Source organism: Nymphaea colorata, chromosome 7, assembly GCF_008831285.2.
Source record: "Nymphaea colorata isolate Beijing-Zhang1983 chromosome 7, ASM883128v2, whole genome shotgun sequence".
NCBI classification, from domain to species: Eukaryota; Viridiplantae; Streptophyta; class Magnoliopsida; order Nymphaeales; family Nymphaeaceae; genus Nymphaea; species Nymphaea colorata.
This window is the reverse complement of record NC_045144.1, coordinates 9,943,130-10,015,218: the sequence shown is the minus strand read 5'-3', so window position 1 is coordinate 10,015,218 and position 72,089 is coordinate 9,943,130. Positions and strand designations below refer to the sequence as shown.

The window sequence follows — 72,089 nt, the reverse complement described above, 5'->3', positions numbered from 1 at the left end:
TCTTTTTCATTTTCTTTAGATTCATACTCTTTTAACTATCTGCTGCTTTGATCTCTCCGCCTGTTAATTCTAGCAACTCCTTTTCTCACTGAGACATTTGATTCCATGTTTAAGGGCCATCGTAACTTTTGGTCTGAATGCACTCCATGGAAGACATCAAGTTTCCAAAAGTGTATGGGGAGGCCCCTGGAACTATACCAATGCTTATGACTTCATAAAATACACTCGGACCAAAGGATACAAGGTTGATTCATGGGAGTTTGGTATGGAAGATTCTTTTCCTTTTTTTTTTTTTGATTTCTTCTGCATTTTCATTGCTTGTTCAATTTTTGCATCTTGGCAGGAAATGAGTTGAGTGGAAGTGGTGTAGGAGCAAGAGTGAATGCAAAGCAGTATGCAGAAGACTTGATAAATCTTAAGTCTCTACTTACTCAATTGTATAAAGATTCCTTTCCACAACCATTACTTCTAGCACCTGGGGGATTCTTTGACCAACCTTGGTATACTCAACTTCTTCATGATTCAGGACCAAAAATTGTTGATGCTTTGACACATCACATTTATAACCTTGGTGCAGGTGATTTGCAATGACACTAGTACAAGTTTATATAATATAGGTGGTCTTAACATTGTTTTCTTCCACTAATCCTTGTTTCAGGAGTTGATCCTAACCTTGTCAGTAGGATACTGGATCCTGCCCATTCAGACTCTTTTGCCAAAACATTTGTCAATCTTCAACTTGTGATACAAAATTCTGGTCCATGGGCATCTGCTTGGGTCGGAGAAGCAGGTGGTGCCTACAACAGTGGAGGAAAGCTCATTTCTGATACTTTTGTCAATAGTTTCTGGTACTCTCTCTCTCTGTTAATGAGGATCGGCACTGGTGTATTTGCTTACCTTTGCATTGCACCTATTTCTCACATCCTTTTTCTGCAAATATATTATGTATACTGCTGTGTGCTTATTACATATTTTGCTTCTTGTGTACCTGCTCCCTTGAGGATTTTGCTTGTTACAATAACACATTCTTTTGATGTTGGTAGGTATTTAGATCAGCTAGGCATGGCATCCATGTATAACACCAAGGTTTATTGCAGACAGACTTTGATAGGTGGCTATTACAGTCTCCTCAATACATCCACATTTATACCAAATCCTGATTACTACAGGTAGGAGAGGGCATCTTTTACATTAAATATCATTTCTGTTTAATAAGAGGGTTCTGTGATCTATGATGATGATTTTTCTTTGTTGGCTCAAATTTTCTTCAGTGCACTTTTATGGCATCAATTGATGGGAAAGGGTGTCCTTGCTACCAAAGTGATGGGTTCACAGTACCTGCGTGCTTATGCCCATTGTTCAAGAGAGGAGGTAAGAGATATTCCTAGCTAAATTATCTTAGTACAGAAATTCTTTTGCTTCACTTGCCACCCTATCTATTTGAGTTATAGGGGTGAATAATGCGGTACAGTGGAAATGACCATCCAGCATGTTCTAAATTCTGATTAGTTCCTGGTCTACAGATTATGCAAATTTGGCAGATGAAACACTAATTGGCAGTTGAAATTAGCTTCTTTTCTTTTCTCATTCTCAATGCATTTCACCCAAGCCCAAATCACATATTGCCTTAACTATCAAACCCATGGATACAGGGAAATTATGAAGAATGCTGCTGCCCTGCAGTCTGTAGGATAATGAATTTCACTTCTATTACCCTTTTATTTCTTCGTCTACATTTTCCATGGCAGGCTGGAATCACTGTACTTCTTATCAACCTGAGCAACACTACAACATTCTCGGTGAGTGTGGAGAATGACATGAACCTTAACTTGCATTTTGGAGGGAAATTTCACAAGGAAGGTTCTATCATTCATAGCCTGAAGAAGAAGTTCGCATGGGTTGGAAAGTTAGCTTCGAATGGTAGTGAACAGAGATACGAGTACCATTTGGCACCAAAAGATGGATATTTGAGAAGCCAAACTATGCTCCTAAATGGGAGACCATTGGAGCTCACTGACACTGGAGAAATCCCCTCTTTTGAACCCATCCTGGTGAACGCATTTTCAAAGATAATGATTGCTCCATTGTCCATTGCCTTCATTACATTACCAAACTTTGAGGCAGCAGCAGCTTGTTCTTGAGAAAATCTTGAGAACTTTTGATGCAGATATCTGGTAAGAGAAAGACTTGTTCTTCATGTGGTTCTTCCCAGGATGCTGCAAGCCATTTCATCCATTGTTGTGTGGTAGTTTTTTATAGGTCTAAAATATGTCTTCATTATTGAAATTGTTTAAGTTTTTCCTTTAGAATCTTGTAAACAATAAACAATTGAGACAATAAAGTCAAATGAAATTGAATGCACCTATTGCAAGTCCAATTCGATACAGGTTGAAGTTTTCGTGTTGGATTCTTGGTGAAACTAGAAGTTTGGAAGATACTCCAGTATGCCTCTACATCTTGCATAGTTTTGATTGTTATTAGCAGAAAAATGTAAACATACACCCCATCTCCTTGTAGTCATGTCCACACGAAGTCGCTATAAGCTGTTGACGATGAATGACTGGGTCAGTGGACCGAAAAACCAACTTGATGTTGTCTCTTTTAAGACCTATTACACATTCACATTACAAAACCAACATTCAACCAGGGGCGGAGGAAAGTGTGGGCAATTGCCCACACGGAACCGCAAAAAATAATTACTTTTATATTGACATTTCAGGGCAGTTTTTCTCATTTATAGGATATGTTGATGCTCCTTAAAAATTTAAAATTTATTACTATTGCTCCGTATTCAGAAATTTTTGGCTTCGCCCCTGCATTCAACATGTTCATATTGGAAGCTTAGCTTGGTTAAAGTGGTTCAAAATCCAGGTAACATGGTCTTACTTGTTTGTAGCATCATCTTTAGTCTCAAGCTAAGGTGGCACATCAGCGAGGTGTATCAAGGAACCTAATTAAATTATTAGGTGATGCAAACAGTGTTAGTCTAACCAGGTAACATGGTCTTACTTGTTTGTTCTGTAAAACAGTGTTAGTCTAACCACACAGTCACGCACACTGTCTTTCGGTGAAAGCCCAGCCTTCACTAAACAGGGTGATTCAATATCGTAGTTTAATCCCTGCTCAAATTTATGCAAGTTTAATGTGGGGTGGTTAACCTACCTGAGATCGCAACCCAACCTGTTGACTGGGTCCATCTAAGTGACCGGCTAACATGACTCCAGACTCAAGACCAACTAAGAGACCGACAGACCCTAACTGACCCAGTGTCTAACAGGCACAAGACATAGTCAACCACTTCTCTCTGTATTGCCTCTTTGTCTATTTATATTCTTTTTCTGTAAAACAGGCACCATTTCTCTGTGTACTGCCTCTTTTATCTATTTATATTCTTTTCTGTAAAACAGGCACCAGGCATGGTCGGTCATTGTGTACCCCTAATGATCCTACAAAGGCAGATGCACAACACTAGCTTTCTTTGGCTAATGAAGTTTGATTAATTTACAAATAAGCACTTAATTTTTGGTGAAATAACAATAGATGCTCAAGTTTCCAAAGTTTTTCATTTACCCTGTTGAAGTAAGAAATGCAACAATTAAAAGAAAACTTCTTGTGTGATTTAAACTATTGTTTGAATCCGTGAAGTCTTCCCTCAAAGATTCAGCGAGGATGTGGCTCTAATTGATCACGTAATTATTCTGAATTAGATCAACCAGTACAATCCATTCTTGAGAATGAAATTCTGATCAGTCCACAGGTAACGAATGAGTCAAAGTAACACAATCTCGGATGTTCTTGTTGAAACGTTCTATAGTTCTCAGCGCCTGAAATGCAATACAGATTGGACAGGCTGGTGACACTGTCCAGAGTCTTTTCTGTGCTATCATAGAGGGAGTAATACCAAATGCTTGGCACCTCTAGTCCCAGCCTTCGGACATCCAACGGATTTAATCTTGATGGTAAAATAAAAATCATCTTGTTTTCTTGTGAAATTTTATATCATCAAATCTTTTATTCTCAAGAAGATCCAACCCTAGTTGAATGTAGAGTAGAATTCACCAATGAAACCAAGATTAAGCATATACCAATTATATAGTCCCGTTCAAATATAAAATGTGACTCTACTTTTTGTAATATTATGACACAATTGAAAGTTAAGATAACATATTCCAAAGTGTATCTCTAGTGTGACTAATGCAACGCAGTCATGGTCCGAAGTCTGGAATATCTTAGCGACCTGAGTTTGTATCCCAAATTTAACTCTGAAAATAAGCATGATTCTCCTCTTTTCTTTCGTAAAGCAACCAAGGCAATAGTAAAAGAGTAAGGGCATTTTAGACGATTCCGGCTAGAAAAGGAAAAACAATTAAAGGATAAAAATAATTGAGAAAAAGGGAAACTCCCAATGGCTCGCAGATTCAAAAACGACGCCGATTAGAAAAACGTAGCCGTTGGCCGAGCGCTCCGAACTTGCCTCCCCGTCTTTTTCTTCGTTTCTCGACAAAAATCCTCAACCCAAGCCAAAAGGAATCCCGCTGATCCTCTTCCGACCGGAATATCTCGTTCCGCCCAGCACCACCTTTTCTCTGGCTTTATTCCGGCCACTTCTGGTGAAGAACCAGCGAAGGAAAAGCCTGCCAACAAGATGATGACACCATCGAAGGGAAGGCAAACCTCCAGCACCTCTGTCGATGGAACGCGCAGGATTTCAGAGAACTCGAATCCTAATATCTCTCCTGACTACCACTTCAACAAATCCGGCAGCTCGCCCTCTGTTTCCGCCAAGGTGACGCCGTCGTCTACTTTTGTAAACGCCCTCTGTGCTGCCTCCCAAAAAATCATGCAAAGAAAGTTCGTGGTCGCCAAGAAGAATGCAAAAGCTTACGTAGTAGGTATGCTTTGCGAATGTGGAGAAAAGAAGATGTAAATTCAAAGAAGTGCCGATGTGTCGCCTATGAAAGCCTCCGGAATTCTCAGGAGTTCTTTCGGCATCGGGAGATTGAAAAAGAGGAGGATGCACCAAACAATCCAGAGGAATCAAGCATCCCGATCGCTCAAGTGGAAAACCAAGAGCAGAACGCCGAGAATCCAACCGAAGCCAAAGAGGATAGTCCGAGGAGATTGAGAACGGAGATTCTTGAGCAGGCACTCAACAGCATGCCGGAGCAGGGATCGGGAAGAGTCAGGCATTTGGTAAAAGCTTTTGAGAGCCTTTTTTTCCTTTCCCCAGCACGATGACGCGGACCAAAAAGGCAAAAAAAAACAAGAAAAGTCATGAAATGGGCATTGCCCGGTTTGCTACCTCCTGGTGCGGGAGAAGCTTCATCTTCGTTCCATTTTGTGAAAAAATATATCAGCACAAGAAGGAAAAGAACAGAAATCATTGTCATGGAAGTGACCGAATTTTGGACTTCCTGCAGTCTGCAGCCAGCTCACGACAATTCATACCTCCGTCCTTAGTTTAAAAGGCTTCTGACTGGTCACTCTTACGCTTTGTTTGAGAAAGGAAGGGATTGTTTGGGAAAGGAAGGGATGAAAAGGGAGGGAATGAGAAAGGGAGGGAATGAGAAGAGAAAGAAAATGAATGGAAAGAGTCGATTAAAAAGTTTGTTTGGACAGAAAGGAATGAAATAAAAAAAAAAACACATGGATTTAGAAAAGAGAGAAAGAAAAGAAGAGGTAGTGTGGGAATAAAAAACTCTTCCACTTACCTTTCTTTCATTTCATTCCCAATCCGTCCGATTTAGGAGGGAAGGGATTTACACTAGACAATCCATCTCTTTCCTTTCTTTTCCTTTCCCTCCTTTTGCAGCCAAACACCTTTTGCTCATTTCTCTCCATTTCCCTCCTTTTTAATTAGCCAACCAAACATAGGAGGGATTGTTTAATCCCTCCCTTTCCCTCCTACCAAACAGGCCCTTAGTTGCTTATTCCAGCTTATTCCTCTCACTTTGCCTGCAGAATCTGTGCTCTCTACCATGGGAAAACAAACTCAAATTAGTTAACAAGTAAGTCACTGAAAGCATATACTAAAGTAAAAATTCAAGAGAGATCAAATAACGCCCATGTTTCTTCTGCTCCTTCCGCTGGATGTTCTGCTTCCTAATCTGTAAATAAAAGAAACAACACCAATGAAATTAAGAGGTAAGAAACAAGAAAACTACAAAAAAAATACAATTACTGTACCTACCTTCCCTCGCTGGTGTCGATAGAGGCGAAAAGAATGGAATTCGTCCTAGAATTTAGTCTATTAAAGAAAAACTCGAACGATGAGGAAACTGCCAATGGCTTAAACGAAGATTAACCTTCTGCCGCACCAGGAGGTAGCAAGGCCGGGCAATGCCCATTTCATGACTTTGCTTGGTTTTTTGTTTTCTTGGTCCGCATCATTAAAGAAAAACAAAAGAAGAGAATAGGAATTAACGTGGTTCAGCTCTGATTGAGCTTATGTCCACGATCAGAAGGCACTCAGACAGATTTTATTGATGAGAAGATGATTACAATGCTGGAGTCGAGTCCCTTTTTTATAGGCAAAACAATTATGTGTTATCATAGGCAAGATTATTCTTGCCTAGATTATATGAAATCTCCATCTGATCCTATGATTGTAGCCTTTTCATATTTTCTGATTTTTCTTCCTTTCTCATACAATCTTCTGTTAACAGTTTCATGCATTTTTCTAATTTCTGGTTGTCGTTGTTCTCTCTCGCTGATTCATTTTCTTTATCCTCTTTACTCATTCTGTTAACATTCCCCCTCAAACCGAGCCGCTGCTGGAGGCCGAGTTTGTTCTTGAGAAGATTAAAGATGCGCTTTGATAAGCTTTTGATAAAAAGATCGGCGACTTGATTGTTGGTTGAAATGTACTTGGTCTCAAGTTGTTTTTGAGCGACTCTTTCTCTTACATAATGAAAATCAATTTGAATGTGCTTGCTTCGGTTATGAAACATTGGATTTGCCGTCATATAAAGAGAGCTCTTATTATCACAATGTAAAAATGGAATGTTCATAATCTGTAATCCAATGTTCTTCATTAAGAATTGCATCCATGTAAGTTCTGTTGTTGTCGATGCCATGGCTCTATATTCAGCTTCGGTACTAGATCTTGCTACACTATGTTGCTTCTTTGCACTCCAAGATACACAATTAGCTCCAAGAAAAACACAAAATCCTATGGTGGATCTCCTAGTTTGAGAACATCCTACCCAATCTGAATCTGAAAAAGCATATAAATCAAAAGTGTTTTGCATCAATATGTGTAGTCCTATGTGTATTGATCCTTTGATGTACCTTAGAATTCTTTTGACCATTTGATAGTGAATCTGAAAAGGCTCATGCATAAACTGACTAACATAATTGACATCAAAAGAGATGTCTGGTCGCGTGAGAGTCAAGTATTGCAAAGACCAACCATCTGCCTGTAGAGAGTAGGATTGTCAAATTTCATTTCATCACCTTTATACTGAGGCATTTTCGAACTCATTGCCGTGGTACTTGGTTTGCAATCTTCCATTTTTGCTTTCTCAAGAATGTCTTTAGCATACTTGGTTTGACGCAAGAGAATCCCTTGTTCTGTCCAGGTCACTTTCACTCCTAAAAAATAACTCAATCTGCTAAGATCTTTGACATAAAACTCCTTGCAAAAGTTATTAATAAAACTTTGCAAAGATATGGAACAATTTCCAGTTAAGATAATGTCATCAATGTACACAAGGAGCACAAGAGTACTAGAGTTTTGATGCAAAGTAATCATAGACGGATCAGCCATGCTAGTTGTGAAACCATAATCAAGAAGAAAACTGCTTAATCTAGCATACCACGCACGTAACGCCTGTTTTAGACCATAAATAGCTCGCTGCTATTTACAAACATGGCTTGGTTTTGTTTTATCTTCATACCTGGGAGGTTGTCTCATGTATACATCTTCATGAATGGCACCATGAAGAAATGCATTCTTCGATCTTTTGGATTCAAACTCATATGAATTCAGACACTTATTTGAAAAAAGATTCAATGGTATGTCCTGCACGTATAAGGAGAGAAATGCTTCATTTTCGGGGGCCAAACATATTGTTTTGTTTTCATTTGGATCTAGTGAGTAAAAACAGCGTGCCAAATTCACACATGATCTCATATTCCAGCTCGGGTCAACAGAACTTTGACTTCCGCCACTTTGTTTTATCAATCCCAACAATTTCGCTGAAAGCGTGAAGGTGGTACTTAATTTGCTTTGGCTCATAATTTTGAATGGCTTAAGAAAAAGGGTAAACGACTTCTAAGAGAATGGGTTAGGTAGGATTGTTGGAACCTTTTATGAGGGGCCATGGATCCAAAGGGCTCGGTCTCTAAGAGACAACTAGACTCTTAAAATAATGAAAGATTAATAAGTTCAATTTGTTCACGCCATCATCATTAGCATCAATATCATTTTAAACAACATCATCTTTCAATTCATCATCAAGCTTTGAAAGACACTTGAATAATAAAGAGTTGTCTTTATCACATTGTGATTCCTAACATTTTTCAAACCAGCTTCTTTCTTCATTAAATTTTACATTTGTAGAAATTATTACTTATCTTTTATTAAATCATAACACTTATAGCCTTTTTGAGTTTTAGAGCAACCAATGAAAGCACATGAGTTTTACAGCAACCTATGAAAGTATGTTCAACCTATGAAAATATAGCACTCTTATACCCATAATATGTTTATGTTTTCTTTCAGAAAATTCACTTTGTTAGAGTGCTATTGGACAGGATTTTTTGACAAATTGTACCAAAGTTCTTCAAACAACTTAACTCATTTGAAACCAATTTCTCACTAGAATCGATTTTACAAATTTTCAATTTAGCAACAGCTTATGTTCTCATTAAGTTTAGAAGCTTTTAAAGATCTCAAATACTTCATATTTCAATCTTATATCCAACAATATCTGGTAGAATCATTAATGAAGATTACATAATAAAACAATTCACCTTTTTACACAATAGGAGGTGGTCTTCATACATCTAAATGAACCAGCTGAAAGGGCAAAGCGGTAATGAAACTTCTTTTTCTAAAAAAAAAAAGATTTCAACTTTTCATGTATATAGTCATTAAACTTGAATTCTCAATATAAAGCTTTTAGGTAGGGCCCATCAAGGATAATTTTCTAATATTGGGATGTCATAGCCTTTTTATGCCAAACTTTGATGTCAACATTTTTTAAAAAATTGCCAAAACCTTTTTTGGAGATACATAAATTATTCATATAGTAAAATATATTTTTCTAAAACCTTTCTTTCTCACAGTTTGGTGATCCTGCACTCAATATTTACTTGTTGGGAAAACTATGTCAAATTCAAGGTCCAAAAATTGTGATAGGAAAGTAAATTAAGATTAAAATTTGTAACGTAGCTAATTCTGGGCATTTAAGTTTTTGTTTTTCACCATATTCTTTTTCAAATTTTCAATCTCTTCAACTTTGAAAGATGTTCCATCAAATTTGACATCTTTTTGGTCCAAACTTAGTAAAAAGGAATACATTTGGTGTCATATGAAATGAAGCACCAGAATCTATGAGTCAATAAATCATATCATAAGTAGTAAAGGTAGATGCCAATGTTGCTAGTTAATAACATAAAACAGATCCAAACGAAGTTCCTAAGTTAGACTCCTTAATTATAGGTTGAAGAGCAATCATTATTTTATTCAATGTTGAGGTGATCAAAGCTAGATCACACCCTTCATTTTGAATGCTTGCAACTTTCTTATCTGCTTGATCACATTGACTTACATTATTTTGATCATTTTGAATTTATGCTTTCCTTGATTAATGTCTCCTCCATAATTTTGGTCATTGCTATTCCCTTTAAGCATGAAAGATTTGGGTTTTATGTGACCAAGTTCATGACAAATATAACAAGTAAGTTTATACGCTCTTATTTTGATTCTTAAAATGAGGGGTTCTAGAGGTTCTAATATGATTTTCAAGCTATCCCTTTATCTTTTTCTTGTTTGGATACAAACACATTATTTTCTATTTTATATAAATTCATTCTAGTCCCTTCTCTCCTTTGATTTGCAAGAAGTTCATGGATGAGTAGAGTAGAAACTATAGACAATAATGTCGACCTAATTTTTTTAGATTCGGGTCTTAATTATTAATAAATTGAAAAATATTTAAATTCATCAACTTCTTCTCTCCTTATCTTATGACATTTGTTGTTCATCAATAGTTTTGGATTGAGTTGATCTAATTCATTCCAAACACTAGATATCTTCATATACTTATTTCTTGCACTCTTATCTCATTGTTCGATGCTTTGGGCTTCTCAAATCAATAGATATTTTCTATCCATGCCTTTTGGAGTAAACAACACTTAAGATATTCTCATACTTGTTGTCTCATAGTATATGAGATTTTGGTAATCTGCAACTTAGTAGTACTATAAATCCATTAATTCTTGAATTATTGGCTTTCCAATTGTCCAACTTTTTCTAATATTCATTCATAGCATTTTATCTTTCTACTCCATCTAATTCTTTCTCAATCTCATTTTCTAACTTGGTTAATTTAAGGCTTTCTTTTTCTATTGAAATCTTGGATTCTTTAATCAAAGTTGTTGTCAAATCTTCCATCAATGTTGTTTGATTAAGTTGAGAAGAATTTGGAGTGAGAGATTACACTTGCACAGATTGAATAGCTCTCAAAACATTAAACAACTCTTTATTTTCTATAGCTGGAATTTCACCAAACAGTTGGTGAACAGAAATAAAACTGAAATTATGCATGTACAGAAACAAGTGTCTTCATGAAAATCAGCAGGAAAAGGTTTCCAGCCTTGATCGGAATATTTGGTCTACCTGCGTAGGTTTGTTCTCGCACAAACTGAAATAGGACTCTAATGATTATAGGGAGACGGAAGCCTAGCTTGCTACAGAGCTTTTTGTTGGTGAATGGCCGGCAGTTCTTGCTCAGGATGTGTGCATCCAATTTTTGTTTCGCAAGAAAGGTAACAAAAATGTAATGGTTTATGGCATCAAAAAGGGCGACAGTGACATCACAAGCTTCATCTCAGTTTTGTGGCAGGTCTTTTACAAAGAGGCTTTCACTGTTTTGATTAGTTTCTTACAGCACTCTGGTCTCGGTCATACTGTGAGGTTTGTTGTTGTCTCGAGTGATAGATCATGACTACACTAGATAGACAAACGATTTGAAGGCAGGGAATGCAGACGACAAGGCTGGGATCTTTTTCTAACCATGAATCATCATGAATCGTAGAATTAGCTTTGTTCCAACTAACCCCACCTCTGATATTATTTGCTATATTCAAAAATCTGTAGTAACTTGCTTTTTTGTATGTTTTGTATAGCATTTTTTTTATCAATAAAAAGGATGGAGGCATAACCTCTAGCAGGGCTGAGTTTCCGAATTAGAGCCTTTTATATTCATATCAGCTTCAGCTTTAACTAACATGGGTTTATGTTAAAGATTTAAAAAATGTCAGTTTATTATCTCTAAATTTTTTTAAGAAAAAACAAAAATTAGCCCTTAGGAAAATTGTCTTAAAATTTGAGATAGATTCATAGAATACTATGTTACCGAGTTTTATGAATCTGATCTATTTTTTTTGGACAGGTGCATTGGATGGTAACAAATTGTTACTAGTGCTAACGGCCTCTAAAATTCTAAATATCAATTTATAAAAAATGTAAAACATTCTTAAGTTTTCTCATATCATGAAAATACTCAAGTTTGAAAATTATATCTGCATGCTTGATTTAGAAACAGATTTTCAAAAAAATACACCTCGTTTATAACAGTGTGCTTTTACCATAGGTGGCGATGGTTAAATAATATTGTGTAAGAGACTTAACTACCGACATCATGTTTCTAGGGTTATGTCATGTAGGTGCAATTTTGGAAAACCTGTCAAAAACTTAGGAATGTGTTTGAAAATCTTTCAAATCTTGGGCATCTTGTCAAATTGCTTTAAAATTGAGGGTGTGGCTAGCACCTTTTAAAACTTAAACCATGTTACTTAAAATTTTCATACAAACTGTTATGCATGAGTTTAAGATTTTGTAAAAGCTAAGCATATGTTTAACAATTTATACAAGGACTATATATTTTAAGTGCACACAATCTATTTACCCCCGAGTTGGTATTTTCATTGACTTTGAACCGAACCCAATGCCGTTGCGTATGTTAGTCATCAATTATTCCATCAAACGTTCATGTAAGGTAAACTACCATACACTTTATGGTTTCCCAAATTTGACAAGTTTTCTTCATATACAATACATATCTTCAAAATAATATCTGATTCTAAAGGGCACTTTAGAGTTTCGATTTTTAAAGGCACCAGTATAAAAATGAAAAAAAATATTTGAAGGTGTCAATAAATAAATAAGCACTTTGTGTAGGTCTATGTGGGCAATTGACCACACAATACCACACTTCCTTGTCTAGTGGTTGCAACGTTGCTGAGCAACTGACCACACAACTGCAAAAAATTAAAAAATGGTAGATGAGAGGGGGAGGAGGGAAATACTCCAAAGAAGCCAAAGCCCCTCCCTCTTTTCCCCTACTTTTGGGTTCAATGCTGCTTCAAAACCTGAATAAAGAATGAGATACCTGACAACTTGAGGGTCAGGCATCCACCATTTGCAATCCAAAGAAATAACATCCATGAAAAAAATGTAAAAAAAAATTGACAAAAAAAGGTTGAAGGAAGGCAGTCCCAATTGACTTTCAAACAAGGTTGTTTAGGTACTAGCAACAGAGTCCTCCAGTATTGCACCTTTCAACACAAATGAATCTCCTAAACAAAAAGACTCGTAGTGTTCAGGATTTTTTGGCTCAGGAGCAAGTTGAGATATTGGCATGGGTCTGGCATGAGCATAGTATGTTCCTGGACCTGGGTCTAACTTCACCGCAATGGAATTTTTGAAGGGCTGTTGCAAGCACTTGCCCAAACCAGTCACATTGTAGCTCCGCTACTAATACAAACATAGCATTTTTAGTATTATAACTCTTGTCCGTTTTCATAAACCTTCCGGTCTAACTTTGAGAGCTCATGGCAAGACTTGATTGCTTACTTCTCTGTAGATGAGATGATTTTGGGTAAGTCATATAATCATCTGAAATTTGATCCTGAGACAAATTGGATAAGACTGTTGCTAACGACAATAAAACATATATTTAGAAATGGTTGAGGGTTGAGGTATCAACTTTAGTTTTAATATGATTTTTTTAACCATTTAGCAACATCCGACATAGAGCAGACTTAAAAAGAAAAGAGGGAGAGAGAGAAAGAGAGAGAGAGGGGAGGAAGTCAAGTGAGAGAGTATCTACTCTAAAAAACTCATGAAATGTTCATACATGCAACAGAGTACAAAATTGATAACATGGTACAAAAAGGCTTCTTGGCATAAATGGTAAAATGACACTAGTTGGATGATCGTCAGTCCAGCAGCTGTGAATTCATCGTCCCATGTTGGAGTTCATGTCTTCAGCTGCTACCGTGATGAGGCCATTGCAGCACATGAGAGGCAAATGTGGCAGCAAACAGGGGTTGAGCGAGGAATTTTTTATTAAAAAGGCTGAACTATAGTTTCAAAATTTTACAAAGGCTATAATATATATATATATATATATATATATATATATATATATATATATTTTATATAGCATTAAATGAAAATTTTTACTGCATGCAATTATATATATATATATATATAGCATTAAATGAAAATTTTTACTGCACGAATTTTTTTTTTTTTAATTTTGAGGGCCAAGGCCCCAACGGCCCCAGCTCTGCCCCTGGCAGCAGGTCCAGATGAAATCGATTGCCTACAGCAAGTTAACCAAGAACAAATCTATCAGGTTCATTCGATTAGATAAATTTCGGCAAAGCTGATAATAAAAATATTTGCTGCAGAAACAAACTTGCCTGAAATACATGAAGTCATTACCAGGTTGGCCAGACTGCGGCAGAGTCTAGATATTTTGACTGAGGGGCACTCAAGTCACCAACAAAAGTTTGATGTTGACACTTCAAATAATTTTTAAATAATCACAATGTCATTTTTTATTTTTCTAGTGAAACTTTTGATGGGCTGGTGTGGTCGGCGGCCCAACCCCCATGTATCTCAGCCACTGGTTAAGCAGTCTCACATTCCAGTCATTCACAGATTATGAAAAAACCATCTTGTTGATCTGCCCAAATCTGCTACAAGGGCAATAATTTCTCCTCCTAAAATGACCATTGAAGAACGACAGCAATGATGATGATAGTACCAAATGGCCAATTATGATTAGATAAACACATCAAAATAACAAGCAAACATGTTCTTGATTCCTATGTCTACCTAAAGAACCGACTCGACCAATTTGATACAAGGAATAGGTTAAGGCAGACTTCCCAACACTTCGATACCAAATACTCTCTCTCTCTCTCTCTCTCTCTCTATATATATATATATATATAGGAAGAGAGAGAGAGAGAGAGCAGTAATAGACCGGCAAATTTCCTGTCAATCCTTCAATTGCTTGAAAAACCCCATTTGCACATATGCAACCAAGGTAACCAACCAGCAATAAACCCAAGTTATGCTTCTGAAGTTGGGAGTATAATCAAGGGATCTAAGGAAGACACTACAAAGCTTGGGCATCGGGCCTGGATAGCCGGTGGGTACCCAGTACTTGGCCCGATCAAGCCCGGGCCCAAGCCCAAAAAAATCAGCTCGGGCAGGAAAAAATCAGCTCGGGCTGGCCCGATAACGTATCAAGCCGGCCCAGGTCTGCCCGACTGGGACCGATTTTTTTTAATATTATTTTATTTAATAATGATATATATATTTTTATTAAAATATATTTTATATTAAAAAAATATTTTTTATTTTAACCAGGTCAAACCCGAGCTTGGATGTCAAATATCGGACCGGGCCCGGACTCGATTTTCGGGTGTTGGGTCAGCCCGATGCCTAGACCTAGACACTACCAAGCTGAGCAATAACAAAGACACCACAAGCAAACAATTAAGCACTAAGAAATAATAAAACAAAAAACAAATGCCAATGATGAAAGTCATACCATGTATCAACCTCGCTTGGATGCAATGTTGGCGTCGAGCAACCCTTTCTTTATGTCTGCCAAGTTGGAGTTCTTGAATCTAGTGTCACCTTGGTTGCAGAAGGTGCAATGCAACATCTTTGTCCTCGTCTATGCTATTAGAAGGATCAAAGATCCTGAAGAGAAATTGAAATGTTCATGTCGTCAGCTGCAACCGAAAGAGCAATCTGACGCATTGCCAAAAAGAAAGGTCCTTGCAGCAGTGTCATGATGTCTAGTGAAACAGAAAAATAAAAATAAAAAGAAAATAGAATGAAAAATAAAATAAACCCTGTTCTAGCATCTACGATTTAATGAGATGAATGCTTTCTATTTCAAGAAATATGTTTCTTACAAGAGGTTGCTTGGAGCCTAAAATAATATTTGTAGGCAATCGTCAAAAACTAGATCTGACTAACCTCTTTCATAAATATAGCATTTCAGGGGATAGCTTATTCAAAGAGAGGAACACTTGACTTGGGAATGGGTAAACCAGCCTAGTTGTCCTTCATCCAATCCATCTATTTAAAGTCATACATGTCCTACATCAGGAAAACATACGTCCTACATCATAAGGATACTTTAATTCAACTATGTTCATTATTCATTAATCTATATACAGTTTAGATTTGGAAGGAGATTGTATAAAGCTGGTACATCCTCTCTGGTATGCTCCTATGTGACGACGTACCTTTTCCTCCAGCTTAGGTTCCTATAAATTTCTGTCTTAAGAGAGATCTTTCAGCAAATAGAGGCTGCAATGAGGCTGTAGTCACACATAGAAGTATCACATCTATTTGTTTCTCTTCATAAAGTTATGCTAGCTGCTTTCTCTCTCTTACATGCGTTTCCGAGTTTTCTTCCATGGTTGGACATCTTGAGGAAAGAGATGACTCTACCAAAGAAAGGATAATTGAAAATGGAAAGAAGCTTTGTGGCAACGGTAAAAGAATTGAAGATGGAAAGAAGACTCAACGTCTCCAACCGATATCAAGAGAAACTGCTGAAAAGAAAATAGTAAAGAAATATGTTTACAATGGTTCAAATGGAACCTTGATAAATAGAAAAGCCTCAATGTATGAAGCAGGATGATGAAATAAAAACAAAAAACGATCTCTCGTGGATGTAAGTCGAATTGACAAAACCACGTAAACCTGTCTTTGCTCTGCTCTTTCTTCTCTCTTTTATGGTATCAGAGCCATATGTGGCAGATCTCTTCTGAGAGCAGTAGTCAGTGATTAGGCTGGCAACACTGGATGCACAGCCCTGGTAGGAGGTTCTAGTGACATCTCCTCGGCATTGAACGATGCCGTAGACTTCATCGGCCTCCCTTCCAGCGGTAGCCCCTGTTTCAGCCTGTATTTCAGCAATAAAGACTGATAGCCATGGCGGCTTCTCCAGCACCGATGTCAGAAAATTCAGGATCTTCAGTCAATACAAGTTCTGGTATGATTTTCACTTCCCCACTCATGCAATACCCCAACAATTTACAACATTTCTTAAGCATCAGGCTTAATGCTGAAAACTACTTGATATGGGAATCTCAGTTTGTTCCCATCTTGATATCTTGTGATTTAATGGGGTTCATTGATGGTTCTAAACCTGTGCCACCCATATATGTGGATGGAAGTAGTATAGTAGTCAACCAAGACTATGTTCAATGGCCTAGACAGGACCAGTTGTTTTTAAGTTGGATCAAATCATCCTTATCGAAAAGCATTCACACTCGAATTGTAGGGCTGAAATCCTCTGCTGAAGTATGGAAATATCTCAAACAGTCATACACTGCTCATTCTAGGTTCAGGATTATGCAACTAAAGTCTCGGTTACATGACCTCAAGAAAGGGATTTTAAGCATGGATGCATATGTTCACAAAGCCAAAATGATTGTACATCAATTAGCTACAACGTCAAAACCAGTTGATGAAGACAATTTGGTCCTCTATGTTCTTAAAGGTCTACCATCATAGTAAGCTGCCTTCAGAACCAACATGAAAACTAGAAAGGAGGCTATAACGTTAAATAAACTGCATGGTGTCCTCCTTATGCAAGAGGCAAACTAAAAGGAGAATGAAGTCTAAGTTGAGTATTTGACTCCATCTGCCAACATTGTGAGAAAGATCAATTATGGTAGGCATCAAATCTATAAAAAAGGAGGAGAAATAATGATCAAAACAAGAACATGAATTTTCAAGGAAAATAAATATAGACTTGTCAAATATGTGAGAAAGTTGAGCATGTAGCTAAAAACTGCTATTCATATATCAATCTTCTCAAATAAAAACGACCTAACTTGGGATTGAGTCCTCATGCCTATCACTCTTCAACTGGAAACTCTTACAACCAGCAAGTAGGAGACCATAATTGGTATCCGGATTCGGGCGCGACCCACCACATCACCAATGATATCAACAATTATCTATTCATACTGAATATCAAGGTGGAGACACATTAAAGATTGGTGATGGATCAGGTTTGCATATTCTTAATGTTGGCTCTTCCAATATTTCTCCGAACTTGTGCTTAAATGGTATTCTTCATGTGCCAAAAATTACTAAAAATTTGCTATCGGTGCAAAAATTTTGTAGGGATAATAATGTTTGTTTCGAATTCCATCCTGACTTATATTTGATTAAGGACTGAGTAATAGGGATGGTGCTCTGCCAAGGAACAGCTAGTGGAGATCTCTACAAAATAAAGCTTGACAGCAAGAATAAAGAAGCATTGAGTAGCAACAAGAAGCCTATTGATCTATGGCACAAACGTCTTGGACATCCAGCATTTTCATTAGTTAAGACTCTTAGTTAATTCTGATTTGCTTTATGATAGCACACTTTCTATGTCTTTGTGTGAGACTTGTCTTAAAGCCAAACATCTTAAACTGCCTTTTAAAACCTCATATAAAGCAATTGTTCCTCTTGAGATTATTTATACAGACATTTGGGGTCCATCTCTAATTACAAGTTCAAATAATTTTAGATATTATGTGATTTTTGTGGATGGTTTCTCTAGATACACATGGCTATACTTGCTGAAAAATAAATCTGATGTTTCCATCGTATTTAAAGCCTTTAAATCTCTGGTTGAAAATCTCACTGATTGCAAAATTAAATATTTTCATAGAGATGGAGGCGGTGAATTTGTAGGATTAAAATCCTTTTTTATTGAACATGGCATCAGTCACAGGATCACATATCCATATAGTCTCGAACAAAATGGTATGTCTGAAAGACGTCACCGACACATAATAGAAACAGGTCTTGCACTTATGGCTGATGCTAATGTTCCAAAAAAATTTTGGTATATGCTTTTTCTAGTGCAGTCTATCTCATTTACCGCATGCCAACAAAAACTCTTTATTATCTATCACCATTTGAAAAACTTTTTAAAAAAGCATTGGATTACAATTTCCTAAAAGTTTTTGGTTGCGAGTGTTTTCCTTATCTTCGTCCATATACCAAACATAAACTTGACTATAGATATGAAAGAAGTGTCTTTCTTGGGCATGCCCCATAATAAAAAGACTACTACTGCTTGAATTTGAAAAACAACAAAATTTTTGTGACATGACATGTTGTTTTCAATGAAAGAGAATTTCCATTCAAAACATAAAAAACATAGAAAAAATTACAAGCCCAGAAAATCAAGGTGGCAAGCCTATTCTCTTTACCCTTCCTGCTCCAAAACTCACTACCATTCAAACCTTAGAGCCACATCTTGTGACGCATCATGCTGATCCAAATATGAAGAAACACTTTCATTTCAACGAGTTTGATGATAGTCAACAACTAGGTGGTCAAAGTGATAACCAAAGTCCTAGTTCAAATGGTGAACCAAGACACAACCAAGATGATGTACTTCATGCACCAAGTCCCACTTGTAGAGCTGATCAGATTGAATCTGAAATACCTGCTCTCTCTAGGACTCATACGATGGTTACTCGTTCACAACTAGGAATAGTCAAACCAAACCCAAAACTTCAAGATTTTCAATCATATTCTTCTACTAAATATCCATTAGCTTTAACATCTATCTTGATCGAGGAAAGTGAACCACCAAGCCATGTTGAAGCCTTGCAACGTGAGAAGTGGAAAGAAGCTATGGAAAATGAATACAACACACTTGTCTGAAATCAAACATGGACACTTGTTTCACCCAACGATGTCAAGCATGTTATTGGGTGTAAATGGGTTTTCAAGATAAAAAGAAAGGCGGATAGCTTTATAGAAAGGTACAAAGCTAGGTTAGTAGCCAAGGGATATAGCCAAAAAGAAGGAATAGACTACACCAAGACTTTTAGCACTGTCATTAAGCCCGCCACCATTAGGACTGTTTTGACCATTTCTCTTCAAAACAAATGGAAAATTAAGTAGCTTGACATACGAAACGTAGTCCTCCATGGAACTCTTATTGAGGAAGTTTTTAGGGCTCAACTGTCTAGTTTTGAAAATCGTCGTTTTCCAAAACATGTGTGCAAATTACATAAAGCTTTGTATGGTCTAAAACAAGCTCCAAGAGCTTGGTTTGTTAGATTGAGTACATTTCGTTACAAAATGGGATTCCAAGAAGCTCGTACAAACACATCTCTCTTCATTTTTAGAAAAGAAAATATCATTGCATGTCCTTGTATATGTTGATAACATCATTGTTACAGGTAATTCAGAAATTTATATTCAAAAACTTATTCTCTCATTTAGCTCTGAATTTGCCATCAAAGACTTGAGAGATTTGCACTATTTGTTGAGCATTGAAGCTAAACATACCACTCAAGGGTTGGTCCTTTCACAACAAAAATACATTGGAAATTTATTGAAACGAACAAATATGATCGACACCAAACCCATGTCAACACCTATGGCTACAAGTCCTATCTTAACAGTTTCATCTGGAACAAAATTCAATGATCATTCTTTGTATATAAGTATTGTTGGAGCACTAAAATATGCAACTATGACAAGACCTGACATCACTTTCGTTGTAAATAAAGTGTGTCAATTCATGCATTCTCCAACTGATCTCCATAGGGCAGCTGTCAAGCGCATACTTAGGTATCTGAAGTTCACCATAGATCATGGCTTAGTTCTCAAGAGATCATTCACTATGAATATTACAGCGTATAGTGATGCTGATTGGGCAGGATGCTCAGATGACAAACAATCGACTGATGGATATGTAGTTTTTATTGGAGAAAATCTAGTATCTTAGAGTGCCAAGAAACAAAATGTTGTATCAAGATCTAGCACAAGGGCATAATATAGATCTATTGCTAACACCACTGCAAAAATCACTTGGGTTCAACTACTCCTTCATAAACTTGGAATTTCTCAAGAATCAAAACCTGTTCTTTGGTGCGATAATGTTGGCGCAACTTATCTTGCATTACATCCTATATATCATAACAGATGCAAGCATATTGAAATTGATTTACACTTTGTTCGGGAGAAGTTAGCTCGTGGAGAGATTATGATTCCAAACACGTCTACTAAAGACCAAAGAGATCTTGCCACTTAATTATCCCTCAACTTAATTTAGTCAAGCTCACATCTTCTTCTAAGACGGTGAACTTGAGGGGGGATCTTAAGGAAAGAGACGACTCTACCAAAGAAAGGAGAATTGAAGATGGAAAGAAGCTCAGTGGCAACAGTAAAATAATTAAAGATGGAAAGCAGACTCAATGTCTCCAACCGATATCAAAAGAAACAGCTGAAAACAAAATAGTAAAGAAATATGTTGACAACTTCAAATGGAACCTTGATAAATAGAAATGCATCAATGTATGAAGTAGGATGACGAAATAAAAACAAAACTGATCTCTCGTGGATGTAAGTCGAATTGACTAAACCACGTAAACCTGTCTTTGCTCTACTGTTTCTTCTCTCTTTTAGGACATATCAAAAGATCATTTTCGTCATGACAAACCTTTTTTATGCCTACTTTTTTATGCCTACGCATCACTAGTAATCCCCACAAGAACAATTTCCATTGCTGACGTGATGGAAACTATTCAGATCTTTCATTATGATGTTTCTAGTCGTAATCTTGCTAACCAACTTTGTGAAATCATGACACTCATTGCTGACACGAAGATTTTTTACGCGGATCGTTGTCCCTAGTTTAGTGTAATTGATTCCAAAGGCAATGGCCAGCCTCTCCTTGGAGTTCCAGTATTGTTGTAATGCTCTATCTCTTGTATGAGATGCACCAGATTCTCGAGGAGCTTTAAGAAACTAAGAATTTCTTTTGATTGTGAATGAGATTTATCTTTTGCAATAAATTTGTAAATCTCGCTATTCAACTCAATTATGTTGAACCCGGGTCACTTTCTCAGTCCTGCACTTTATATTGTTGATTTGATGTTTCCATATTGATCCCACCCTCGTTCATTAGCATAAAAAATTGCTAACTGGACATAATACCCTGAGTTCCATGGTTCAATATTTAGAATATTTTCTCAACATATACCACCTAGATCTATTCTACCATGAATGTGACCTCCAGCAAGAAGTGAGCCCCAAGTGCTTGCCATTGGTTCCATATGCATCTTCCTGATAAAAGCATAAGCCCTGTCAAGATGACCTGCACGACTCAGGAGATCAATCATGCAAGCATAATGATCTGAAGAAGAAACAATTCTGAATTCTTTTGTCATCTTGTCAAAATAATGTTGACCTTGCTCAACTCTTCCTGTATGGCTGCACGCAGCTAAGAGGCTCATGAAAGTAACTCCAATTGGTTTAGTCCTCGAGTCCATCATTTCATTGAAAAGAGATGTGGCATTGTCTACACTCCAAGAAACAACACTTCTTTCTCTGATGTTGTCAAATACTTGTCGAGCCAGCTGTATATCTCTGAACTTTGCGTACATGTCAAGAACAACTGTTTGGAGTACTTATCCTCATAAAGTCCACATGCAATAAGCTTATGATGGATCCACTTCCCCTTCGCCAAAGAACCAAGAAGACTGCATGCTTGGACATCACTTACAAAGGCCACAGATTCCAGTGCGACATTATTGACATACATGTGATCGAAAAGAGAGATGGCCTCGATCCCATGCCCATTTTGAGCATAACCACAGATCATAGTGTTCCATGTCATTGTGCTCTTTTCCAAAATCTCGTTGTATACAATATATGCAAAATCTACAAAACCACTTTTACAGTGCATATCATTTAGAGAATTTTGAATGAATTCATCTGACTAAAAGCCAGTTTTGATAACATGGTTGTGGATTAAAGCCCTAGTTATGTAACTGCTGGAATCTGCACAAGCAGCCAAAGAACTGGTTAGTGTGAATGAATCAGGGGAGACATCAACCTTGTGCATCTAGTAGAAGAGTGCCAAGGCTTCGGCTGGTAATCCATGGCACACATAAACAGTGATCAATGAATTCCACAATTCAACTTATTTAAGTTGTGTGCATCTGAAAACCTTGAAACAATCAGATAATCACTTGCAACCAACATACATATCAATCAAGCCAAGGCACAAAATTTTGGAATCTAAACCTTTTATGATGATTAAACCATGAACTAACTTCCCTTCACGTAAGCTTACTACATGAGAACATGATTGGAGAACAGCCACCATGGTCACAGAATGTGATACGGGCCAGGCTGGCAGCGAGCCGACACATGCCGACAGGACCACCAAGGATAGCCAAGGACTGCCGAGCAAGGTCAACAGCACAGCCGTAGGTGAGGAAGAGTTTGTAGACCGACAGGGTTTCACGTGTTGTGAGGTTATACTAGCTGACGAGTGCCGACCACCACCGAGGGATGCTGCTGATGCTGTCGAGCATCTGTCGAGCAGCATTGACCATAGCCGAGTGATGCCGATGATTGCCACGAGGTGTCGGCCGAGGATCGCCAAAGGTTGCTGAGTACGGTCGAGGCATAAGGCGACAGCAACGTCGATAACGAAGACGTGAGAATTCTTAGTGAGGCTAACAACCGAAGCAAGAGCGTGTCTAGATTCTTAGTGAGGTTATGATTGAGCATACAGTTGATGGCAGGTCAAGGTCCAGCATGCGGTCAAGGGCAGGCTCGATGGAAGACCTAGGGGACCAACAACTAGTGGGTTCGGTAGATGAGACCAGACCAGAACATGGTGAAGACGATGGATTTGATCAATAGACTTCTTCGACAGCAGCCTCAGACCAACTTGGGTGAGGTGGGCACGAGCACAGTTTCCATTTTCAGCACAATAATGGAGGACTTGGACCAGGACGAGCTCAGGCGCAACATAAGCAAGTGCAGGGCTAAGACTTGGTTTAGTCTAGGCTCTTTGCTATTGTTCTTGCTTTGACTTTTGTTTGGATCGTTTGTTTTGTAGCGTCTCACCTCGAGACACTTTGTAAACCGGTTTGGCTTGTAGATATAAAAGCCAAAATCGAGAAACCCTAGTTACGCTTTTGATCAATGAATTTCAAGTTTTCTCTCTCTTCTAGTGTGGAACTTTTGCCCTAGCGGCGTGGCCTTCAAGGCACCACACCAATTCTCTCCGGCAACGTGATATTATTGTCGGATTCTTCCAGAGGAGCGGCAGCTGGTTGCCACTACTCGAAGTTTCCAGTAACGTCATTCCTAAACCGAGGGATTCAGGGTAGGCAGCAGTGCATTCTCCTTGAACACAAACGAGTTTAAAGGCGGCTGACCTATCAGGAACATGGAGGACAATGGTAGTGCCTGTGGTTCTGGTGGTGACGTTCGAATCTACCCCATCGACCACCGGCAAGACTTCTACCAAAAGCTAAGTATACAATCTCCTGGTGATTGCTTGAAAGTCTTGGTTTCAGCCAATCCATTGAATCTAATGTGCAGACAGTCACACGATTTTGATGAAAATCAACTTAACGTGTGTCTAGTTCAAGCGATTTCTACTTGGGTTTAAGATCTAGATCGAACAAGCTTTTTAGAAGGTGATCAACACACTTGGTCACCCTTCTGACGACGGTTTAACACTGAGCATTTCCTAGATGGGTCTCGGGCTAGATAGATTATCCTTCTTTTGTCATCTTGATTGATTGCATTATTATTTGACGGTGGGAAAAGGAGGAGATTGCAAGGAGAACAAGAGGTTTTCGGCAGATCTTGGCAGCCACAAGAAGACAAGTGTACCCACGGTTTAGGTGATTGTTTCATCGCCAAAATCCAGTGATCCACCAGAGGTTTGTGGATGAGTCTAGCACCAATGTGATCACCTTTACCTCAGCTACATTCCGTCCAATTTTTGTGTGCATCGAAATCCGATTGGGCAGCGAATGAGGAACAGTCAAAAATTGGAATTGCACTGGCAATTACTGCTAGAACCCTAGTGCCAAACGGTGCTGTTTCCCCAATATCTTTCCGATTTTGGGTTTGCCTTTCTTTTTGGTGACGCATTCCAAGAATACCCCTGCATTTTAATTAATTCCTTATTTAGTTTTTTGATTGATCAAAGGGGAAGAATATCTTAGTGCCGTCCTAGGAGGAGGAAACCCTAGCGCAATCCTTGGAGGGGGAAATCCTAGCACTATAGGTGGAAGCCGCCTTCAACCCTTGCCGAAGGTGATCTTTCAAAATTGTCTCCAACAAATTAGGAAGGAGATCACGTCAAAGAGAGGGTGCTGCCACGTGGTGCGAGATAAGGGCTGGATCTCATCTAGCTGGTGCGACTTCTTGGGAAGGAGATCAAATTGGAAGGAGATCGAGCTGCCACATGTTGATTGAAGGAATCACCCACGCCGAGATAAGAAAGAATTTGAACCATCGGAGGAGGAGCTGCCACGTGCCTAGGTAGACCCTCACGCCGAAAAAGGAAGCCTCCGTTCCTTGATCAACTCCAACCAAATCGGAAGGTGATCCTATCGGGCTGGCGCTCCTTTTTGGAAGGGGATCTCGCGCTAAAGTTGGAAGGGGAATCACACCAAGGTGGAAAGGAGCTGCCACAGTATGCGGGGTGGCCTCATCCAGCTACAACGCCAACCTTGGAAGGAGCTAACCCTAGAAGGACCGCCATCAAGGGAGATACTTATCAAAGATAGTCAAGCGTTCAGACGAAGGAACCTACTCAACCAGACCCTAATCGATCTCGCCGAATTTAGAAGACATGCGTGCATCGACGCTTCCAATGCTTGCCTCCCCCAAATTCATTTCTTCCATGGGGATTAACTAAGATTTGGTGACTTTTTCTACCTCGGAACTCATCACATTCACTTCTTGATTGATACATAATTGTTGTTTATTGGTGTTGGTGTTATTCTCAGATGGGTCTACACCCGGAGGAGTTGGAGCCGATCTTATTGCAGCCGACGTCTTTGTAGCTGGAATCTGATGAGCTTAACCATTTGAGATTGCAAGTAGAGTTGCAGTGACCGCCGACATTTTTCGATGACTACCTCCCCTAATCATTACAATGACTGGGGTTTAAACAGTCAACATGGTGACGACTCAACCGACTGAAAGTTCATTCCTATTCTTTGATTGAATGGTGATTTGTTGTTTCCATTCTCCTTATCATTGTGAATCAGCCAAGGAGCAAGGGCCGCTGCTTGTTGCCGTGAACAAGTTGCAGTCGAGAGAAGGAAGGCGACTGCCGGTGCATCCGGAGACTGAATTCTCCATTCGTTAACACAACACTTGGGATATCTCGGGCATTTGGTGATTGAATCCCCTTCTCTATACTTGCTATTTTTAATGGTTAGATCAGTGATTTCTCTTCACTTTGTTCTAATAAGGTGAACCGGACATTGTGCTGCCCGCTTTTGGAGGACACCAGATACCAAGGGGCAGCAACTTACTGCTGACATTCTCCATTGATGATAGCATGTGGAGATCCCAGGCATGGCCTTGGGAGGTGAGACTGAATCACCTATAGATTTTAGGAAATGGTGTACTTGCTTTCAGCCGGCCTCCTAGGCTTGTAACCGGCTGGAATTCCTCCAGAGCTCAACGGCTAGGAACACGATTCTGGGTTACATTGATTTACCTAGGGGACATTGGGTGTGGTTTGTTTGCTTAGGCATGAATGACAGGATGGTTTGGTGTCGTTTGAATGTATGCCTTAAGTGATGAGTGCAATCTATGGATCGCTGCGATTTGTAATAATCCTCACACCCCATGAAAGTTCTTTGTAGTAGGTGAAAATTGGGCGAGATAACTTCTCTTGTAGTCTGTGACCTAAGGTGATTTGCGTCGGGGTGACTGTCCGGTTGGGTTTCAAGTTTGTACTTAATATTTGTTCTTTTACCGCAAGCCTACCTCCTTAGATCTTGGGAGTAGGATCGACCATCAGTGTCTCTTATCAGCCGTAGCAGGATTGTCCCTAACAGTTGGTATCAGAGCAGTTGGAGGGGTAGATTGCTTGCTGGAATTTCACAATTATCTACCTATTATAGCGGGTTATTGAGCAGTGAATAGTTTTGGTTTTCTTAAGTCAGCCTATACATGGTTTTTTACAGCAGCTTGCAGCGGTTTTCAGACCTATTCGGCTTAGATTTGTCGTATAAGGGTTGATCAATGGCTCGTAAGGGGAAATCTGTGGAGGTAGAAGCACACGAACCAGAGGAGGAGAGTGTAATGCCCGTAGAGGAGAACCGAACTCATGAACATGGTGACCATTTGGGAAAAGACTCTAACATCGACAATATTCTAAATCAATTGGCTGGGATTAATGAATTCATGAAGCAAATGAGTAGCAGATTTCAACAAGAAGATGAGAGAATTAATTCCCTAAAAAAACAGAAGGAATGCCTGTAGGGCAGCTAGCCAAGCCAGGGAAGAGAGAGTCCTAACCCATCAAGCCCAACACCGAGAGCCAAGAGAGCACCTCATTTGACGAGCCGAAGGGAGAAACCCCGAGAGTGGGTGCATGTGGGAGAAAGGGCGAGAAGGGCTGATGCTAGACCAATGCTAAATGAAGTCAGACGGACTGTCCATGAGGACAGGCAAACCCGAGAAAGACCCATGATGAGGGGTAATAGAAATAACTAAGGATCTATAGGGCACTCTATGGCCTTAGAGGATCTTGAGGGAGACTTTGACAGAGATATTGAGAGGTTGTTTATATCATGCAGGACGCCATAGCCCTGGGGCACCAACAAGATAGAAGAGGCCGAAATCATGAAGAACCTCACGTACCAAATATAAAAATGGACTTTCGAAAATTTGATGGCCGAAAAGCCCAAGATTGGATCTTTAAGGCCAAGTAGTACTTCTTGTGTCAGGGTGTTCAAGATGAACAAAAGGTGATGCTTGCAGTTATGTACTTTGAGGATGAGGCAATATAGTGGTATCGTTGGTTAGCCCACGTTCAAGGCGAAATTATTTGGATCCAATTCAAAACGTAAGGTCGAACTAAAAGATTTAAGACAAATAACAACGGTACAAGAGTATCAAGGGAGGTTTGAGAACCTTGCATGTATGGTTCGAGACTGGCCAAAAAAGGCATTGTTTGGTACCTTCCTTGGGGGTTTAAAAGAAGAAATCTGAATTGAAATGCTAGCCCAACCACCAGGGAAATTATAAAATTGTCTTGCTATGGCCCGAAAAAATAGAAAAGAAGAACCAGTGATTATATGCTCTAAAGAAATCTTTCAAAAGTGAAGATTCATCTAAGCCCAAAACCAATGTTGTGAGGGCACCACAACCATTAGGAAGGATGAAAAAAAGCCAGCATTCCAAGATAAAACATGCATCAACTACATCAGTAGTAAAGAAAGAGAGGAAAAAATTAAAAAGGGCCTTTGTTTCACTTGCAATGAAAAGTGGGAAAGAGGCCATGAGTGTAAACACCTCCAACTATATGAGGTGCGTGATGACAATGATGATGAGGAACCACTTGAATCTCAAGAAGAAGCCACAGATCAAATAGAAACAAAATCCGAAGGAGTGACTACAGTGCCGATGGCTTTTGCCACGCTCTCACAAATCTAAACGGGGCAAATTCCATGTGAGAGTTATGAGGAAGATCAACAACCTCAAGGTTATGCTTCTCTTAGATACGAGAGCAACTCAAAACTTAATGAGCTCCAAAATGGCTCAAGAGTCCAAGATAAGTTAAGTGCGTAGGCATCCTTCAACGTAATGGTAGGAGATGGGTCGCGTCTCACATGCAAGGAAGTATGCAAAGGAGTTGAGCTGGTTATGGGGAAGACACACCTTTCAAATTCAACCTGTACGTCTTCCCGATTAGAGGAGTAGATGTAGTCTTGGGAATTCAGTAGTTGAAGACACTAGGGAAGATAACATGGGTTTTTAACAATATGACTAGGTCATTTCCCAAGGAGGGTAGTGATGGCCAGGTCACCCTAGCAGCCGTGAATCCTACGTGGAACCCAAATCCGCATTGAGAGCAGTCATAGCCCAACCACCAGCTTATTGTTTGATATCCATGGTAAAAGACATGATCCCAATGATAGAGGGTAAAGAGGAGATACCTTGATATCCATGGTAAAAGACGTGATCCCAATGACAGAGGGTAAAGAGGAGATACCTGGTTGTGTGCAGCATATATTGGACCGATTTTCTTGAGGTATTCACCGAGCCGTCCGGCCTACCTCCCAAACGATCTTACGATCATAGGATCACGTTGAAAGTAGGAGCTGAAGCCATGAATGTCAAACCCTACCGTTATGCTTACAGTCAAAAGGCTAAAATAGAGTGATTAGTGAAAGATATGCTTGACAGTGGGGTGGCACGTCTAGTAGCAGTCTGTTTTCTTCACTAGTCCTATTGGTCAAGAAAAAAGACAGAACATGGAGGTTTCGTATTGATTACCGTGCACTCAATGAAGTGACAATCAAGGACAAGCATCTCATACCGGTCATAGATGAGTTGACCAGAGCATCATACTTCCCGAAAATGGATTTGTGAGCAGGGTACCACCAAATCCGAATGAAGGAGGAGGATATCCCTAAAACGGCCTTCAAAACACATGATGGATACTATGAGTTCCTTGTAATGCCCTTCGGTCTGACTAATGCACCAGTGACATTTCAGATGTGCATAAATGATTTATTTCGGGCACACTTGAGGGATTTTGTCCTAGTATTCTTCAATGATATTCTGGTATATAGTCCAACCCTAGAGCAACATGAGAAGCATTTGACGACAGTGTTAGAAATCCTAAAAGACAACTAGATGTATGCTGACATGTTAAAATGCACCTTTGGTTAGACGTCAGTTGGATATTTGGGTCATTTTGTTTCTAAAGAAGGTGTCAGAGCTGAGCCAGACAAATTACTAGCTATAGAGAGGTGGCCTTTACCTAAGGACCCGAAGGGTCTAAGGGGATTTCTTGGACTTACGGTTTATCAATAGTTTATTAAAGGTTATGGTTCAATAGCGGCACACTTGACTCAAATGCTTAACAAGGGCCCGTTTGTGTGGACTGACAAGTCGAAGTTGGCATTCACTCGACTTAAGGAAGCACTAACATCAACACCGATGTTAGCCTTGCCCAATTTCGAATTTGGTTTTACAATAGAGACAGATGCTAGTGGCATAGGAATGGGGGAGGTCCTAAGCCAAGAAGGACACCCGATTGCCTACATCTCCAAGGCGTTGACAAGTAGGGCGAGACCCTTGTTAACGTATGAGAAAGAGCTTCTTGTGATGGTTTTGGCGGTGAAAAAATGACGACCTTATGTGTTAGGTCAAAGATTTGCGGTTCAAACCGACCACAACAGCTTAAAGTACATGATGAACCAACATGTCACGACCCCAATCCAACAATGATGGCTATCCAAGTTGTTGGAGCATGACTTCGTGATAGATTACAAAAAGGGGCCGAAAAATACAACCGCATATTCCTTATCGCGTTTGGATGAGCAATTGATGACATTATCAGTGTTGAGCACCGAGTTGTGGGAGAGAATAGCACACAAATAAGATGTTGAGGATAGCCTTAGTTGCTGAAGGCATCTTTGAGACAGAACAAAGGGTCTATCCCTAATTATTCCATGTGTGGTATCTTCATCGCAAAGGTTGCGTAGTGATACCGAAGACTTCTCCCTTACGCATCGAGTTGATGAGACACTTTCATGAGACGGCAACTGCAAGTCATGAAGGTGTAGCCAAAATCATAAGTCACATCAAGACCCAATTTTGGTGGGAGAGCTTGAAGACAGATGTGAGAAGTTATATAAGAGGGTGCCAAACCTGTTAGACGGAAAAATATGAGGCGACAAAGCCTCTGGGTCATTTGAACCCCATGCCTATCCCTACTAGGCCATGGCGAGATATCTTTATGGACTTCATAGAGACCATGTCTAGATCAGAAGGCAAGGAAGGAGTTATGGTGGTGGTAGATCGACTCACCAAGTATAGCCATTTCGTTCCACTGCCATAACATTATCATGGTCCGCTCGTGGCAGCATTGTTCCAAGATCATGTTGGCAAACTCCATGGTATGCCAAATACTATTGTGATTAAAAGGGACTTGATATTCCTTAGGGCTTTCTAGCATGAATACATGAGGTTGGCTATGAGTATTCTATATTTTAGTACCACCTACCACCCTCAAACAGATGGGCAGAGTGAGATCGTGGACAGAGCATTAGAGACCTACTTGAGATGCTACGCAGGAGATCACCCAAATACTTGGGTGCACCATTTATCATGGGCGGAATGGTCCTACAACACGAGTTGACATTTGAGTACAGGAGTAACTCCTATGAAGCCATATATGGGTGCCTCCCTATCCCGACATACGTAGATGGGACAGCCATGGATGATGATATCGACAGTGACCTATGAACACGAGAGGAGATTGTTGAGTCTCTCAAGTTGAACATCACAAAAGCTCAAAACAGAATGAAGCAAGTTTATAACAAAGGTAGGAAGAATTGTGAGTTCAACGTAGAGGATTTTGTGTGGTTAAAGAGGCTTCCTCTCAGGCAGAAGTCACTTTACGATTTGTGTTTATTTAGAAGGGGCCGATCTACCGGGAACATGGAGGACAATGGCGGCGGCATTCGAACCTACCCCATCGGCCACTGGCAAGACTTCTACCAAAAGGCAAGCATCCAATCTCCCCGTGTTTGCTTGGAAGTCTTGGTTTCAGTCAATCCATTAGATCAAATGTGTAGATAGTCACACAATTTTGATGAAAATCAACCTAATGTCTGTCTAGTTCAAGCGATTTCGACTTGGGTTGAAGATCTAAATCGATCGAGCTTTCTAAAAGGTGATTGGTGCACTCGGTCACCCTTTCGGCAGTTGTTTAACATCGAACATCCCCTAGATTGGTCTCGGGCTAGATAGATTATCCTTCTTCGATCATCTTGATTGATTGCATTATTATTTGACAGTGGCAAAAGGAGGAGATCGCGAGGAGAATAAGAGGTTTTTGACAGATCTTGGCAGCCACAAGAAGACGAGAGTACATGCGGCTTAGGCAACTGTTTCATCACCGAAATCCGGTGATCTACCGAAGGTTTGTGGATGGGTCTAGCACCAACGTGATCACCTTTACCTTAGCTACATTCCGTCCAACTTTCGTGTGCATCAGAATCTGATTGGGTAGCGAACGAGGAACGTCCAAAAATTGGAATTGCACCAGCAATTACCACCGGAACCCTAGTGCCAAACGGTGCCTTTTCCCCAATATCTTTCTGATTTTGGGTTTGCCTTCCTTTTTGGTGACACATTCCAAGAATACTCCTGCATTTTAATTAATTCCTTATTTGGTTTTTCGATTGATCAAAGGGGAAGAATATCTTAGCGTCGTCCTAGGAGGAGGAAACCCTAGCGCAATCCTTGGAGGGGGGAATCCTAACGCTATAGGTGGAAGGCACCGTCAACCCTTGCCAAAGGTGATCTTCCAAAATCGTCTCCAACAAATTAGGAAGGAGGCCACGTCAAGGAGAGGGTGCTGGCACATGGTGCGAGCTAAGGGCTGGATCTCGTCTAGCTGGTGTGACTTCTTGGAAAGGAGATCAAATTGGACGGAGGTCGAGCAGACATGTGTTGATTGAAGGAATCTTGACCCACACCGAGATAAGAAAGAATTTGAACCATCGGAGGAGGAGCTGCCATGTGCCTAGGTGGACCCTCACGCCGAAAAAGGGAAGCCTCCCTTCCTTTATCAACTCCAACCAAATCGGAAGGTGATCCTATCGAGCTGGTGTTACCTTTTTGGAAGGGGATCTCGCGCTAAAGTTGGAAGGGGGATCGCACCAAGGTGGAAAGGAGTTGCCACGGTAAGGGGGGTGGCCTCATCCAGCTAGCATGCCAACCTTGGAATGAGCTAACCATTGAAGGACCACCGTCAAGGGAGACACTTACCGAAGATAGTCGAGCATTCGGATGGAGGAACCTACTCAATCAGAACCCTAATCGATCTCATGGGATTTGGAAGACATGCATGCGTTGGCGCTTCCTACGCTTGCCTCCCCCAAATTCATTTCTTCCTTGGGGCTTAACTAATATCTGGTGACCTGTTCTACCTCGAAACTCATCCTATTCGCTTCTTGATTGATACATAACTGTTGTTTATTGGTCTTGATGTTCTTCTCGGACGGGTCTACACCAGAGGAGTTGGAGCCGATCTTGTTGCAGCCGACATCCTTGTAGCTGGAATTTAGGGAGCTTAACCATTTGAGATTGCGAGTAGAGTCGCAGCAACCGCCGACGACCTCCCCTAATCATTACAATGACGGGGGTTTAAATGGTCAACACGGTGACGACTCTACCAACTGAAAGTTCATTCCTTTTCTTTGATTGAATGGTGATTTGTTGTTTCATTCCTCTTATCATTGTGAATCAGCCAAGGATCAAAGGCCGCCGCTTGTTGCCGTGGACAAGTTGGAGCCGAGAGAAGGAAGGCGACCGCCGGCGCATCTGGCAACTGCATTCCCCATTCATTAACACAACACTTGGGATATCTCAGGCATCCGGTGATTGAATCACCTTCTCTATACTTGCTGTTTTTAATGGTTAGATCAGTGATATCTCTTCACTTGATTCTAATAAGGTGAACCAGTCATCGTGCTGCCCACTTTTGGAGGACACCGTATACCAAGGGGCGACAACTTGCTACCGGAATTCTCCCTTGGTGATAGCACGTGGAGACCCCAGGCGTGGCCTCGGGAGGTGAGACCGAATCACCCTATAGATTTGGGGAAAGAGTGTACTTGCTTTCAGCCCGCCTACTAGGCTTGTAACCGGCTGGAATCCCTCCACAGCCCATCAGCTAGGGACACAATTCCGGGTTACATTGACTTAACTAGGGGACATTGGATGTGGTTTGTTTGCCTAGGCATGAATAACATGATGGTTTCGTGTGGTTTGAATGTATGTGTGAGTGAGGAGTGCCTGAATGTATTTATATATCGCTGTGATTTGTAATAAGCCTCACACTCCTTGAAAGTTCTTTGTAGTAGGTGAAAATCGGGCGGGATAACCTCTCTTGTAATCTATGACCTAAGGGGATTTGCACCGGGGTGACTGTTCTGTCGGATTTCAAGTTTGTACTTAATATTTATTCATTTACTGCAAGCCTACCTCCTTAAATCTTGGAAGTAGGATCGGCCAACAACATCTCTTATCAGCTGCAGGATCGACCCTAACAGAATGTGGACTTGGTAAAAGCTTTTGTTGCATCTGGACGAAAAGCTCGAGAGCATCACAAATAAGCAATGATTGTAGCACGAGATCATCATCATCCACGCATAAACGTCTTTCTTTGACATCTTATCGAACACCTTATGAGTGCAATCTAATCACTGCATTTTCCTTGCATATCAAGAAGAGAATTCTCAAAAAGGCCCGGTGATCACAATTTCTCTTCAAACTATATATCCATGAAAAGACCTTCAATGCTTCAAACAACCCAAGCCAGCACAGGCTTGGGCTATACCAACCATTGTCACAGAGTCAACTTCGACAGCTGCCCCATTCATCTGAACAAAGACTTCCAAACATTCAGTATATCTACCATTATTATCATAGCCCAATACCATTGCACCCCAAGAAATTGCATACGTCTGGAACATTCTGACAAACACTTGGTAAGCACCATTTTCAAAGCCACACAGGGCATACACACGAATGAGAGCAGTTTGTATTGCACAATCTGCTTCGAATCCACCCTTAATCATCCTCCCATGCACCTTTCTACCCTTATCGACATCGTGCAAACCACCACAAGCTTTGAGAACGGAGGGGAACGTAAAGCTCCCATGTTCGAACTGAGAAACCAGCATTCTATCACTGAGCAAAATGGCATCTTCAAAGCACCCCCCATTCCACACAAAACCCTTCATCATTACATCATTAAGAAATGCGTGTGGACGACAAATGGTGTCGAAGACCAATCTGGCAAAAGCAATGTCACCGGTCTTCGCATATGAATTGATAAGCATGGTTGCAAGCTTGTTGACTTGCCCAGTTCGGCAACTCGAACGAGAATAAAGGGAAGCATTGGCTAGAGCTTGGGATTCACTTAAGACAGAGGTGGTATGAAGTTGGTCTGGAGAGTGACGATAAAACTCAGGTGTACTGCTCGGAAAGGGTGTCCCTCTTAGATAACCGAGGACGAGAAGGTAGGCGTGAAGTTGACGAAGAGTTCTATTGGTGGTGCAGACCCTGAAAAGGGGCTCATAGAGCATTTGTTGGCTCGCAACTCCGCGAGTGCTTCTGATTGAGGAATCAGGAAGGCCGCCTCCACCTTGTGTCTCACGTCAGCCTTGAGCTGAAGGGAAGCCGCCTCGACTCGGTTCTTCTTATTAAAAAAAAACAAAAAAAACAAAATTTTCATTTGCCACATCTCTGTTGCTGTGTTGCCTCTGAATCCTTCTCCGAGACCTGCGGACTGCCTCTCAACCTCTCCCCTCTCCCGATCATCGGCAGGCGCTCACAGAGTCACCACCACCAAGACACCAGCCGGCGTCCACCATTAGGTCACTCACGGCTCACCACCATCGTCCACCACTAGAGACCCACATTCGGAGTATCGCCCACGACTACGTTGGGGATGTGCGTTCAAGATATTCTTGTACGTATCTAAAATTTGGTATTCTTATATAATTGAATTCGCATATCATATCCGAATCGATTTCTTAATTCAACATTCAAATCCGAATCTTTTGACTTAGTTCGACATCTACGGCTGCTATGAATCCACCATTCAAATTCGAGTTCTGAATCTGATTTTTATGCTTGGCATCTTTCAAAATCAAGATGTAAGTTGCGTGTGAGCTTTATAATGCATGCTTCCTATGAAGATGAAATGAAATACAAACATGATCCAAACCTAAATTTTAAATTCACTCCCAAATCTAATTTTAAATCAATTTTAAATCAAACTTTCAAATTGACATTCTAAGTAAAAAAATTCAAATCTGAATTAAACTTAACCATGAAATTCAAAAGCCTAGATATCTAAAACATTATCAAAGATATAAGGAAATTTTTAAACATGTTCCAAACCCAAATTTTAGATTAATTCCCACATCCAATTTAAATTCAACTTTAAATCAAATTTTTAGATATATAAATTTATATTCTAAGTTCAAAAATCCAACTCCTACTTAGACCTAACCATGAAATCCACAAGCTTGGTTATCCAAAAAGTTGTCAATGGTATATGGAAAAATTTAAAAGGAAAAGAAACAACAACTTCAAATGATTTTTTTTATATACGTGGTACCGGTAAAACCTATTGAAGTGCATAAATACAATACAAATCCCTCCTCCTTTTGCATCCTTTCTTGGGGCCAACATTGACAGAGTCGAAAATTGTATTATAATATATAGTCTACTATGTACTATTATTTTAAAGAAATAAAAATATTAATGAAAATTAATGAAGGGTTGATAACAACAATCATCAGTACAATAGACAAGACTAAATAAAAATAAAAAAATAAAGCAAAAGATTTTCACAAAATTTTGGAGCATATTTTCCATCATATTTGCACCACATCAAGGATAACTATGATTAAACCAACCTGCATTGTGTAAAAAATAAAATGGACTTAAATAAACTTATTGGACACATGTAAACATACAAAAGTAATGTACATCTAGCTTATCCGTTAGCTTTAATGTACATCGATGTCATTGGTGCAACCTCTTCAGGCAAAGTTGTAGCAAATCAAAATCATCTAATAGAACATGTAAATAAACATTAAAAAATTATGTTTAATAATTTCAAAATGTAAATATAGCTTATTACCTTCAGTTTCATAACACAACCAATCTTGTGCGCATATCAAAGCTTCTATGGTCTTTATACCAAATCAACTTTTATATTAATCAATAATATGCCATTCCATATTGAATGTTGATTTTGATGTAATGGTTGATATAGTAATAGCCAAAATATCATATCTTATTTTAAATTATACATGGTATTTAGGTGCATTGACTTTCCATTATGTTAAAATATCAATTGGATTGTTCTTTGGATAAATAGGTTCCTCCAAATATAATTCTAAATTTGATTTTGTGTGCTGACCTTGTAAAGATTCTTCAAGAAAATCACCTAATGCATTGGTTATGGACTTCTTATGAGAAGAAAACTCGATTGATGAAGTGAAGTTAAACACATCATTATTCACTACCAACATTACCAATATAACTAGTAGAAGACATCTTTGATACATAAACAGTTTTTTACTTATCACAAAGATCACAAATATAGTTTAAATTGCAAAGATATACTCATATGCTTTATTGTTATAAAATTATTTATAGTAAAATTCATTTAACTTTATCTTATAATGAAGATAAAAACCACTGCAACTGCTAAAATTAAGTTGCATATATCCCAATGGTTGTCAATCTTTTCTTTCATCCTCTTTGCCATGCTTAAAAAACAAACATATGAAGTTGAGGACATTCTATCAATTTTCATTTGTACTTTACAAAACTTCATAAAAAAGATGTTGGAAGTTAGATTCTTTACTATAGAAATGACATGTATAGCATCATAAAATATTTTTAAGCTGCTATGAATAGTAGTAGTTTTTCTACACTCATCATTATTTGGTGCAAAATGATAATGATGAACAATCTTAAACACATCTTTATATGTCTGCATATATTCCACCCAAGAAAAAGCAAAAGGATTGTCTGTTCAACTAATATTGGCCCCTTGTGCAGTTATTTTCTTCTCATAGCATCCTATTTTTGGACATTTTCTTTTTTAGAGTGAAAATATTATTGCATATTTTAATCATATTGTTAAGCCTTTTTGTCAATAAATCACTCATTTGTTATTTATATATTAATCATATAACATGAATTTAAAATTTTCAATCAAAACCTTGGCAGTAGCGCTATTTTCAGTCTTGACATCAATAAAACAGGACACATGGGTAGAGAAAAAACTTTTCTTTGTGTACCTATGAGTGCTTGAAAGGGTTCTTCAATCTTTTTACAAGTCTGGATGCTGCATGTTCTTCTAAATAGCAGAATGGCATGGCAAAAACCACTACTTAAGTCTGCAACTCTAAACAACACAAGTGCTGGACTGCTGGTATAGAGAGGAGGATGATGGCAAGAGAGCGAGCGAACGAGAGGGAGAGAGAGAGACAGGTGACCAATGAGTATAATTTTTGAAAGGTTATGCTGTTATAGAAAAACCCTAACCTATAGTTTTGGAAAAGGTGAAAAAAAAGGCAGAAAGTTCAAAAGTCATATACATTTTGCAAGTTTAAATAGATTTTTAATTTATTATTTCATATACACCACCCACCCCTCCCCCAAGACTAAAATAGGTTATCACCCTCCACAATTTTATACTTCACAGTCGAGGCTCCAGTATTAACTATGGACCTTTTCTTCAAAATTAAGAAATAAACATTTTTTTTTCAACGAATAGCTCATTTCTTATTTATACATTAATCTTGCAATGCCCATTGCATCTATTTGGTGTTGCTAAAGTAGAATTGCAATGTCAATGGATGTCATCGTTGAAATCTAAATCAAATCCGGCTAATTTCTTAATTATAGATATTCTATTTTGTTCATGGCTAATTTCTTTGAAATAGTTTGGTCATATATCCAACCCAAATACGACGGATCAACATCCTTAAACTACAAGATCAAGAGTTTCTCTGATTCGCCAAGAGCCAAGCGAATACATGATCATCTCAAAGATGTGCAGTCCAAATTCTATCCAATCCCAGACACAAGTCACACGTCATAATAAGAATCTTATCAACACATAAATATGGTTTTTTATAATGCGTGGGTCGGGTATTTGGATCTTGAATTTAGGAATTTGGATTGTTTGGTCCAGTTTGGGCATGTGGTTGGTTCAATTTTCATCCTTATTGAGTACCCACCGTAGACCCTGCTTCCATTGAAAGTGAACTTCGATTTATACTTGGGACTTGGTTGGGGCATTAAAATTGGTTCTAGAATTGAACATGGCTTTCCTGCTCGGTATTGGATTAGAGCTTAAATTGAATTGAACCCATGAAGTGATCAGGATTGAATTAGAGCTCAAACTGAATTGAAGAAATTGTACAAAGTTTCGGTTCATAACATTTGAATGGTTGAATCCCATGGACTCACAACCCAGATTCATTTAAGGAATACCAATCTAGATCAAATAATAAATAGCAGATCAGATTTGGGTCTGCATCCATTTGGTAGAGAGTCCAATAAAGATATTGGATTATCACATGTAGTCATGTAGATACATGTTTGTTTTGATCCAATCTTCTAGTTAATTCAATAAATAATTTTTTATTATTAAAAAAATCATATTAAATGTATATATTCAATGTCAGTTAAAAAAAAATACTTCAATACAAAAAATTGATTAATTGATTGCATTAACTTATCTTTTATAGTTTATTTGATCAAATCATTTAATTAATTATTAAAGTATGCATTCTGGTTTAATATTAAATTTTGTTTGGATAACAAACAACTTATCTCAAGTATGCATTTTGAGTTTAAATTACAACATTTACATGTTAAAAAAATTTAGAGTCTCAAATAGCAATCAGGAATGATTATTTTTATACAACCAAGTTTGACTTTTTAATATAATTATGCTATATTAAGTTTGTTTTGAAAATACTAGTCATTTATTTTCATTAATCTTTTTTCTATTATATTCATATGATATTATTTCTTCGTTTTAAGTAAGTTAAAATTTACTTAACAAATGTCTCGATTTTTACGGTTTGATGTACCTAGAATAAGATTCAAATTTATTATGGGTTAGGGTCCATGAGAAAGAGAATGTGGTTATATTAAACTCCATTTTCCAACTATTGAGTGATAAAAAAAAATAGACATGGGTCAAAGAGGGTGGTTTATAAAAGAATAATAAATCTTTAAAAATTTAATTCTTTGTGTAAATTTTATGTTAATTCGTTGTCAAGAATTGAATTTGGTTCCATTGGCTACTGCTTCAACATTTCAAAAGACAATAAAGTTCGAGCGGCTTCGGATTTATAGTTTCGGATTCGGACTCAGATTCAGATGGGCTCAGATTCAAATATTCTCTCATGCTTCTGGATTTGGATATCCGAATTCAGATTTGAATATCATGTTAAGAAATTTGTCATCGTAACAAAGTAACAAATATTATTTAAAACTGAATCCAGACCCGCATTCGATTGGATTTTGTTTTTAACTCTACTATTCAATTCGAATCCTTGACATCCCTACACAGCGTGGCCGGACCACCACCGGTGCCTTACCATCTGTCGCCCACGATCCACCCAGATCCCCGTCGGTGGCTAGACCACCACCGCCGCCCACCTTCCGCCCAAATCCCAGTCGGTGGCCCGACCACCACCGCCTCCTACCATCTGCCACCCACCTTACGCCCAAATCCCCGTCGGTGTCCTCTACGACCGATCCACCCTCCTCTTCCAGACCGAGACCTCGTCAAGCTCAACTGAAGTTCCAGCCGAGCAAGATTTAAGTAGTGCGAAGTTTGAGATGGTCGAGCTGGAGCTCTACTAGGCTCCTGTTCATTCTGCCAGCTTGCACCCTTTTGCCGCTGACTGACTCAGCCCGGCTGTCCCTACGACCAGGTAATTCTTAAGCGTCACTCTCGATGTGTAACTTTCCATCCGCTAAGTTCTTCCTGTAATAAGATAAAAAGAAATATCCTTTTTTTTTTCTAACGCTGGATAATTCCCTAGTAATCCTCCCTGGTAATGTTGGAGTTGTCCTTTGTTGGAGGTTGGATATCACATAGTATGTTATTGTTACTTTAACAAGAATGTTGCTAAGAGAAATGGGATATGAATAAGCACTTTAGCTGTCAAAGTATCGCTGGCTCTTGTGATGGAACTCTATGTGATTTCAGCAGCTAAACTTTCAATACTTGGGTATCTGCTCTCTCTTGCTAACTTGGGTGCTTGCTCTCTCTTGTCAACAGAGAGCCAAGGGTGGAGATAGGTTGGGACTTTATGGGGTCATATGTCTCATGGAGCTGCCAACTTGGGTGCTTGCTCTCTCTTGTCAACAGAGAGCCAAGGGTGGAGATAGGTGGGGACTTTATGGGGGCATATGTCTCATGGAGCCTATTCTCTGAAAGCTTAAAGCCTCTGGTTCAGTTACATAGGACAGCCTCACTAGACTTGGGTTACTGCCCCATAGCCAATTGAAAATTTGTTAACTCTATGCTATGTTTAGTGCACTGTAGAAAAAAAATTCTGCCAATGCAAGAGCCTAGATATATAATAAGTTTGACGAAGACTGATACTTCAAGTCCAAGATGAGCATGCATGATGACCTGATGATGCCTGATCATTGTTGGAAGAAAGGACAATCATCTAGATTCTGAAGCTGCATTTTCATTTTTCAAAACTTTATTGTTATGTTGCTGAAGTGTCCAAGGTCTGTGTATTTCTGATGGCAAAGACACTTAAAGTTTGTTCAAGGAGCAAAGGTTTTTAACGAAAATGTAGTTTATATAGTATGCATGTTCAGTGATGGATGTTTGGAGGAACTCCAATTTGCAGGTTTAGAAAATCTGTCAAATGATGATTCGCTTATTTTCTTGTCTTTTTCATCTAACCAGAATAAATTGCAGTGGTGGTGCTACTCCTCCCCCTTGTTCTTCTCCATGCGCTTAATGTTTCTATTCTGTTCAAGAATGTTGAGTTGGGCAAGTAAAAATCCCATCAAATCTTGTTAGATTGGGGACAGATGCTCCAGAACTATGAAGCAATAATCCTTGTATATAGTTATTTTTCTGAATCCCATGAAATAGAGCACTTGTTGCGGCAGTTGCACTATAGATGCGTTGAGGAGATATACGTACATATGATACATGTGGCATATTCAGTATGCATTTTAGCGTAATGGAGTTGAACTCTGCTTCTGTTGGAACTTTATACACTACGAACTTCCTACTTGTGTCCTTGGTCTTTCTGGCGGTTGTCGGCCAATGTGCATGTGATAGCTCTTGCATATAGGCTGATGCGAGTCACAAGGTGGGGTGGCATTCCTATTCATTTTTTTGCAAACACACCAAGTGATCGTGCGATGGCCAGGTGAAAGCAATGCCGTCATTCTGCAAGTGGCGAATTCACTGGTGATGCCCCAACTACAAGAAATGGAGGTGAGTTTGCAGCAACATGCTTCCCCGAAAACATAGGGGAGGGAAGCAGATGATCATGGCTCATGCCAATGGTCTCCACCATTCCTGTAAAATTAGCTGCAAGTTTCTTTTCCTTCTTCCCCGTACCTGTTATCTCTTTACTTCGTGCCATTTCAAAATCATATGCCGCCATTGTCACACCGCGGTCACGTCTTGCTGCAGGTCCTTCTCCCTGCCGTTAAGGGTATGGAGAACGGATAAAATCTCGATCACCCATCATTCCATTCGCTGTTTAGAACTATGCAGTGACATGGATTCCCTGCGACAGTGTCACGCCCCTCTCATCACCTCTGGTCTAGCCGAGAGTCTCCACCTTCAGACAAAATTGGTGGCCATGTATTCTCTGCTTGGAAGTTTTGACGATGGACTAATAGTTTTTGATCGCATTAAGAATCCAGATTCCTTCTCGTGGAAGGTGTTGATCCAAGGCTGCGCTAGAAATCAGTTGTTTTCAGACGTTCTTTGGGCATATGGGTGCATGAGACGATCATCTCAAGACCACGACAATGCTGTCTTCTCAATGGCCTTGAAGGCATGTGTACAATTGCGATTTTTGGATGAAGGAAAGCAGATTCATTGTGATATTACTAAAGTTGGTGGTTTTGACGATATTGTCACCGTGGGATTAATGAACCTGTATTCCGAATGTGGGGACATCCGCGACGCTCATAAAATGTTTGTTGAAATGCCTGAAAGAAATGTGGTTGCATGGACCTCGATAATTGTTGGCTACATGCACAAAGGATCGTTAAGCGAAACTTTGAAACTCTTCAATCAAATGCTAAGGGAGGTGAAGCCCAATGAGTTCACTATGGCAAGTTTGCTCTCAGCATGTTGTCAGCTGGACTTCTTACAGCAAGGGAAATGGGTCCACTCTTATTTGATCAAAACAGGACTATATCTGAACTCTTTCGTTGCAACTGCACTTATGGATTTGTACGCGAAATGTGGCAGTATTTCTGATGCTACCTTGATCTTTGAGCAATTGCCTTATGCTGATGTTGTCTCATGGACATCCATGATTGTTGGTTATACACAGAGAGGCTTGTCTATTGAAGCATTGAAGATTTTCTTGAGGATGCGACGGACGGGACTACTTCCCAATGAGATGACAATGGCTAGCGTCCTTTCTGCTTTTGCTCAACAAGGTTCTCCAGTGGAAAGGCAGTCAATCCATGCACTTGTGATTTTACTTGGCATGGACAGAGTATGTGAAGTGAACAATTCTCTTGTTGATATGTATGCAAAATGCCACATGGTTACAGATGCCTTTTGTGTATTTGAGAGAATTTTGCATAAGGATTTAATTTCATGGAACACAATGATCAATGGGTTTTCTCAAAACAGGCTTGGGGTTGAAGCTTTGTGCCTCTTCCATCGAATGAGGTTGACACAAGTTTCACCAGATGCTGTCACATGTGTTGGTGTCCTCTCAGCTTGTTCTTCATTGGGAGCTCTGGAAACGGGCACCTCATTACATGGTTATGCTGTCAAGGTTGGTATCCTGTCAAATGTATATGTGGGTACTGCTCTCCTCAATCTGTATGCGAAGTGTGGGAGTGCAGGTATGGCCAAGAAGGTATTTGATGAGATGGATGAGAAGAACATCACAACATGGAGTGCAATGGTGGGTGGTTATGGGAGGCATGGTGATGCCGAAAATTCTCTTACTCTTCTCCAAGATATGTTACAGACGGGTGTGCAGCCCAATGATGTAATCTATACTAGCATTCTTTCTGCATGTAGTCATGCGGGGATGGTAAGCGAAGGATGCAGACATTTTGATGACATGTGCAATGGTAGTTATACCCTGCCATCTATGAAGCATTATGCGTGCATGATTGATATGCTAGGCAGAGCAGGAAGGCTTGATGAAGCAGTGGAGTTCATAAGGAAGATGCCTCTGGAGCCAAATGCTGGTATTTGGGGTGCACTGTTTCATGCTTGCAAAATTCATTCAACCATTGAGCTTGGGGAGAAGGCAGCAAATATACTGTTGGATTTACAACCTGAGACGGGATACTACGTGTTGATGTCAAACATGTATGCAGAAGCCGGGAGGTGGGAAGATGCAGCTACCATACGGGCCTTAATGAAGGAAAGAAGGATGAAGAAATCACCAGGTTCCAGTATTTTAGATACAAGAAACTTTGTTGCTTCATAGGAAACACTGTGAATTCTGAAGGCGTTGTTAAGGCATTGTGTATGTTATTTTTTTTGGGCTCTTAGTCACAAATGTTTCACTTATAAAGGCTAGTTTAGAGGGAGAGAGGATGTACATCACATACTTATAGACATGTTTTATCCTTATGACTGCCAAGTTGGAGTTCTTTGGTTGTAAATGGTGCAACTCCACACCTTCATCCACATCTGTGCAATTGGAAGGACCATGTGTCCTGAAGAGAAAACAATATTCATGTAATGAAACGATATCCACATTGATGCATTCTGGTTTATTCTTCTATTCGAACTGCATCTCTTCAACTGCCGCCTTGGCGTTTTCTTCAAATTGAAGATGTTACATATTTATATTGAAGTAATTGATCAGAAGGTGACCACACCAAGACCTTGTTTGATGATGTTTCTTTATGTTATTAAAGTTGCAGATGATGTTGCTTTATGCTGTTAAAGTTGCAGATAATGTTGCTTTATGCTGATATTGCAGATTTTTCTCTCTTTCTCTCTCTCATGCACCTTTACTTTCTATCATAAATCATAATTGTTAGTTTTGGTGGCTGACATTGCCCACCTGTCAAACGATTGTGTGGCCTCTAAGTTCATGCACATTCTTTAAAGTAATTCAGCGGTTGAGTCATTTTCATAGATGACTTTATTTCCCAAATCATGTCACAGTAGAATTAAAGAATCAACTACATTAAAGGAGTTTAAGAAATATGAACAATGGGCAAAGGAAAACTTGTACAAAGTCTTTAACTTTCGCAGCTATTAAAAAATAAATTTTGAAATGCTTTTAGATTTTGGTCTTCAGCCTTTCTAAAGGCTTAAAACTTGTCTCTATGCTGAACATGGCGGAAGAGAGAGAGAGAGAGAGAGAGAGAGAGAGAGATGTCAGTGGGGTTAAGGTGGGAAAGGAAATCATTGACAGAGTCTGGAATGAGGCAAAAGAGACTGTAGAATATTCATGATAACAGCTTTTTAGCTTAAACTCAGATTTCTACCACTGGAAACCATGGAAGAAACGGGGGCCAATATAGGCCACATAGACAAACTCTAGTTCCTGGGTTTAATAAGAAACAGCATAGAAGATCTTTGATAGGGGTATGGTTACTGAATTGGACAAAATTTCTGAAATTCTTGTAAAATTTTATATTTGATGTTTGTGGATATACCTGGAAATTCCATGCTTGAGACCATGAACAGTTTCATGCTATAATATTCTTGACATACTTATGGATATAGTTTATGAAATGCTCTTGAAAATTGTTTAAATATTTCCTTGTGAATCTTTGGTGTGTTTTTATTTGCAGCATAGAAGTAGCTCAGGCTCTATTAGTTATAGTTCATCATCTTTTTTGCCAAGCTAGGTAAATTTGCTCTGAAAAGACCATGACATCAAGTGGGACAAATTTGAAATTGGTGGCATCACATATATCTATTGACCCTGTTGAATTGATTATATCTGTTAGATTACAAATATGGAGATGAATATTTGCAGTGCTGAATATTTGAGTCAGTATGAAAAAAGTTATGCAGCTTATGATTTGAAATAACCCTTTAACGTCGAATTGTTTCATAAATTGTTGGCATCCCCTGTGATAATCCATGTCATGGTCTTCACTATTAAGGAGGCATACAGTTTATATTTAACATGTTCAGCTCTAATTAGTTCAATTCTTGCTATTCATGCATATGAAGATGGATTGAAGGTGCATTTTTGGGAACTACCGGTGATCGGTTCTTAACAGATTTACCTGGTAGAGTTTTAAATTGTACTAGTAATATGTTGTAGCTCAATCTCATGTTTGGGTTGCTTTTCTTGATTTCGACTGAATGACACAATGGTACTTAATTGCTAAGTCATAGGGACGCTTTATTTTGGCCACCACACCTACATCGACACGACTCGGGTGCAGCTTTGACTAGCACCCACAACCGGTCAGGAAGAGTCGGGTGCGGTCAGCCGCACAGGACCATTTCTGTCCATTTTCAACACACACCCGACTCTCGTTTGACTTGAGTCAGGCGCGGTCAACCCCTGTCGAGTCTATGTGTCCTTTTTTTGTTTTGTTTTTTTTAATTATTTCATTATAAGTATTGAAAAGGGAGTTGTTGGGGCTTCGACTGAAGTCAATCGACCACCCAATCCCTTTAGAGTTCGGTCTTCCGTGTGTGTGTGGAGGGACTTGATGGACGATGATTTTCTAGCAGCCATCAGTGCGACATCGACCTAAAACCAGCAGACTGTCTTCCAGCTGCGACCTTCAGCCCGGCATTCAGTCCTCTAGCAGCCAGTGTTTTTCTTTTATCAGTTTTCAGTCCTTTAGTGACCGGCGACAGCGACCTTAGATGGCGGGCTGTCTTCCAGTCCTCCGATGTTCTCCATTGAGTTTTATTATTTTATCAAGTATCAACTATCACCCTTTTATGTTCATTTTTTCACTGTTGTCCAGTTTTTTTCCAGTTTTTTTTAACGGGTGTGATGACTGATGAATAATTGTTTGCTCTTGCTGCAACTCTGTTTTTTTATATTTGCTGTGTGTTTTTCAGTTCTTAATTGTGATGTACCTTTTTTTCTGATTTTATAATTATTGTCTGAGATATGTTATTGTTTTATTTCTGTTTTCATAGTATACGATATACAGTTGTGTTGTAACTTGCCGTTTTAACATTATGTTTTACACTTTTACTGTTGTTTCATATCGTGGTATACATTATTTGCTGTTGGTTATAATATATTAATATATAAGTTTTGTTACTTGTATTATAGGTGCAGCCGTGTTCTACTTTGCAAATGTTAATTTCAATTTCTGCTTTTGTATACATGTTAGTATGTTATATTACTAAGTTACAGTCTTTACTTTATATAATATATGCTGTCCTAAACTTCTAATATGGTTGTATGCATTATGTCCTATACATTAATAACTTAAAGATTCGTTGAATTGTTGATTTGCAATTTCAAATTTGTTATTTGATAACTATGTTACATGGGTACCTTAATTTTGGTGGAGTACCCGTACCAGTCGGGTGCAACAGGGGTACAAGTACGGGTACAATGTCGGGTGCTCAGGTACAAGTCAATAGGGTACCAGGTACGGTCAACGTACACAGATCCATATCTGTCCAAAACCCGTCATTTTTCGTCCAAAACTTAGGGTTTTTTTGTTTTCTTATTTCCTTTCAAAAACGCAAAGCCTCGACAAAATTGTGGGCGACGTCGAGCAACCTCCGGCGACGTCCAGCAACCTGCAGCGACCTCCGACGACCTTCCTACATGAATTATTTTTTCTTTTTATTGTTGTTCTTAGTAGTATTTTTGTTTTCCTGCATGAAAATTTGACTAATGTTTATATTTGACTGTCTAGGGGGCTGCTCGGTTGTCCATATGTTTAAATTCTTTCATAGGTTTCTTAAAACATTGCTGCAAGATCCGTTGTTATATATTTTCTATGTTGTTTATTTGTGTATGTTGATATTTTTTTTATTTTGATATATATTTTTTAAGTATTTCTTCTTGTTTATATTTATATATATATATATATATATATATATATATATATATATATATATAGAGAGAGAGAGAGAGAGAGAGAGAGAGAGAGAGAGAGATTGATAATTAATAATAAAAATATTCTCACCACCGCACCTAAATTTTTTGGGATGTGTCGCTCCAGCGCCCGCATCTGCACCCACACCCCGCACCTATGTGAGTAGCTTAATTGTGCTCACACACTTTTATTCTCTATAAAATGCATGTTTATGCACCATTCATGTTCTTTATTTTCATCTCTTTGGTTGTTTGGCTAAAAATACTAGCACTGTTGTGCATTTAACTATTTTATACTAGGAATCATATTCCTAATTTTGTTGTTCCCTGTTGAACTTTGCGCTCTCCATCATTCAACCCCTGCACATTCACCATTTTTTCTCTTGTAACATAATTGCTGTGATTGACCAATGATTTGTTCCTTCATAGATATATGGACCAGTGGATTCAGCTAGAAAGGCTCTTCAATCTGTTTCTCAACGGCTTCTGGAAAATCCTCTGCCAGAAAGGAGTATGTTTTCTGCAGGCAAATCAATAGTTCTGACAACATATTCACTTGGTCTTGTCTCCCATTCAGAAGTCCCACCTCCCATAAGTTACCATTGATCTGCTCATGTCCTCATCATACCCTTTCCTTGTATGACGGCAGCAACATTTGCACAAGTGCTTCTGCTTCTATTTCTATGTTTCATAATCCTGCTAGATCAAGTTGGGTTAATAGTCGGCAAGATATTTTTGCTCCTATTGTAGGTATTTAATATGATCTATTTTGAATGCTCTCCAGAAAGGCTGCTTCTTTTTTCCATGAGATATGGCTGTCCGCTGTGTACAGAAGTTGGCTCCTGATGTGACAGAGTAATAACTAGTGGATAGTGTTGAATTAGAAGATTTTAATTATGTTTCTAGGTGGCTCTTTGTAATATTAAAGAGTTATAAGATCACTTTAATATTTCATTTATTTCTGTTTGATGTAATTTGTAAATCTCCTTTCTACCCTAATCTCTTTATAATGGAGATTAGGGTTAGTGAATGAATCAAGTGTTTTCTTTCTCCAATTACTGCTGCTACTCTCTCTCTCTCTCCACATCTCACGACACGGCTCCAAACCTCACGGCTGCAACATGGTATCAGAGCCATCGTGACTGGCGACGTGAAGAAAGTGGTGGCGACATGAAGAAAACAGTGGTTGGGGCGTGAATCAGGCTGGCGATGTGAAGAAAACTGCCTTCTTCTCAGGCTATCTCTTCCACCGTCTTCTTCTCCATCTCCCTCTTCCGTCTCCTTCTCATACTACACACGTTTAGTTCAAGTTGACTGTCTTTCAGCAACTGAACCGTGTGGAGGAGTCTATTCACGCTATGAAATCTGCGTGAGTAGACTCCAGCTATGGGTGTCTAAATATATATTTTTTTTATCGCAGCTGGGTGGGAGTATGTGATAGTTTATGTTTAATGTCTTTTTTCTGTCGCTATTCATGATTAGTGGCAAATAGTTTGTGGTACAACAACATTAGATGCATAAATAGATAAGTTGTTGGTTGCTAAAGACAGTGCAAGCAGTGGGGGGTTTTTTTTTTTGCCGTTGGATTGCTGGATTTTCTCTATCATGGGGTTGTTGGACAGCAGTCCTCTATTTGTATTGCTGGTGTTGTCCGTCTTCTATTTGTGTTGCTGGATTTTATTTGTCGTGAGAGTGTTGGACAGCAGTCTATCGTGGGATTTTTCTCTATTGTTAGGTTGTTGTTTTCTACCGTAGGGTTGTTGTCAACAGTTGGACAACAATCTGTTATCGTGGAGTGTTCAGAAGCTGTTTGGGAAAAGTGTTTTTGCATGTAACGTTGTCGTGTGGTGTTGGACATATGTTATTGCTAATCAGTCGCAGTCTTTATTGATATATATATATACATATTCTCGCTTGCTGGTGGTGGATGATCATTTGTGGGGCTGATTTGCGATGGCTGAAAATCATAGAATTGATTTTTCTCATGAGATTAAAAGCAGAGGAAATCTATTTTCCTATGGGTCTACTGTAAAGTTAGATGGATCCAAGTCTCGTGTGTTTATGATGTGTGTGATTGGACATTGGAAGGAGCATGTTATCGAAGAAAATGAGCTTGTGGAAAAGAGTGAGAAATATATTTCATGGAAGGAAGATAACAATATTGTCATGTCTTGGATCATGAATAGCGTGCAATCACATATTACTTCTACTATTGCATTTTATACCTCTACCAAACACATGTGGGATTTTTTGAAACAAACTTACTCGAATGACAAAAATGTTAGTTTAGAAACATGCAACACACGAAGGAAGAAGAAAGGAACACACGGTATACGTGGAAAAACCTCAGAAAGAGGAAAAAACCACGGGAAGCTCTGACCTAGGTGCACACCGCAACCCTAGGAGAGAGAAAATCTATTCACTTAATTCAACAATTACACTTAAGTGAAGATTATATAGGAGGGAGAGAAAGAGTGCCGCCTAGGGTACCGAGCCAGCCTCGGTACCCGTGCCTCATGGGACCGGGTCCAGAAATGGACCCGGTTCCCCATTACAATCTATTTTAACACTCCCCCTCAAGCTTGACATACATGTCAAACATGCCAAGCTTGCTAACATTTTTCTCAAATTGAGATGTACATAAAGACTTAGTTAAGACATCAGCAACTTGATCTTCAGACTTCATATAGGGCAGGATCAACTCCTTAGAATCTATGCGTTCCCGTATGAAGTGGCGATCGATCTCCACATGTTTGGTTCTGTTGTGCAGGACTGGATTGTTTGCCAAGTTAATAGCCGACTTGTTGTCACAATACATCCTCATCTTCTCTTCCATTTTTACCCCAATATCTACTAACAGAATTTTGAGCCATAACATTTCTGTAATCCCCATAACAACCGCCCTGTATTCAGCCTCAGCACTGGATCTGGAACAAACTTCTTGTCTTTTACTTCTCCATACCACCAGGTTACCTCCAAGAAAGATGCAGTATCCTGTGGTAGACCTTCTAGTATCTGTGCAACCAGCCCAGTCGGCGTCAGAGTATCCTTCAATGCTGAGTTGACCTTGTCGAGTATAGAGCAGTCCTTTCCCTGGGTCATTCTTTAAGTATCCCAATACTCTTTCAGCACTTTTCCAATGACAATCAGTAGGGGCATGCATAAACTGACTTAACACACCCACATCATATGTAATATCCGGGCGAGTAAGAGTGAGATAAATGAGTTTACCAACCAGCCGCTGATACCTCCATTTTCCTTCTTCATCCAAGATCGTCCCAGTTTTGATACTTATCCTTGTGCCAGACTCCATTGGAATAAGAAAGGGCCTGCATCCCAGTTTACCTGTCTCTTTTAGAAGATCCAAAGTGTATTTCCTTTGGCTCATAACAAGACCAGTCTCAGATCTAGCGATCTCAATTCCCAAAAAATACCTCAATTTACCCAGATTTTTGAGATCGAATTCAGCAGCTAACGTTTCTTTCATCTTCCTTTTTTCTTCTTCGTCATCACCTGTGACAATCATATCATCAACATATACTAGTAGAAGGCTCACCAGACCATTTCTCTGCTTGATGAAGAGGGTGTGATCACCATTTCCCTGTTTATATCCATTAATCTTCATCACAACCCTTAGTCTTTCAAACCACGCTCTAGGGGACTGCTTGAGGCCATACAATGCTTTCTTGAGGTAACAACACTTTCCCTGCGCATATTCAGGCGGCATGCTCATATAGACTTCTTCCTCAAGGTGACCATTCAAGAAGGCGTTCTTGACATCAAGTTGGTCCATGCTCCACTTCTTTTGTACTGCCAGAGCTAAGATGACCCTTACTGTCTTCAGTTTAGCAACGGGAGCGAACGTCTCAAGATAGTCAGTCCCATATTTCTGGCTAAACCCCTTTGCAACGAGACGAGCTTTATAGCGTTCTACAGTGCCATCAGGTTTGTACTTCACAGTAAACACCCACTTGAACCAACTAAGTGAGTTCCATTAGGAATATCAACAACCTCCCACGTATTGTTCTTTGCCAGGGCGTCCATCTCCTCTGTCATGGCCTGTAGCCATTTGGAATCCTCCCTGGCATCCTCCACTGACCTGGGAATAACAGCCATAGATAAAGAGGTAATAAAGCACTTATAGTCTTTACTGAGTTTAGCATACGAAACAAATCTCTGAATAGGATGAGAAGTACATGACCTGGTGCCTTTGCGTAGGGCTATGGGAAGATCTTCATTCATTGGACTTGGATCATCCGGGGAGCTCACAAGATCGAGATTGGTAACATCAACAACCTCCATCACATCCTTCTTCTTCCTATTGTATACCTGATCAAACAAATGATCACGGGACTGTTCTTCCACAGGGCCCCCCTCCATCTGACTGTCTCTGTCCTCACTGTGTCTACCACACTCACACTCGGAGAACTAGCCGTGTAATCCAAGAAATCTGTGAACTGAATCAACTGATGCGAAGAATACTCGTCCATTCTCTCACCTAGACACTCCTCCTGAAGAGGATTCGCAGGAAAGTATGCCTCATGTTCATGAAAGGTAACATCCCTGGAGACATATACTCTGGAAGTGCTAGGGTCAACACATTTGTATCCCTTCTGGGTGGAGGAATACCCCAAAAAGACCACTTTGATGGACCGAGGATCAAGTTTCTTGAGAGTGGAACTATGATCATGGACAAAGCAAACACACCCAAACACCCGAGGGGTCAAAGGCCAGGGATTCTGAGTAGGCCACAACACAGAATAAGGAGAATGACCATTCAACACACGAGTAGGCATACGGTTAATGAGATGAGCACTAGTGAGAAGTGCATCACCCCAGTACCACTTAGGGACATGACGTTGAAACATAATGGCCCGGGTGACATTTAACAAATGACGGTTCTTCCTTTCAGCCACGCCATTCTGATGAGGTGTGTAGCTATAGGATGTTTCATGTATAATACCCTTGCTTCGCAAGAAGTCATCAAGGGATTGGGAGACATACTCTCGAGCATTGTCAGTACGAAGGGTCTGAACAGGGGTCTGAAATTGAGTTTCAACAAATGCAACGAAGTTTTTGACAATGCCGGGAACTTCACTACGTTCTTTCAACAAATACACGAACGTACACCGAGAATAATCATCGATAATAGTCATGAAATAATGAAAACCACGACAGGTGGGTACTCCCGAAGGACCCCAAACATCAGAGTGAACCAAAGCAAATGGACGGCTGGTTTTATTGAACGAAGTAGGGTACGAGGCCCTAACATGCTTAGACAACTGACACACTTCACAGGCGAAGGTGTCCAAAGAAACAGACTGAAACATCTTAAGAAACAACTGTTTAAACAACTGAAAAGGAAGATGACCAAGTCTCTCGTGCCAGCGCATAATAACGGATCTGTCCTCCACGACAAACAACTATCCACTGGTGGCTGAAATCAAAGCAGAGGCAACCTGTACTGGCATTCTGTAGAGACCATCAATAGCCGAACCAATCCCAATCTTTTGCCTCGTCCCCAAGTCCTGCAGTAAACAACGATCAACAAAGAATATTATATTACAGTTTAGCTCTTTGGTAATACTGCTGACAGATAACAAATTTACGGGAATATTAGGAACATGCAGGGCATTATGAAGACAATATTTGTTCAGTAATGATAAACTCCCTTTTCCAGCCACAGAAATAGAAGAACCATCAGCCATAGAATCACGCTGCTGCCCAGAAGTCAACTTGTATTCTTGAAACATCTTAGGGTCCCCGGTCATATGATGAGTAGCCCCACTGTCAACAATCCAATCACCGGGAGGGGAATTACCTTGATCACTAGTAGCAACAAGAGCCTGAGCTAACTTAGCTCCATCAGACGTAGATGTATCCTCTGACGTAGTAGAAAGGCGACTGATGTAAGCTTGTAGTTCCTTGATTTGATCCGGGGAAAGCCTCGACTTTTCACCACTTGAAGAACCACTCTGATTTGAGTCCTGCACAAGAGAACCTCGCCGACTAGACGGAGGGCGACCACGAACAAGTCTCTTCTCAGGGTGTAGATCCCAACAAAAGTCAACAGAATGTCCTGACTTGTGACAATGTGTACATCGCCTAATAGGGCGCTGGCCAGACACAGAAGAACGGTTAACAAAGGCCGAGGGACCATTCCCATGACTGGAGTCAATCTGCATCACTTGGCGCCTTTGTTCCTCGAATTCCACTCTGGCATAAACATCTTCTATTCCAGGAATCTCATCACAGTTGAGAATTTGACTCCAAATGGATTCAAACTCATCACGCAAGCCTCCAAGGAAAAGGAACGTCTGGTCCATCCATTCCTTTTCCCAGTACCGGGCATGATCAGAACCACAGTCCCAGTTATCATTCACATGATAATCAAGTTCCTCCCACTTAGTTTTCAGGGCTGCATAGAAGGAAGCAACAGACAGGTCACCCTGTTTCAGAGAATAAATACTGCGTTTAATCTGGTACATACGCAGAACCCTTTTCTTGTGACCATACATCCTCGCAAGCACAGTCCATATATCAAACGAAGTCGGCTTCCACAGAATAAGAGGCTGAATATCAGCGGACACAGAGCTGATGATCCACACCTTAACCTGACTGTCTTCCAACACCCACGTCGCCCATTGAGGATCAGTTTTGCTGGGCGTCGGTTTGTCGCCTGTGATATAGGGAAGACGACCACGACTCGTTATCCCAATCTCGAGAGCAGCAGACCAGGAGAGATAGTTGTCTTTAGTCAGACGAATGGGCGTGACCTGGACCGGCAAGATCTCGCTCTTGGGAGCGCTGCCCGCGTCAAAGGCCACATCACTTCTAGGTGCAATCTCTTCCACCATCACAAGCAGTCAAGTCAGACACAACACCAGGCAGCAACAAGACAACACAGCGGCGGCTGAAACACCAGCACCACACGGAACCCTAGGTGTTGGCGACAGCGCTGGATCGCCCGACGGCGGCGGCGCAGAGACGTGACGGCGCTGGATCGTCCGACGGCGGCGGCGCTGGATCGTCCGACGGCGGCGGCGCAGAAGATCCCAACGGCGGCGGCACGGAAAACCCCAACGGCGCAGGGGCGACGGCGGAAACACAAGACGAAGTCGAACGATCTCACGAACCTTGCTCTGATACCATGTAGAAACATGCAACACACGAAGGAAGAAGAAAGGAACACACGGTATACGTGGAAAAACCTCAGAAAGAGGAAAATACCACGGGAAGCTCTGACCTAGGTGCACACCGCAACCCTAGGAGAGAGAAAATCTATTCACTTAATTCAACAATTACACTTAAGTGAAGATTATATTGGAGGGAGAGAAAGAGTGCCGCCTACGGTACCGAGCCAGCCTTGGTACCCATGCCCCATGGGACCCGGTTCCCCATTACAATCTATTTTAACAGTTAGCAAGATATTGCAGGTTGAGGAGGAATTACTTAATTTGCAACAGGGCGACCAGAGTCTGGCTTAGTATTTTGCTTCTCTCAAGCCAATCTATGGACAACTTTAAGCATTAGTCATCCTTGTCCAACATGCCATAAGACCCATGGTGAACAGTCCATGGTTGCGAAGTTTCTACAGGGTCTCTCTTCTGAATACGCAGTAGCAAAGACACAGATGCTGATTAGAGCAGAGATCCCTGACCTAACTGAAGCCTACAACAGACTCAGCCGTCTTGCTATGACCCTCTCTCCGCCCTCTAGTGATATCCATGCCTCTGCCTTGGCAACCTCAAGAGGTCGTGGACGCAGTTCATTTAGGGGGAGAAGCATGGGTCGTGGGTCAGCAGAAGGTCGGGGGAGATTTCAGTGCACCTATTGTGGAAAAATAGGGCATTTGGAAGACAGATGTTGAGATAAACATGGTCGTCCTACCGCGGCGCCGCCCTTAGGAAGAAATGTTGCATCTAAGCTAGGAAAGAACTCTTTATAGTCTCCTATTGGATCTGCCCAAGCAGCGTCATCAGTAGTAGATGGGTCTTTATTTTCTTCTCACCCTGAGACAGTGACTGTGAGCATCAACAAGTCAGAGTATGAGGACTTCCTAGCACACAGATCTATCCAGTCATCGGCCTCTATAGTCATGATAGACAGTGTTATGTCTGTTGATACTATCCCACATGATATAGGTACTACTTGGATAATTGATTCATGAGCATCAAGACACTTTTGTAGTAGACCTTCTATGTTTACTGTCCTACACTCATTACCTCAGACACGTCATGTAAGACTTGAAAATGATCGATGGTCACATATTATGGGTTATGGAGATATCAAGATCTCTCAGTCTATGACAATTCTTAATGTGTTATATGCTCCTAAGTTTCCCACAAATCTGTTATCGGTTGGACAATTGATTCATGATTTACATTGTCGTGTTACATTTGACTCTGGTGTATGTTCATTTCAGGACTTGCAAACTGGGAAGACGATTGGTGGAGACTATGAGAAAGGGGGCATCTACTTTCTGTTGAATCCAGTGGGTATTGCAGCATCATCGATCACTTCATTTTCATCCTCCTTTCAGTGGCATCTCAGACTTAGTCATCCATCTGTCTCCAAGCTCCGTCACCTTCTTCCTCATCTTTTAGTACCAGAGACATTTCAGTGTGAAGCTTGTCAACTAGGCAAACACACCCGTAGCAGTTATTCATCGAGTCTGAGTCTGTCCAGTTGTGGACTATTTGATCTTCTTCATGTTGATGTGTGGAGTCCTGGCAAAGTTGCTAATAGGTCAAGATTTCGTTATTTCCTTGTCATTGTTGATGATTATTCTCGAGTCACTTGGGTCTTCCTTTTGAAAGAAAGGTCTGAAATCGTATGTACTCTCAAAAACCTTATTATTGAAATAAAGACCCAATTTGGTATTTTTGTTGAAAGCATTCGCACTGATAACGCTCTTGAGTTCAAGGCATCTACCTTAATGAAGTTTTACTCTGATAATGGCATTTCTCTTCAGTTTACTGGTCCTCATACCTCCCAACAAAATGAAGTTGCAGAGCGAAAACATCAACAACTTTTAAATGTGGCTCATTCCCTAATGTTTCATAATAATTTACCTGCATATTTTTTAGGAGATGCTATCCTCACTACATGTTACTTGACCAATCGTTTACCATCATCCTCTATTGACAACAAGGTTCTCATTAAACTTGTGCATCCACAACGACCATTGTTTTCCGTGGCTCCCAAAGTATTTGGTTGCACATGCTTTGTTCACATACTTGGACCCACACATGATAAATTGGGTGCCCAAGCCATTAAGTACATCTTTATAGGCTACTCCAGAAACCATAAATGCTACAAATGCTTTGACCCCTTAACTCAAAAAGAGTATATCAATGCAAATGTCACGTTCTTTGAGTCTAAACCTTATTATAGCTCCCCTCCTATCTCTGCTGAGATGCCACCGTCGCCAAACCCACTACCATTTCTTCCTATTCCTTTGGAGTCATTTCCTTTTGAATCTCCTTCTAAAGAATCTTCAACTGTAGTGTTCAAGTTTCGTGATCCCCCGCTGATCTACACCCGTCGACAGGACCTCTCTCATGATCCTTCACCAAACGCTTCTCAGGAGGTAATATGTTCATGTGAAGTGAGTAGCCTTAGTCCGTCTGATCCCTGTCAAGACTTATCTATTGATCTTCTCAAAGGCAAGCGACAATGTACTCTGCATCCTATATCTCATTTTGTGTCTACTGACGGTGTTGGTAAAAGTATGCAACAGTTTATTCAAGCTCTTACTGCTCATACAGTTCCTGCGTGTCACCAGCAGGCTTTATTAGATACCCAATGGAGACAGGCTATGCAAGATGAGATGTAGGCATTAGTTCAGCGAGACACCTGAGAACTTGTTGATCCTCCTCCTGATTGTGACATTGTGGGTATTCACAGTGAAATATAATTTTGATGGGTATATCGAACGATACAAAGCTCGGTTGGTTGCTAAGGCCTACACACAGACCTACAGAGTGGATTTCTTTGAGACCTTCTCTCTGGTTGCTCGGTTGAGAACCATTTGTCTTATTATTTCTGTGGTTGTACACCATGACTGACACATGTATCAGCTTGATGTCAAATATGTCTTTTTGTACGGTGATCTCGATGAGATTGTCTATATGCAACAACCACCAGGGTTTGAACGACAGGAGAAATGTGGAAAAGTGTGCAAACTGAAGAAAGTTATTTATGGGCTCAAGCAGAGTTCTCGCACGTGGTTTCACAAGTTCTCTGAGGTCGTCTCAAAGTGTGGTTTTGCGAGATCTCCGTTTGATCATTCTCTATTTATCAAAAAAGACTTCCCGGGGTATCATCGTTCTAGTGGTTTATGTTGATGATATTATCCTGACAGGTGACTCCGATCAAGAAATTTCTGATACAAAGTTGTTTCTTCAAAAACACTTTGTGACGAAAGATCTTGGTTCACTATGGTATTTCTTGAGAATAGTGGTTGCTTGAAATAGAGATGGTGCCATTCTCTCTCAACGTAAGTATGTTCTTGATTTATTGTAGGACACCGGGATGCTAGGAGTTAAACCGACTAATTTACCTATGAATCCACGCATACATCTTCATGATGACCAAACAGAATTAGTGGATTCTCGATCAATAGATCCCTTATTGGAAAACTCCTCTATGTTACTGTGACAAGACCATACATTAGCTTTGCAGTGGGGAAGCTAAGTCAATTTATGAAAAAACCTAGGAAAGTTCATTGGGATATTGCTTTGATGGTGGTCAAATATATGAAATCTTCTCTTGGTAAAGGTCTTTTGTTCACAAAAGGCAAGACATTGGAAGTGGAAGCCTATAGTGATGCGAACTATGCTGGCTCAGTCGAAGACAGGAAATCTACCACATGATTCTGTGTATTTGTGGGAGACAACCTTATATCGTGGAGAAGCAAAAAACAAGGTGTGGTGTCAAGATCTAGTGCAGAATCTGAATACAGAGCTATGACTCAAACTGCAGCAGAATTAACTTGGGCTAGATCCATGCTATCTAGCCTAAGTGTGTCGATTCTACTTCCCATGAAGATGTACTGTGACAATCGAGCAGCCACATACATTGCAAACAATCCAGTTTTCCATGAAAGAACTAAACATATTGAAGTGGACTAACATTATATTCGGGATCCTGTTCAAGGAGGAACCATTGTCACTATTCATGTTCCTTCAGAAAACCAAGCTCTAGATATTTTTATTGGTGATTTTTGTAGATGTTGTGACAAACTGAGCATGTTTAATATGTATTCTCCAGCTTGAAGGGGAGTGTTGAATTAGAAGATTCTATGTTTCTAGGTAGCTCTTTGTAATATTAAAGAGTTATAAAATCTCTTTAATATTTCCTTTATTTCTGTTTGATGTAATCTGTAAATCTCCTTTCTACCATAATCTTTTTATAATGGAGATTAGGGTTAGTGAATGAATCAAGTGTTTTCTTTCTCCAATTACGGCTGCTATTCTCTCTCTCTCTCCACATCTCACGACATGGCTCCAAACCTCACGGCTGCAACAGATAGGATTGCTGCTGCTCTGTGACGTAGGACAGTAAGATCTCTTCTTAATGCTAGTGACAAAAATATGCTTGCTCAGCTTCTTGTACCATCCAATCAGATAGGTGCCTGCTTGGAAAAGGTGGTAGCATAATGGCAGAGTTGAGAAAGATCTCTGGGGCACAGATATTTGGGAAACGAACAGATATGAAAATGTGCTTCAGTGCATGAAGAAGCAATCCAGGTTGGTTCTTATTTCTCTCTTTATTTAATCCCCTGGTGAGGTATTTTTTTTCCTTCCCATCATTGGTGTGATACCCTTACTAAAATTTCATGACGACCATATATTTGGGGAGTTGAGTTAGTACAGGAGGCTCTTCTACCAGTTACTTCAAAGCTGTGCCATCATATGTTTCATGATGAAGTTCCTCTTATGCACCATCCACCACATAATCCTTTCTCTGAGCACATACTGCCAATGGTGTCATACATGGGAAGGTGAGAGCCATTACCTATAATAGTATCCCAATTCTGGTCCCTCACCATGTAAATGTGATCAAGCTGAGGTCCTTGCAACCCATGAGGAATGACCTCTCTTCCCTCACAGTATCCAACCAGGGATTCCATGGATTTAAAAGGATGCTTCTGTCAACTTGCATCACATGTACCATCTTACCTTCTTAATATCTCTATTGTGCAAATATTTTGCCTTCTTGGTCTTTAATGTTGGGAATTGTTATTGTATTCTGTGTATCTATAATATAGTGAATTGGATGGATATAGTTGTTGTGGTTGTTGTTGTTGTTGTTGTTGTTGTTTGTGTGTGTGTGTGTGTGCTTAGTTCCCTTTTTTCATCATATCCATGTTAGCAGCTGTAACTTTTCCCCTGTTGTCTTAAAGTAGTTTCGTAACTGTAGTGAAAATTGAGTCTAAGATGGCCTTACAGATTTTGAGCACTAAAGATTCTACCTTTTTCCATATGGTGGATGCATCTATAGTGGAGATGGGTGGTGCCACATTAAGTTAACCTAACGAGAAAAAGTTTAAGCCCTGCTAAAGAGGATTTTCATAATAAGAAAAATGCGCAAAGGGAAAAGAAGCCTTTATTAGTAATGTCCCAACTTCAAACTACATTTCATCGACAGCTAGCTACTTGTTAACTATTTTTGTTTACCATTTTAGGAATAGTTTAACCCTCCTAGCAAAGTTGTTTATTTCTGTGGTATTACATATGAGATTAGGGATGTCAACTGATAGGATTCAGATTGGATATCAGTCTAAAATATTTTGATTCAGATTGAATATCCATCCAAAATATTTTGAAAAAAGAAATGGATATGGCAAAAATTTTAACATCCGAATAAAAAATCGGATTGAATATGGATTTAAAAATGATATCCGATCGAATTCAGATTTGGTTTAAATAATTATCTTATCCGTTTGGATAACACTTTTCTTAACATGATATTTGGATCCGAATTTAGATATCCGAACCTGAATCCGTAGTCGCCCATCGGAATGCGGATTCACCCATCTTAATCCGATGGAATCTGAATCCAAAACTGTAAATCCAAATCCGGAACATCTTTTGACATTCTGCCTTGCTGGGCTTTGGACCTGGCACGTTTTGGGTTGTTTTGGTAAAAGCTGTAGCAAGGGAACCAACCTAAATTGTTGACAATAAATTACATAAAATCTATACAAAGGGTTAAACTTTTAAAGATTTATCACTCTTCCATAAGCCACCCCCTTTGACCCACGTCTAGTTTTTTTATCACTCAATAGCTAGAAAATGAAGATTCATAAACATATTTCTTTCTCATGGACCCTAATCCATGATAAACTTGAATCTTGTTTTAAGTATATCAAACTGTATAAAGTCTGACATTTGTTGAGTAAATTTTAACTTAAAATGAAGAAATAATATCACATAAATATAGTAGCAAAACAGAAGCTTAATGAAAACAGACTACTAGTATTTTCAAAACAAACTTAGTACAGCATTATTATGTTGAAAAGTTGAACTTGGTTTATAAGAATAATCATCCATGATTACTGTTTGAGACTATAAATTTCCTTCATATGTATCTTTTGTAATTTAGACTCAAAATGCATACTTGAGACAAATTTTTGGTTTGCTATCCAAACAAAATTTTAAATTAAACCAGACAAGCATACTTTAATAATTAATTAAATTGTTTTATAAAGTAAACTATATAAGATAAATTAATGCAATCAATTAACCAAAAATTCTTTTATCGAAGTAATTTTTTAACTAACATTGAATATATACATTTTAAAATGGATTTTTTAATAACAAAATTTTATTTGTTCAATTAACTAGATGATTGGATCAAAACAAACATGGATCTACATGGTTACAAGTGAGAATCTATTATCTTTATTGGACTCTCTACCAAATGGATTAGATGCTTAAAAACCACAATTCAAACCCAACTGTAATCTACTGTTTCTTATTTGATATAAATTGGTATTCCTGAAATGAATCTGGGTTGTGAGTCAATGGAATTCGAGTCAATGGGATTCAGCCATTCAGATCTGATATACCAATGTTTATTCGATTTCACTAGATTGGTTCAATTCAGTTTGAGTTCTAATCCAATCCCGAATAAGAAAGCCATGTTATAACCAATCTTAATGCCCTATGCCAGTGTTCCCCCAAGGCCGCGAGCAATAGCTCGAAAGACTCTGGCATTCCACAAGATCGTGGCTGGGAAGACGAAGCCAAAGCCAAATGAGTAACTTCATAGAGTCCTCAACGACAGGCTTCATACCTGGTTGCCAACGGCTGGCCACCAGTAAGTGTCCACTAATCTTCCACGCCCCAGTGCGCAGAATAATGGCCAGGTCTTGCTGGTTGCTTACCCTAACAAGCAAGGTATTGCGGTTTAGGAAGGAGAACTGCGGATTCTTGACCTCCTGCCACAACTTCTTCAAACCATTCATGAACAGGATCGTACTCCATTCCCCGTCTGGGTTCTCCACCGACTAGGCAACACACCAAACGGCCGTTTCATTAGCTCCATGTCTCCCCTGGGAATGAAAATGCGAGGTGAAAGTCCGCATTGCAATCTACTCCAATGCCTCCCCGTCATCTTCCTCATCCATTTCTTCTTGAACAAGTTTCTGAGCCCAAGATTTAAGCGAGGGCTTCTAGCGAGATGAGGGCGGAACCGTTCCCTTTACCGTTCAACGTTTCACAGAAATTTCCGGCCACTTCCGAGCCCCAGCTGGCCCCGGCTGCTCCAATCGCGTGGCCACCTCCTCCCCTCTCGGTCTCCATCGCCTCAGGAATCACCAAAGGGATTTTTCCCCTAACCATACCCGACGAAGCTTGCAGCGGAGGAAACTCCGCACTATCCCAAAGGGACTCCGAGACCACTCACTGCCCCTCCGGGCCACCGAAACTCGCCGATGCCTGGTCTTCCTATTTCGAAGACACCCTAGGAGAGCTTCTCTCTCCTCTTGTGTCTTCTTTTGGCCAACGGTCGCCATTCTTCTATTTCAAAGAACATCTATACCAACTACCATGTAGTTTAATGCTTTTAAATTAACTTATGGGGTTTCCACTTTCGTATGTTTGAAAATTTACTCTTTACAAGAACAACTAGCCAAAGTTTTGGTGAAATTACAACCCAATCAAGTTTTTATTTCTTTAACTTAAGTTTGTTTTTGTCATCCAAGAACAGAAGCTTGGCTTCTCCCCTTGCATGCTGCGACAAAGTTTGAGAGAAACCGGATTTAACCAAAACGAGGGTACGTTGTCAGTTCTAATGCTTCATTTTCATCAATATATGACTATTACAGTAGGTTTGATCCTAACAATCTCCCACTAGACTTGATCATATATTTATTTATTACAAATTTTAAAAATAAGAAAATTTTAGTAAATAAAAAATTATTTCAATTTGATTGGTAGGTGCACCAATAAAAAACCGTTGAGTTCATGTTTATCACATGCATTTGTTCCCACATAACATAAAAAACTATGTTATTTGGTTATGGATCACTAAATTGGGAAAGTAAATAAGAGATACTGTTTAGCAGATAAAAGACATTGCAGATAAAAACAAGTAACAATAGTTGTTAAGAAACCAAATAACAAGAAAGAAAAGATCATGAACATTTGAGGAAGAAACATATATTTCCTCTATAACCTAAAAGAATTGTGCTAAAATTGATCAAAATTTTCAACAGGAAAGCTTACATAATCGTGTGCTTTCTACAAAATGTTTAAGCTATGTTACATCTTGTCTACTATATAATTTTTATGCATCAAATTCAAGATATTCATCACATATTTTCTGGACGACATACCTACAGTTATTTATATATTTCTTTATGAAATTGACTATATGCCTGTCCTTTTTCTTTCTGATTTTTAAATAATAAATCGGCCTAAATCTCATATTTTACAGAAAGGGCTATTATCTCGTATTTGGTAAAATTAGAAAAGGTTAAAGCACAATAATGATGAAACCAAGGCACCTTTCAGTCTGACTAGCTAAACATTTGAAATGTCAATATTTATATTTTACCACGCTTATTATCTTGAACACGACATACTACTTTTGGGTAGCAGTATCATATCATATGAGTTTAAACACAATCTAAATGTAGATTTTTCTTATAATGAAAAGATTTCTCAAGTAAATTATGCTCACTCACTTTGGTGGGATTAAAAACGATTTAATTAAAGACTTACCATTCTGAATATCAACATTTTAATTTTCTAACATGCTTAATGAATAACCATTCATTTCATGCAGGACATAATATAAAATAAATAAATGAATTAAGGCCATAAAAAACAAAAGTCTACATCTTCAAAACTTTATTATTCACAACACCAGAATTTCACCCTTTAAATCCCCATAATATAAGGAACCAGCTTTGTATCAGTTCAAAATGGACCATATCGGGTCATAAGAGCTACATACCATTCATAAAACCAACTAGATCAGTCTTATATCCGCAAAAGATGTTTCAGACATACTTATTTTGAAGTAGCCAATCTCATATTTTCTTCAAATAATTACCATCCACACCCCCTCATCCTCCCTTCCCAACTATTTACTCAAAAATTAATAAAAGCAAAAAACATGAGAAGTGCCCAGTCTCCCTTCCCAACGGTCGGGTTGATGGCATGTAGTAGCATACCTTTCAGTTTGAGCCATAAAGAGTGCTATCTTCAAGGTATTGTTCAATGTTCATCAAATTTTTGCTCCCTAGTTTGTTGGTTTCATAAGGTACACTCACACATTTCTAGAGGCTAAACATCCACATGCTTTTAACACACTTAAAATGGGGTCTAACTACATCCCGGTAAAAGGTATGAGCCCAACATGATGCAGAACTTACATTGAATGCCCAAAATATTAAAACCTAATTAGTTAACCGGAAAAAAGAAGAATCCGGAACTTTTTGTGAGCTTTTAATAAGTAAATATCAGATATTTTTTAATTTTATTTCCCAATGGATCCTAAAATTTGGGATTATCGACTTGCTTTTTTTTTTTTTTTTTTTTTCAGAAGGGTTTCCCGCTAGAGTATAAAAATTCATAGTGTGGTATACTGTTGAGGGCAATAGAGATCGTGAGTAGTTGCCCGTTTGCTTCATGAAATTAACATCATCGTTAATTTCCATTTCAGAGACTGATTCAAAAAATGAAACACCTCTCATTGCCTACAAGGCCCTGTTCACAAACAATTCGATACTGCAATTTGATCACCTCGGCCGAAAAGAGGGCATGAAAGCTTCCCTTTTCCGAGGATAGAGGGTTGCCAGCCGGCCCAGCCCTCCTCTGTTGCTGTTGTTCGCGAAGCTGAAAGGTGATTGCGTTATCATTTCAATTTATTTTTTAGCTTTTTCCTACTCGCCATGAGGTCTGGATCGCTGCATATTGTCTACCAATTTTATCTACTGCTGAATGAGTTTTTTTTTTTCTCGTTTGGCGTCATGTGACTGGTGACTCTCTCTCTCTCTCTCTTCACATTTATAAGAATGAAATCTGTAAACTGTTTCTTTGTCACCAAGGTGCACCTTCTAACAATTTCGATTAGACTGGTGACTCTCTCTCTCTTCACATCTATGAGAATGAAATCTGTAAACTGTTTCTTTGTCACCAAGGTGCACTCTTCGAACAATTTCGATTAGACTTATTATTGACACGAAAAGTTCATTGTTGATCATCTTGCTCTTCATTTCCTTCGAGCCACACGATCAGCCTTTTCACTTGGCCACGGAAAAACACTGTTCATCGAGTGTTTTTTTTCCTTTTCAGTACGGTTTGAACCAGCCTTATCAAACGCTGGAAAAATTCACTCGCTCAAAACGGATTTCCAGGGTAAATTTACCCTGGAAAAAAGTCGGTCGGCGATTCCATTTTTGTCCGTTATGGCTTCTTCCATCGCGTCTATTCTCCCCCGCCACCGCTTCACAGGTAAGATCGTTCCACTTCCCCTCTCTCGCCCCATCTCTACTTTGTTTCTCTCCCTCTGCCTTTCCTTCTGTGTGTCCGCCGCACGCGTTGTGTCCATAGGAACACAACAGAACGAGACGCCTGGAAGGAGAACTGTGTGTCCTCCACTTCCCCTCTCTCGCCCCATCTCTACTTCTGTCCGCTCTTCAAATTTCTCTTTTTCTTAGAAACCATTTTTTTTCCTGTTCTGCATTTTGTTCTAATATGCTTATGAATTTACTCACTGCATTTTTATTTGTAGAGCATATACCGATGACCAGAAATTGATACGAGTAGTAATTGTTCTTCAACATAGCCTTGTTTTTTGAAGTTCATAGGTGAAGGATCTCTTGAAACTTTCTCTTACGTGCTGAATTAGGTGTTGAATGTTGATCGAGTCTTGGCTTCCGGTCTCATGTTTAGTAGTCCTAGTAATGGTTAACCCGTTATCTAAGTTGGATTTAGATATGTTCCCAGCTGAGCACACAACCACTATCCAATTTTCTACCGCATGGAATGCACCAATGGCTATAGGATAAAGTCTGGTCTGAAATAGGGGGAGGCTCCAAGCGAGAGGGACAGTAGGTCGTGTCGACTCCATCAGTTGGTAGTTGGCAGCAGGAACAGCAACACCTGCTGCAGTGGACGATGTATGAGATCCATGGCCAATACTGTCACTCCGTGTTTGGTCTGTTGTCCATGCTGTTACCTTGGACTCCTCATTATAGTACCTTGCTCCAATCAACTTCCTGTTACAGGTATACAGGGAGGGTATTTTTCAGTAATTATACAATTTCAAGCTGCAAACAAAGAATTGGAGTTCAAATTACTTGTTGCAATTAGAGGCACTGAAACCTTTGGCAGTCATACAGAGTCACAGACTCCCTTCCAACGAGAAGGAACTGGAAACATTTCTTTATCAGCAATAAACTAGGGGACTCTCGCCAAATTCCTGCATGTTACAATAAAAAACTCAAAACCATATCCCTTTGTTGAGCCATGGGGCCATTCTTGGTTTCTTTAGTGATACCTGTATCCAATATGCCAATTATAGTGTCTGCACCACTGCTGGATGATTCAGAGCTTCAGCTGTGATACACATCTTCAGATACCCCAACCTGCAAAAAATCCAGATCCCATGATCTGGTAGTATGAAGCTCAAAAACTGGATCAGGTAACACTGACACAACTCCTGGTTTTTTGGCGATTGCAGCTGCTTCTGTCTCAGATAAATGTTGTGCAAACCCAGAGAATGCATTTCTGTTAAATGAGAACATGCTTCATCTATTACACTGTTGGTCTTTGCAGTGGACATGTTTGGTCCAGATTTTGCTGTGAGTGCTTGTCAGATTGCCCAGTCCAGCTGCGTAAGATCATACACATAATTTTGATCAATTAACAAGAGCGTTATTTTAGCAATGGTAAAAGTAACTTTCCATTCACAAAGTATGATAACCAAATTAACTCTTTGCATCAATTTTAAAGGATTTCATCAGAGCGCATGATAATGAGTGTTTCAATACTTGTATACAATGCATACTTTCGTTACAGTTGCTGCTTTCTGTGTTCCGTTTCGTGTGGTTTTCCCTTTTGTTCTATCTAGATTAGGAGTTCATGGGCACTTTGTAAAACGAGAAAAAAAGAACTACATTCATTTCATTGTTTATGGGCACTTCATGAAACAAGAATAGGAAGCTAGATTGATTTTCGTGTTGAATTGGTGCCGTTTTGGTTCGTTACTGTAAGTTATTTGGTGTTATATTCTATTTTACTGTCAAATTACTCGAATTTTCACATACAACATATCGTTATGCACACTCCTTAACAGTGAAATGTTTATGATTTTGGTTTAAGGTTGCCATGTTTCTATTTGACTTTTTAAACAAGGGAAGTTTAACGGTCAAAAAATTTTTTTATGAAAAAATTTTACCCTGGAAAAAAATTCCAGGACATCAAACATGGCTGGAACAAGAAAAAGGAAAATTTACCTCCCATGTCAGTTTACCGGGAATTTTTTTCCCCCCCCAAAAATCCAAGCCGGCCTTCTCTCTCTCACAAGCCCATGGCCAGGTGCGTCCTTCTTTTCTCTCTCTCTCTCTCTATTCGGCCGGCCGGCTTCATATGTACAAAGAGACTTCGCAGGAGGGCTTTAATGCCCTCTTCCCCAGCAAACAAGCGGAAAGGAGGGCATGAGAGCCCTCTCTTCTTCATGAAATATTTGGAGTCTCCATGAAAGATTTGGTGTGAAGCCCTTGCGGGACATGGAGCAGCCGCCGAATGTTGGATAGCCTCGAAGGCTCTTAAACTCAGAACTCTCTCTCGTTCCTCCGTCCAGGTTCCTCTCTCTCTCTCGGTCCTGGCATTAAACTCAAAACTCTCTCTCCTTCCTCCACCGGGGCGTCTAGGTTCCTCTCTCTCTCTCTCTCACACACACAAGCCCATGGCTGAGTGTGTCCTTCGTTTCTCTCCCTCTCTCTCTTCGGCCGGCCGGCCTTCATATGTACAAACATGCTTCATACAAGGGCTTCGATGCCCTCTTCCCCAGGGAAAAAGCCGAAAAGAGGGCATGAAAGCCCTCCCTTTTCTGGCGACAGAGGGTTGCCAGCCCTCCTTTGTCGCTGTCACTGGCTAAGGTGGCAGGATAAAAGAGGTACTCTCTCGCTGGTCATTGTGCTATTCCTTCAACTTCTTTTTTAGCTTTTCCCTTCTTGCCACGAGGTCTCGTTAGCTGCATTTTGTTTACTGGCTGAATGACTCTCTTCTCTTTCGTTCTTTTCTTTGTTTTAATAGATTGATTTTATGGCGTTCTGTGTTTCTTTGACCATGATTTGACTGGTGGCTCTCTCTCTCACTCTCTCTCTATATGCATATTTGAATTACAGAAAAGAAGAAAGTACTTGGTTATAGATGAAAGTTGAAGTGCTAGCAGGTAGCTTTGCTTAAATGGGGAGCATTGCATAGATACTAGTCAGAGTTCAAGAGTGGACTACATTTAGTCTACTTTTTTTTCTCATCAGCATAATGCAAAGTTCTGTTTAGAAAACAGTGGTGAAATGAAGAAATAATTTTAAAAAGTGTGCTTCTTTTCTTATAAATTTTGATTTCAAATATATGAACTGCAAATCCCACAAGTTACTTTAGTAACATCTTTTTGTTTTGAGGTGGTTTTGCCATTTTTGGTATTTCAAAGAACTGACAAGAGAGACATGTGTAACTAAATGACACATCGAAGCATTGCTTTGTCATTCCCCACAAGATCCTGTTTGCAATCGATGCCTAAACGAAAAAAAATATGAATGTAAATTACATACCTCTAAAACACAGCAACAAGCCTTGAGAGTCTTCGCTCGACCAATATCTCCAAGAAGCTTAATCATGAGATCACTATTAATACAATCAAACTCAAAAGATTGCAAGCATGACATTGCAATCTCTAAGTTTGTTAAGCCAGAGTGTAAAATCATCAAGTCTGTGAGATATGCAGCAGACATCGGCATATCTTTGTTGTGCTCTCATAACCCTTAAGTTGGGGGCACTCACCTAGCATTCTGCAGAGGTGACCTGTATCAAGAGCCACAGTACCAGTACGTAAGATTAGACTCTTGATGACAGGAAACATAGCTACGTCATCGGTTCTGAATTCGAAATCACAGTTGTCCAACATAAAATGCAACACGGATGTGCAATTGAATAACTGCAACATCCCATCCAAGAGATGGAGGCATCTATATACCACCATCCCTATCATCGATTTCAACGAGGACAACTTTTCAAACCCCATTGAGGAAGTCGCCCAACATGGCTCCAGGCATGTAGACCATCAACCTCAAGAGCCTAATTTCTTCACAATAGTCAACCAGTTCCTATTGAGTCATGACCTATACCTGCGTGGATTCAAGTTGAAGGTGACTTTGAGTAATGAAACCGAAAAGAGGCATCTTGAAATATGAATACATTTGTCGTTGCTGTAAAGAAAGTTGAGGAATTGAGTCTCATGGTGGACATTGTAAAGAAGGTGACTTGTCAAGAGTGTCCACCATGAGACTCAATTCCTCAACTTTCTTTACAGCAACGATGGACGTATTCATATTTCAAGATGCCTCTTTTCAGATTCATTACTCAAAGTCACCTTCAACTTGAATCCGCGCAGGTATGAGTCATGACTCAATAGGAACTGGTCGACTATTGTGAAGAAATCAGACTCTTGAGGTTGATGGTCTACGACTCTACATGCCTGGAGCCTTGTTGGGCGACTTCCTTAATGGGGTTTGAAAAGTTGTCCTCATTGAAATCGATGATAGAGATGGTGGTATATAGATGCCTCCATCTCTTGGATGGGACGCTACAGTTATTCAATTGCACATCTGTGTTGCATTTGACGTTGGACAACTGTGATTTCAAATTCAGAACTGATGACGTGGTTATGTTTCCTGTTATCAAGAGTCTAATCTTGCATACTGGTACTGTGGCTTTTGATAGAGGTCACCTCTGCAGAATGCTGGGCGAGTGCCCACAACTTAAAAGGTTGACAATTAAAGGTTATGAGAGCACAACAAAGATATGCCGATATCTGCTGCATATCTCACAGACTTGATGATTTTACACTTTGGCTTAACAAACTCAGAGTTTGCAATACCATGCTTGCAATCTTTTGAGTTTGATTATATTAATAGCGGTCCCATGATTAAGCTTCTTGGAGATATTGGTCGAACGAAGACTCTCAAGGCTTGTTGCTGTGTTTTTGAGGTATGTAATTTACGTTCATCTTTTTTCTGTTTAGGCATCGATTGTAAATAGGATCTTGTGGGGAATGGCAAAGCAATGCTTCGATGTGTCATTTAGTTACACGTCTTTCTTGTCAGTTCTTTGAAATACCAAAATGGCAAAACCACCTCAAAACAAAAAGATGCTACTAAAGTAACTTGTGGGATTTACAGTTCATATATTTGAAATCAAAATTTTTAAGAAAAGAAGCACACTTTTTAAAATTATTTCTTCATTTAACCACTGTTTTCTAAACAGAACCTTGCATTATGCTGATGGGAAAAAAAAGTAGACTAAATGCAGTCCACTCTTGAACTCTGACCAACATCCATGCAATGCTCCCCATTTAAGCATAGCTACCTGCTAGCACTTCAACTCTCGTCTGTAACCAAGTACTTTCTTCTTTTCTGTAATTCAAATCTTCATCCTTGAAGGCCTTTAGTAAGGACGATGAAGGCATTCAACAAGCTAGATGTGCTCACTGCCCATCCATGTTCATGGATCCTGCAACTGGTAGACTTTGCATCTATGCTTTGGAATTCACCGAATGTTCGTGTGCTTTGTATTGAAGGTCAGCTCCTAATATGGTCTTGATTTTGTTTGGTTTTCTTTGTTGCATGTGATTGATCAAACATTTGTGGCTTTGGGTACTGATGTTTGCTCTGGAAAAGGTTGCAGGTACATTTGTTGCACAGATAGTGGTACTTCAAAGTTGAGGATTGTCGAATCTGATTTCACAAACTTGGAGATTGTTGCACCGCGCTTGCAATCTTTTGAGTTTGATTGTTTTATTGGTAATGGAGGTATAGTTCAGCTTCGTGGAGATATTGATCGAGTCAGTACTCTCAAGGCTTGTACCTGTGTTTTTGAGGTATGTAATTTCCATTCATCTTTATTCTATTTAGGCATTGATAGGGAATGGGATGTTGTAGGAAGCTCTTGTAGTTAAATGAGAAGGCAGTACTTGGATGTAGCTTGAGTTAAGCATGTCTCTATTAACCATGTGTTCTTTGAAACACCAATCCCACCTCAAGATCAAAAGACACTACCAAATTAACTTGTGGGTTTTGCAGTTTCACATGCTCAAAATTCAGCTCTTTAGTGCAAGTTTTGACGAAATAAACGAGGACACAATTAAGTTTTGATTTCTTAAGCATGTTTTGTTGTCCATCAAAACTTGAGAAACTGTCAAAGCTTGAGCAAGTTTCTGTAAATTTTCTTCGAAAGTGTATGTGTTATTACCTACATGAGGATATGATGTCATTAATTTTGAACACACCCTTAGATAGTGCAGTGTGCTCAGGAAACCCACCTCAGTACCATGGTGCTGCCCATTTTGCAATAAACAGGGATGCTTTCTGCTAGATAGATCTTCATCAAGGGAAAACTAAAACACATAAAAATTAGAAAAAGTCCTCACTAACCACAAATCTTGCTTGTGGTAGCTTGATTTAGCTTCATAGTTGTTGAACTCTGTTCGTTTGCCCAAGCCCAAGCAGCTCTGTCTTTCTAAGCAACCCAGATCTTCAAAGTTATTTGGCTCTTGGAGCTTCAATCAGCTAGGAACCTTGCATTATGTTGGGCAGAAATGAAAGTAGACTAAATGCAGTTCAGTCCTGAATGACCAGCATCCAAAGAGATAATCCCTTCTGAGCATGTTGAACTCCGTCCGGTAAACAGGCTTTTCAATAATTCAAATTTGCATCATTGAAGGCTTCCTAGAAGGACGATGATAGCGTTCATCATCAATTCAATGAGGTATTTATTGCTTGTCCATGTTCAAGGAGCCTGAGAGTGGAAGACATTGCATCTCTGCTTGGAAGTTCTCCCAATCTTTGTATATTGTGCGTTGAAAGTGAGCATCCAATTATTTTATTTGTTGCATGTAATTGATCAAGCATTTTTAGCTTTGGGCATTGATTCTTGCAATTTTCCTTCGAAAAC

The 72,089-nt window shown here is 39.6% G+C and overlaps 3 protein-coding genes across 6 annotated transcripts in view; 2 read left to right on the top strand and 1 right to left on the bottom strand.

The window, feature by feature from the left end:
• Positions 1 to 2,361, top strand: part of LOC116257956 (heparanase-like protein 1) — a 4,370-nt gene extending 2,009 nt beyond the window's left edge. Inside the window, exons 5-10 of the mRNA XM_031634983.2 lie at positions 115 to 263; positions 344 to 577; positions 659 to 848; positions 1,044 to 1,169; positions 1,272 to 1,371; positions 1,749 to 2,361. Coding sequence (XP_031490843.1) covers positions 115 to 263; positions 344 to 577; positions 659 to 848; positions 1,044 to 1,169; positions 1,272 to 1,371; positions 1,749 to 2,141 — 1,192 coding nt within the window. The 3' untranslated portion in view covers positions 2,142 to 2,361. The remainder of the gene's footprint in view (positions 1 to 114; positions 264 to 343; positions 578 to 658; positions 849 to 1,043; positions 1,170 to 1,271; positions 1,372 to 1,748) is intronic.
• Positions 2,362 to 33,539: 31,178 nt separating this feature from the next.
• On the bottom strand, positions 33,540 to 35,053 carry LOC116257942 (putative pentatricopeptide repeat-containing protein At1g69350, mitochondrial). Its single transcript, XM_031634967.2, has one exon. It carries the CDS (start codon positions 34,687 to 34,689, stop codon positions 33,895 to 33,897), a length of 795 nt encoding a protein of 264 aa, XP_031490827.1. The 5' UTR covers positions 34,690 to 35,053; the 3' UTR covers positions 33,540 to 33,894.
• A 4,667-nt stretch (positions 35,054 to 39,720) lies between these two features.
• Positions 39,721 to 48,425, top strand: LOC116257940 (pentatricopeptide repeat-containing protein At2g03380, mitochondrial-like). 4 transcript variants are annotated; one of them, XM_050078882.1, is made up of 4 exons: positions 39,721 to 40,086; positions 41,082 to 41,624; positions 41,826 to 44,214; positions 47,821 to 48,425. In XM_050078882.1, exon 3 carries the CDS (start codon positions 41,914 to 41,916, stop codon positions 43,825 to 43,827), a length of 1,914 nt encoding a protein of 637 aa, XP_049934839.1. In that variant the 5' UTR covers positions 39,721 to 40,086; positions 41,082 to 41,624; positions 41,826 to 41,913; the 3' UTR covers positions 43,828 to 44,214; positions 47,821 to 48,425. The 4 variants fall into 4 exon arrangements, 3 of the variants coding, with proteins under 3 accessions (XP_049934839.1, XP_049934840.1, XP_031490823.1); XM_050078883.1 differs by lacking the exon at positions 41,082 to 41,624; XM_031634963.2 differs by having other exon boundaries at positions 41,082 to 44,214.
• Positions 48,426 to 72,089: the final 23,664 nt, after the last annotated feature.

What these genes read in the sequence shown, in the direction of transcription:
- LOC116257942 (XM_031634967.2), bottom strand. Translation starts at nt 34,689, where the DNA reads ATGCTCTATGAGCCCCTTTTCAGGGTCTGCACCACCAATAGAACTCTT.
- LOC116257940 (XM_031634963.2), top strand. Translation starts at nt 41,641, where the DNA reads ATGCTTCCCCGAAAACATAGGGGAGGGAAGCAGATGATCATGGCTCAT.